Genomic DNA, 72,089 nt, shown 5'->3' with positions numbered 1-72,089 from the left:
ACCATTGAGTAGAAATCTGATTAAAAATTCTAGATTCACGTACCATGGCACACATTAGTCTTGGAATGTACCAAATTTTTGAAAATTTATACATCCTTTTGTGAAGGGTCGGATGGCATATTTACAAAACACCTACCTATACACAATTTAGAAGATTTTAATGGTAAGATTTTCAATCTCAATTGTTTCCCATGGTGTAGGCCACTTAACCGTTGAATCATCCTGATCTTTGGATCTTAATCCTAACATGAGGTGGGACATCTAACAGACGGTGTGGATATTATCCGCATGAAGTTATACCATACAATCAGAAAAGGTAAGGCGCTCATCCGAACCAAAGTTACCTGGCATTTTTGAATATGAGATGACTATTGATAGACTTTAGAAAGGAAATCGGATTGCGTACTGAGTTACTCAGTACCCTTTTATTGTATTGAGTAGACCCAATCGGATCAGTCCGGATCGGATCGGTCCGGATTGACCACTGATCCAAACTCGATCCAATGTACGGTCAGATTTGAATGGGCTAACTCGATCCAACCCAATCCTGGCCTTCGGATCGGGTTGGATCCATCGGATCAATCCAGATTATGCCCAGCTCTAGTTCTCTTGTAGCACCAAAGTTATATTGCTCCTCGTCGCATTGGGACACTTAGCCGGTCCAACCCATTCATCTAGACCATTCATTAGGTCAAACACATATTTCGTGGCCTACCATGAAAGCATCAAACTGATCCAACAAATATTAACCACTTGTTCAATGGACTTAAACATGGAAGGTCAAGATCATTAATATGGAGTTCTTATCAAATCATTTTTGTTAGCAACCGTAATCATTCCATACATGGCTTGAAAAGGGATGGCTACAGAAGATAAATCCATATTAAGGATGGATTAAATCATCCAATCTATGTGATTTTTACATGGTAGCCCATTACATGTGTTCTGAACTTAATGGACGATTTAGATTTTCTGATTGGACTGTCCAAGTGAACCGATTCAAGTAGGAGCACTATAAGGTATAGTGCTCATAGAACACTGGAACATTTCTCAATGATGAGGTGTGTTAATAGGCCGGGCTTGACCTTAAAAAAATCAGAATTTTGAATAAGTGCGCCCGTGTGCGAAACAGTTCAAAATCCGGGCCAAGACCTGCCAGGCCCGACCCGTTGACGGCACTAATGATACCACGGGATTTTCATAATATTGGCAATTTTGAACTTTTCAATGCAGGTTACGTGAATAAATAAATAAATAAGAAATTGTTTCCTGGTGTAAAGTTTATGTAATAAGCTTATTCTACAATGCTGTGTGTGGGGCCCACCGTGATACAGGGCCTACATCCACTCCGTCCATAAGGTGAGACCTTCAAGTTCAGCCCGTACCCAAAAGTCAGGCCTATACAAATCACACAGGTGATTCACACCTAGGGAACAATTGGAATGAAAATCTCTACCATTAAAACCTTTCAAATTGCGTGTGAGGCCTGCAATTTTTACATATCCATCCAATCTTCAGAAGATGGGTCACACTAAGTATGAATGGACACTCAAAAGAATAAGCCATTTGAGAATCACGTCACATAAGAGATTTTTACGTGAAAAACCCTCAAAGAGGTAAAAATCACGGGACCTTGTCTAGATCAACAATTCATTATCAAGCAAAATGTTACGACCTTCTTCACTCATGCGGGAGTGGACAAACAATAAGAAAAATAAAGAAAATGGAGAGATCTCACCGATTACGAGGATGTGGAAGCGCTGAGATGTAGTAGATCACCTCTACAAACATAACCTCCCTTCCACAAACTTCCTCTCTCTCTCTCTTTCTCTCTCTTTCACCTTTGATAGCCCTAAACTCTTTAGCAAACCCTTGTAAAGCTTTAGGAAACCCTCTTGCATTCCCTAGAAAGGCCCTAGGCACCCCTATTTATAGTTTAAGAAACTCCCTTCCGTACCCTGTTGCGAAAGGCCTCGGATTTTTGTAGTTCGCACAAGATCCGGACTCAAATCTGCGTAAGCTCGATTAGTCGAGCAGTGTCCTCGACCGGTCAAGCGGCCCACTCAACTAGTCGAGCACCTCAGAGAAAATACCTCAATTCGACGCTGGACTTTGAGTCGAGCCCCACTCGACTGGTCGAGCACCACCCACGACCGGTCGAGAAGACCACTCGACCAGTCGAACAGCGCGGTGAAACACTACGAATTTTCAACCCGCTGCATTGTCTCTCCCTTGAACTGAAGAGGAAAACCCCATCAATGAGCACAACCCAAGCTCCTTATGCGTTGGTTTATCTTTTTCCATTGTTTTAACCATTATCTTATTTGAAAATGTGTGGTGAAGTTGACCTTATCCTCTACACTACGTCTACCAGTTTGACCAAGGGCCTCCAACACTCCATTTCTATGTGGCCTACCATGTTGTTTGTATGCCATCTACTTTATTCATCAGGTGTGTCTTATCATTTTCACATACAAAAAAAAACTAGCCCGATCCAAAACTCATTTGGCCACACAATGGGAATATTAAATCACGCATTAAAACTCCCAAGTTCACGCATTGTGTGGCCCACCTGAGTTGATCAAGCTATTTTAACATCGTTTTATCCTGATTAGGGCACCTTATGAAGTGTCCCTGTCACGCATTGATGGCCACTCCAGTTGTTAGGTGGACCACACAAATTTTAAAAAATGGATCATTGGTAAAATTTGAAACAATGTTCCACATTCAACTTAGTAGCTATATGGATGATCTAACTGGCCTATTTTCTGGTCCACCTAAATGAACGGCCCATCTCACATGAACATGCCATATCATGTGTGAAGAGTAAACTTAGCTTGGCCAATCGAGCAGCCTCGCCAAAACAGGTATACCCCGACCCCAATTGAGGAAAGCCTGACCCGGTCAGTTGAGCGAGCTCGCCATAGTAGGTCGGACGACAAAACTAAATGAGCCGAACCATGGCTCGGTAGCGGCTCGCCTACCCCGACCTGGTCATAACAATCAATGTTCAGCTTCCAAGCTCTTTTGTAGAGCTTCCACATCAGCCTATAACCCAGAAGAAGCCATTACACACTCCACCCATTGCCTCCGACCAGACCCTTGTCGACGAGCAACCAGGATCAGCCCACCCATGGGCTCGGACTGTTGCAGGTGAGACCTAGACCTTGGGGTCGACTCGGATGAGAACGTGGTCTACAATCACGTTGAGGAATTAACTCTGGTAATGTACATAAGGAGTGGTTTTCGGTGCACGATCGTGAGGTAATCGCTAATATCAGCATGCGCATCATTCACGCCCAATGGCAGTAGTCGTGCCGAGAATGATGGACATGATCACTCCAACCAGAAGGTATAAATAAGGGATGCACCAACAGGAACAGGTACGCAAAATCTCTCACCCAAAACCTACCCACACTAGTTAGACCTAGATTCCTGCCATATCTGCATCTGTGTAATCCTCTAACACAGGTTTTCCATCACCATAGTATAAGCTCAACCTGGATGATCATCTTAGATACCATAGTATCCATTTCACCACTGCCCAATGCTCTTTGCCAGAATTGGCAAGATACCGGCTGACAACACCAACCGCATATTGTATGTCTAGGCGTGTACACACCATAACATACATCAAACTATCTACAGCTGACGGGTAGGGTAACTTCTTCATCTCTTCCACCTCTGCATTCATCTTGGGACACTACCTGTCGCTCAATCTGAAGTGACCATCCAGTGGAATACTGACCGGCTTCACTGCATTCATATTGAACTACTTTATGACTTTCTCAATATATCGCTCTTATGACAGCCAAAGCTTCCTGCTGCTTCTGCCACAGGTTATCTCTAATCCTATGATCTGTTTAGCCGGGCCTAAGTCTTTCATCGCAAACGACTTGCTTAACTCCTGTTTCAGCCTGTCAATCTTCTTGATGTCTTTTCCCATGATGAGCATGTCATCAACACATAATAGCAGAACTAAGAAATCACCATCTGAGAACTTGCGCGTGAACACACAGTAGTCCGACTCCGCTCTGTCATACCCATGCTTTAACATAAATGAGTCGAACTTCTTGTGCCATTATTGTGGAGCTTATTTCAGCCCATACAAACTCTTCCTCAACCTACACACCATATGCTCTTTGCCCTTGACTTCGAATCCATCTAGTTGGTACATGTAGATCTATTCTTCCAGGTCACCATGGGGGAAGGTAGTTTTAACATCTAACTGCTCTATCTCCAGATCCATACTAGCCGTCAACCCAAGCAACACCCGTATGGATGTTATTTTCACCACTAGTGAGAATATCTCCTCGAAATCTATGCCTTTCCTCTGACCAAACCCTTTCACTATAAGTATAACCTTGAACCTCGTCTGTGAATTCTTTTGCTCAACCTTTTTTCTGAGCACCCACTTGTTACTCGAAGGTTTCTTGCACTTAGGCAATTTCACCATATCATAGGTATCATTCTTATGCAAGGATTTCATCTCCTCTTGCATAACTTTCAACCACTCCCCCTTATATATGCTCGTCGGCTAGGGCCTCAGAATAATCTTCTAACTCTCCCCTATCAGTCAGCATAATGTACTCATATGGCAAGTACCTCTCGGATGACTGTCTGTCCCTAGATGACCTCCTTACCTGTGGCTCAACAGGTGGATCAAGTGGGGGCTGCTCCCCTGATCCATTTTCTGAAATAAGTCTCTCGTCCTTTACACCTTGCTGTACACCCCCGTCATCAGGCACCACGGGAGGAATAACTGGATCCATGTCTTCTAGCTCACCTGAACTAGGCTAGTTCTTCTCTGTCTTACCAATGTCTTCTTTACACTGATCTTCAAAGAAAATCATATCTCTGCTCTTGACGAGCTTCTTCCCAGTCAGATCCCATAATCTGTAACCGAACTTTTCATTCTGTACCCCGAGAACACACACTATCTGATCTTCATATCGAGCTTGGACCTCTCGTCCTTTGGTACGTGAACGGATGCCCTGCATCCAAATACCCTGAGATGATTGTACGATGGATCCCGTCCAGTCCACACCTTCTCAGGTACTTTTCCATTCAACGGGGCTGATGGAGACCTGTTTATCAAATACACTGCCGTGTGCATTGCTTCTCCCCAGAACATCTTGGGTAACTTCGCATGGGATAACATGCATCTGATTCTCTTTACAATTGTGCAATTCATTCGCTTAGCCACACCATTATGCTGGAGGGTCTTGGGAACTGTCTGTTCATGCCGTATACCTAGGGACTTACAATACTTATGAAAGTCGCCAATGTATTCACCACCATTGTCAGTGCGAATGCGCTTCAATGATCTATTTGTCTCTCTCTCGACCATAGCATGAAACAATTTAAACACACCAAAGACCTCATCCTTGGATTTCAAAGCATAAGCCCAAACCCTCCTAGATGCATCATCTATAAAAGTGATAAAATACAATGCCCCACCCAAGGTTTTTGTCCTCATAGGACCACAAACATTAGAATAAACCAAATCTAATGCATGCACTTTATTAACATGAGAAACAGATTTAATAAATGAAACTCTATACTGTTTCCCTAATAAACAATCAATACATGTTTTGAGAGGTATACTTGTCACATCTGGAAGGAGCCGCTTCCTCGCTAGTACCTGAAATCCTTTTTCACTCATGTGGCTTAGACACCTGTGCCACATGTCAATAGTTGAATCTTTCGCTGCGTTCAACCCACCCTTGCACACACTGACACATGTCTTATAAAGGGTGCAACACTTCTTTCCTCTAGCTATGATCAATGAACCCTTGATGAGCAAACTGACTTCCAACGCCCACCAGCAAACTGACTTTTATAGTCATCATCATCCAACCTTCCCGTCGACATCAAGTTGAGGCGAAGGTTTGAGATATGCCTCACATCCCTGAGGACAAATGTGCAACCCACATCGGTCATCACACAAATATCACTGACCCCTACGATCTTCGATACGCCAAAATTTTCCATCTTCACGGTCCCATAGTCACCTGACTTATAGCTTGTGAAAAAGTCTCTACATGGAGTCGCATGAAAAGAAGCTCTCGAGTCAAGCACCCAGTCGGTGTCCTAACTTGTAGCCGTGAGACATACATCATGATCTACTGAAAGAATAACTATAACATCGCCATCTGAAATGACCACAGTGGAATTTGATTCATCTTCCTTCTCCTTTCCTTTTCCTTTCTTGTCGTTCTTCTTAGCACGACATTCATGCTTGTAGTGGCCCTTCTTGCCACAATTCCAGCATTCAACAACCTTTCCGGTGCTGACTTGCCTCTTGATTTATCTTGGGCCTTCCCGCCCTTTCTGTTCTTTCCTCTTCCCCGTTCTTATGTCATAAGAGCCTCTTCTGAGTAGACCCCTGAGACTTCCTCCTTGTCTCCTCATTGAAGAGACAGCTAGTTACCTGTTTCATGGAAATCTTTCCATCTAATGCGGAGTTACTTAGAGACACCACCAATGTCTCCCAACTGTCAGGCAATGAACTAAGCAATAGCAAATCCTGCAATTCATCATCCAGGACTATCTTCATAGAGGAGAGCTGGTTCACTATATTGCTGACCTCATTCATGTGCTCAGCCACAGAACCACCATTTTTAAACTTGAGATTCACAAGTTGTCTTATCTGGAAGATTTTATTACCGGTTGTCTTCCTCTCATACAACCCTTCTAATTTCAGCCATAAACTAGCGGCTAAGGTCTCCGTAGACACATGGTGAAATATAGAATCATTCAGTCATTGTCTAATAAACCCCATCGCCTTCTAGTCCAACTTCTTCCAATCATCATCAATCACATCCTTGGATTTTGCTGATATGCCTAAATTTGGAGAATATAAGTCCTTGCGATAAAGCAAGTCCTCCATCTTAGCCTTCCATATGGTCTAGTTAGAACCATTGAGGCTGATAATCCTTGATGAGCCACCTTCTATAATTCAAAACCGATCTCACTCTGTTTAATGAACTTAGCTCTGATACCACTTTGTTGGGAGTCTTGCACAAAACCTTAGGATCTAACCTCCCAAAACAAACCAGAATTATGGGATAATAATGCAATGAAATAAATCAAAGCACAAACCACACCACTCAAGAAATTTTTACTTAGAAAACCCTGAAAGAGGTAACAACCACGGGACCTCATCCAAATCAACAATCCACTATCAAGCAGAATGTTACAACCTTCTTCACTCATACAGGAGTGGATAAACAATAAGAGAAACAAAAAAAATGGAGAGATCTCACCGATTACGAGGACGTGGAAGCACAGAGATGTAGTAGATCACCTCTACCAGCATAACCTCCCTTCCACAAGCTTCCTCTCTCTCTTTTTCTCTCTCTCTCTCTCACACCTTTGATAGCCCTAAACCCTTTAGCAAACCCTTGCAAAGCTTTAGAAAACCCTCTTACATTCCCGAGAAAGGCCCTAGGCAGCCCTATTTATAGTTTAGGAAACTCCCTTCTACACCTTGTCGTGAAAGGCCTCGGATTTTCGCAGTCCGCACAAGATCCTCAGAGAAAATACCTCAATTCAACGCTGGACTTTGAGTCAAGCCCCACTCGACTGGTCGAGCACCACCCACGACCGGTCAAGAAGACCACTCGATCAGTCGAGCAGTGCGGTGAAACACTCCAAATTTTCAATCCGCTGCACCGTCTCTCCCCTGAATTGAGGAGGAAAACCCCATCAATGAGCACAACCCAAGCTCCTTGTGCGCTGGTTTATCTTTTTCCATTGTCTTAACCATTATCTTATTTGAAAACGTGTGGTGAAGTCAACCCTATCCTCTACACTACGTCTACCAGTTTAACCAAGGGCCTACAACACTCCATTTCTGTGTGGCCTACCATGTTGTTTGTATGCCATCTACTTTATTCATTAGGTGTGTCTTATCATTTTCGCATACAAAAATAAAAAAATAAAAAAATACTAGCCCGATCCAAAACTCATTTGGCCACACAATGGGAATAATATAAAATCACGCATTAGAACTCCCAAGTTCACGCATTGTGTGGCCCACCTGAGTTGATCAAGCTAGTTTAACATCATTTTATCCTGATTAGGGCACCTTATGAAGTGTCCCTGTCATGCATTTATGGCCGCTCCAGTTGTTAGGTGGACCACACAAAATTTAAAAAGTGGATGATTGGCAAAATTTGAAACAATGTTCCACATTCAACTCAGTAGTTGTACGGATGATCCAACCGACGTATTTTCTGGTCCACCTAAATGACTGGCCCATGTCACATGAACATGCCATATCATGTGTGAAGAGTAAACTTAGCTTGGCCAATCGAGCGGCCTCGCCAAAACAGGTATATCCCAACCCCAATTGGGGAAAGCCAACCCGGTCAGTTGAGCGAGCTCGCTATAATAGGTCGGACGACAAAACTAGATGAGTCAAACCACGGCTGGGTAGTGGCTCGCCTATCTCTACTTGGTCATAACGATTAATGTTCAGCTTCCAAATTCTTTTGTAGAGCTTTCACATCAGCCTGGAACCCATAAGAAGCCATTATACACTTCACTCATTGCCTTCGACCAGACCCTTGTCAACAAGGTACCAAGATCAGCCCACCCATGGGCTCGGACTATCGCAGCTGAAACCTAGACTTTAGGGTCAACTCAGATGAGGACGTGGTCTACCATCACATTGAGGAATCAACTCCAGTAACGTACGTAAGGAGTGGTTTCTGGCGCACATCACAAGGTAATTGCCAATATCAGCATGCACATCATTCACCCCTAATGGTGCTAGTTGTGCCGAGAATGATGGACACGGTCACTCAAACCAGAAGGTATAAATAAAGGATACACCAACAAGAACATGTACACAAAATCTCTCACCCGAAATCTACCTACACTAGTTAGACCTAGATTCCTAGCCTGACTTTGGCATCAAGGGTCTCCTACTCTAGCCAGGGTCTCATTTGTCCTTCTCTTATGCAAGCTCACAAGGCTCAACTCGAGTGCTCAGAGCTCGGCGAGGGTGAACTAGATTTTTGCATCAACATTTTAGCGTCGTCTGTAGGAATTTCAAATAAAAATCGCTCTTATTTTACCATGAAAAAATGGCAAAAGGGAAGAAGAAAATGCATACACCAACTGTTGCGGTTAATCCCGAGCCATTTATGGCTCAAAAATCAACTTCTAGATTGCAAATAGAGTCCATGCCAATGGAGCTTACTGAGCGATCTAGGAATCGTGGAGGCAGATATCAAGCATTACAGAACCAAATGGAAATACTGGTCAATGAGGTTAGTCAGATGAGACAACAAATGAATAGACAACGTCCACCTCTAGATCAGAAAGTAAATGCTCCAACGGTTGTATAATGTCCAACCCCTACAGCGTCTCGCGAGAAGCATTTGCTCGGATCCCAACGCGAGCACGGGAGCCATCGAACCGAGCCCTGGCGCATGTCTCTGAGACATCAGCATTGGTTCCGACCGATCTTCGTCACAAATTGGAACCAAGAAGATGCGGAAGGACTCCTGAACTTAACCAAGTTCAGGAAGCAGTGGCAAAGAACAAAGACCCCTGGGAAGCTTAGCTTGATGAGCTATGAGGCTAAATAAGGAGCATGCGCCGGGATTACCAGGTACAGGCCCTCGCTGCAGTCAAGGCAATCATGGAGGAAACACAACCTTCATTCACCAGTGACATCATGAGCGCGGTCATGCCCTCCAGGTTCCGGATGCCCCCTCATCATCCAATATTTTGGCTCTAGAGATCCGACTGAGCACATGGAATCTTATCACTCCTTAATGCAAATCTAATCCGCCTCGGAGCCGATGATGTGCAGGGCCTTTTCCATGACCCTCACGGGGGCTGCAAGGAATTGGTATCGACAGTTAAAACCAAATTCAGTTAACTCGTTTGCCAAGCTCAGCAGAACCTTCTTGACATAGCTTATCGTCGAAAGCCATCTACTCATCTACTCACCGTCAAGCAGAGGAATGGAGAACCGTTAAAGGATTATATCCTTCAGTTCAATGAGGAAGCATTGCACGTCGATGACTTCTCCAACAAAACTGCGCTGACTGCGATGATATTTAGGCTCCGGGATGGATGATTCATCTTCTCGATAGGGAAGAATCCACCAACCATGCTTGGAGAACTCATAAGCCGGGTTCAGAAGTACTCAAACGCCGAAGAGTTCTTTAGCTCGCAAAAGAGTACCCAAGGCTCAAAATATTCATCTAAAGACAAGAAGCAAAAAGATGATGTCCCGCAATAAACAAACAAGAGGAGGTGCGACGAGAGTACCTCCCATGATCAGAGGCCAAGTAGAAGGCCTAAGAGCAAGTTCAACTTGTACACTCCCCTCAATACATCTCCGGAGCAGATCCTCTAGGATATCTGAGACAATAAGTTGTTACATTGGCCAAGCTACATGAAAACGGAAGCAGGTCTGCGTGACAAGCACAAATACAATCACTTTTACCGCGACCATGGGCATAACACCAGCGACCGTGTCGACCTGAAAGAAGAGATTGAGACTCTTATTTGCAAAGGGCATTTACGTTAATACGTAAAGGAGGAGAAACAGCCTTGGAAGGATGAGCTGCCGAGCAGAGTAGTAGACGATGTCGTTGAGATCCGAACAATATGCTGGGGATCGTCAAGAGGTGGGGATTCGAACCAAGCCCGAAACGCTCACGCTCGGAGTACTGACCCTGAACATTACATCCACCTTGCTGACAAGCCAACCAAGGAACCTCGAATGAGTCCGTGCAGCTTGACATTCACAGAGGATGATGCACGAGGGATTTAGCACCCCCACGATGATGCCCTAATGGTTGCGATGACCATAGCTAATCAAAATGTGTATCGCATTCTGGTCGATACAGAGAGCTCGGCCGACATCTTATACTCTGAGGCGTTTGACAAGATGGGCATCGATAGGTCACACCTCCAACCTATTCGAACTCCGCTGCATGGCTTTGCAGGTGATAAAGTAATCTTAGAAGGAGCGATCTCTCTCCCGGTCACAGCAGGAGAAGGGCAAAATCAAGTCACCTTCTTGGTTGACTTCTTAGTAGTGAACACACCATCATCGTACAACATCATCCTCGGACGGTCATTCCTCAACTCCATGAGAGCAGTAGTGTCCACATATCACTTGATGATGAAGTTCCCTGCGATAGGAGGAATCGGCTACCTTCGAGGAGATTAGTGGGAGGCTCGACGCTGTTACTCTATAGTAGTTAAGAAGGGCTCGGTGAAATAAGCCCTTACAATCAACGTGCTCGACCCTAGATAAGACACCTCGGAGGGGAGTTCTCCCATGGAGGACCTCGTAATTATCTCACTTGACGATACCGATCCAACTAAAACAGTTCAGCTCAGATCATCGTTAGCTACCGATCAGCGAGCATAGATGCTAAAGTTTCTACGGCAGCACAGGGATGTCTTCGCATGGTTCCACCGTGACGTGCCAAGCATCGCTCCCGAGGTAATGGTCCACAGGTTGAATGTGGACCCGGAGCATAAGCCAGTCAAATAGAAGAGAAGGGCCTTCAAGCCCGAGAGGTATACTGCAATTGCCAAGGAGGTTGTTAAGCTCCTCAATGTAGGTTTCATTGAGGAAGTTCATTACCAGGACTAGATTGCATATGTTGTACTCATGAAGAAGGTCAACGGGAAATGGCAAGTCTACATGGACTACTCGTACCTGAATAAAGACTCCCAAAGACAACTTTTCCCTCCTTAGGATCAACTCGCTGGTCGATACTACAACAGGGCATGAACTCCTCACCTTCATGGATGCATACTCTGGTTACAATAAGATAGCGATGCATTCTCCAAATAAGTAAAAGACAACGTTCGTCATGAACAAGGGGCTTTACAGCTACCGAGTCATGCCTTTCAGCCTAAAGAACACGGGAGCTACGTACCAGAGATTAGTGAACAAGATATTTGCTCTACAGATCAGCCAAACCATAGAGGTATACGTCGATGACATGCTAGTGAAGAATATCAAGGCAGCCGACCATATATCGAACCTTGGAGAGACCTTTTCTATCTTACGAAAGTATTAGATGAGGTTGAACTCAACCAGATGTGCGTTTGGTGTAGGCTCAGGTAAATTCATCAGCTTCTAAGTTAGCCAGAGAGGCATAGAGGCGAACTCAGACAAGATCAAGGCCCTCTTAGACATGAGCTCGCCTCGGATGATGAAGGAGATCCAGTGCCTCACTGGAAGAGTTGCTGCACTCAGCCGGTTCATCTCTAGAGCCACGGACAAGTGCCTCCCCTTCTTCCAGTAGTTGAAGGGTAATAAAAAAGGCAGAGTGGACCCTGGACTGTGAGTAGGCTTTCCAGCAGCTGAAGCAATATCCAGGGTCGCCCTCGTTATTGTCCAAGCCAGAGAAAGGGGAGCCCTTATTTCTCTACTTAGGGTTTCAGATTCAGCCGTCAGCTCGGCCCTCATCAGAGAGTCTGGAGGGAAACATCAACCTGTTTACTACTCTAGCAAGGTACTGGTCCCGGCAGAGACAAGATATCCAGGCATGGAGAAGATTGCCCTGGCCCTGGTCGTGTCTGCGCGGCGACTACGCCCATACTTCTAGGCACACTCCATCATCGTCATCACTGATTCACTACTTCAGCAGGTGCTCCAGAAGTGTGAAGTATCCGGACACCTAACCAAGTGAGTTGTTAAGCTCAGCGAATTCGACATCGAATATTGGCCGAGGACTGCCATCAAGGGCCAAGCAGTGGCCGACTTCATAGTGGAGTTCGCCGCTCGAAATGATGAACCCGGGGGATTTGATCTAGATGCACCCACATGTTCAATGGCAAATCTCGCCCTCCTCCAAGTTTCTCCACCCGCCAAGGATACCGAAGCGGGAATGAGAAAGGTGGACAAGTGGACCCTGTTCGCGGATGAGTCGTCAAATTCAAAACGAGGAGCGGGAATTATTCTATTCACGCATGATGCAACAACTATTCAGTACGCCATAAGGCTCAGCTTCCGAGCCTCGAATAACAAAGCAGAATATGAGGCCTTGCTAGCCGGGCTCAAGTTAGCAGTTGCCTTAGGGGTCTGATTCCTCAATGTTCGGTGTGATTCTCAACTCGTCGTGAACCAAGTGTTAGCGGAATATGACTCCAAGGAAGCCAGAATGATAGCCTACTTGGGCGAGACATGAAAGCTTATGAATAAATTCCAAGAGTGCAACATTAGTCAGATACCAAGAGCTGAGAATTCCTGGGTCGACGCCCTCGCAAAACTGGCCTCGGCAAATGAAGGGAGCATCCCGAGGATTGTCTCAGTGGAATTCCTTGATAAGTTGAGCATCAATCACGCCGACTAGGGAACCGTTCACCCTGTGCAGACAACTACGAGTTGGATGGATCCTATACTCGGGTACCTCATGGACGACAAGGTTCTTGAAGACAAATTGGAGGCTCAGCGCCTGAGGATCAGAGTGGTGCAATACATAATCATAGAGGATACTCTGTACAAGAAAGGGTTCTCTCAGCTGTATCTGAGATGTCTGCAACCTGACGAGGCAGAGTATGTGATCAGGAAAATACATGAAGGAATTTGTGGGAATCACTCAAGTAGCCAAGCCCTAGCGCAGAAGATCGTCCGCTAAGGATACTTTTGGTCGACGATCTAAGAAGACTCCAAAGACTTCGTTCGAAAATGTGATAAGTGCCAGAGATTCGCTGCCATCCCCAAACAGCTGGTAGAAGAGCAAACTCCCATAAGCAGGCCATGGCCATTCGCTTAGTGGGGGATCGATATCATTGGACCTCTACCCCAGGATAAGGGACAGACCAAATATGCGATCGTGGCGGTGAATTATTTCACCAAGTGGGCTGAGGCTGAGCCTGTTGCAAGGATCACCAAACAGAAAGTAGCGAACTTTATCTGGAAGAATACTATTTATCGGTTTGGCATTCCACACACCATTGTGTGGGACAACAGGAAGCAGTTCGACAACAATAAGTTCAGGGGTATGTGCCAAATGCTCAGCATTATCAACGCCTACTCATGACCTCGACACCCTCAGTCTAATAGCCAGGTGGAGGCAGTGAACAAGATCATAAAAAATCACCTTAAGACTAAGTTGAAAAAGGCAAATGGCACTTGGGCCGAGGAACTCCCATTCGTGTTGTGGGCATACAGAACTACGGCTCAATCAGTAATGGGAGAGACACCATTCTCCCTTTTTTACAATTCTAAGGCCGTCGTCCCCATAAAGATAGGACTCCCCACTTCTCGAGTGCGATCTTACCAAGATAAATGAAATGTCGAGCAGATGGCAACAAGCCTCGACTTACTCGAAGAGCTGAGAGACACTACAGAACTGCGGATCATAGCTTGGCATCAACAGGTCACCCGCTTCTATAATCCCAGGGTCAAAACAAGACATTTTCGACGGGGAGACCTCATCCTTCGATGTGTGTTCCAGAACACAACGGAACCCAAAGTAGGCTCCCTGGGTCCAAACTGGGAGGGACCCTATCGAGTAGTCGGCTCAGCCAAGCCTGACTCCTACTGACTCTAGGATCTAGAAGGACGACCGCTACTGTAGCGTCCCAACCCATATAGCCAATCATACGCACCTAAATGTATACATACCTACCTGGCGAGTAATACGTGGAATGTTTAAGCATAATGAATCAGTAAGGATGATAGAAATAATTTAGGATAGTGTATCAGACAATCAAAGCATGTAGTGAAAGCTTAATAAAATCATGTAAAATTATCCCTTACGAGAATATAAGGTTTCATGATATTCCCCATGAGTTAGAATAACTGAGGTTACGAACTAATGGAACCATACTTACGCGAAATTTATGTAGTTTGACTCAAGTTCTAAGTCAAAAATCTCGAATGATCTCAATGCCCTGATCAAGTAAAGAATCAAGATTTAACGGGATTATGAATTGATACCAAGTAATCCTCTGTTCTACGTAGGTGAAGGATCTGTGTATCGAGCGTAAACCCATTACTACCATCTATTCATGTTACCTCGAACACAGGAAGTAAGAAATCCTTAAAGGCATGGAAAAAGACTCGTATAATAAAAGTACTCAATTTCAGGGGCAAAATTATGTTTAAGGGGGTAGATTGTAACACTCTGAACTTTTCAATACTCGAGAATCGAAAATTCTCAAGCGTCACCATAAGATTCAACGTAACATATACGTGTATACGATACCAAATCTAACTATCATAACCTTACATCTATACCTTGATACATATCTAATCCTTGAGAACAATCTTCACCCACAAATTAAGTCATCCGACCGTTGATCACGTAATTTAATACTTGTACGTTCCACTAATTAGATCAACAGAATAACCCTTCATCCATGATGATTTAGGCATAAGTTCTTTTATAAGAATTACTTAGAAATGCGCCTACAACCATGTAGACCCATTATATTTCACAAAAATCTTATATTAGAAATAATTACGAAAATGCCATTAAACTAGACCCCTAAATTCTAGATCTCATGGTTCCCAAAATCCGATTAATGTGAAATTTTATACCATGCCTATATATCCTGAATTAACCGTACACAGAAAATATTAACCTTTAAATCATCATAAAAATAACCTAATAGATAGATTATCCATTAACCATTGATTTTGGGGCCCATTTGATCTATTTATATACTTCAATTTTGGTCTCATCCCCTTAAATTAAATGTAAAAATGAATGGACGGTGTAGATCTTACACTACATCACAATGGACCCCACACTTAGGAAGTGCATGTGCACATCAGGAGCGCACCGGCGATGCACCGAACTAGACATCGGGTCAAACTAGATTTGACCCGATCGTTCGCGCAGTAGTTGCGGACGTTCGTTCGCTGTGATGATGGTGGGCTACCATTATCGTCCAAATGAATGATCTGAACCGTCCATCGCGTCCATTGGATGAAGTAGACCAAAGCTTTGCCATCCGTGTGCGTCCATGCACACTCACGAGCATGGCAGCATTTTGAAGACGCTGGTGGGCCACTATTGCCATGGTCCACGACGATCTGAACCGTTCAATAGATTCATGGGAAGAATCCGACAAAAACTACGTAGACCTATCCTAGGGATTTCACGATAAGTTTTGGCTTGAAACTCCCTTCCGCTGCCACCACGAGCTGAATTCGAGCCATCAACCAAAAATACAGATCATTGTCCATCTAGTGGATCCCAAAGCACTCAACAGTCAAATCCAAACCATCCATGAGTCCAAGATTGCAAGATCATGCAACAGATCCAAATCTGCCATTAATGAGGACAGCATCTTCTCAGATTTTTCAGAAAACCCACCATGCTTCAGTGGGCCCCAGTTGCTGATCTGGATCGTCTTTCAAGTGGACATTTTAGAGTCCTGCAAGGTGTTGGACAAATTAAGACTGGCTACACACGTACACCGCAGCTGAAAGAATCATGAGGTTAATTACGCAAACGCCTCTGCGAAACCGGATTTGCGTAAGGGAACACTTCCGGTTTCCCTGCTGTGTAAGAAGATTTGCATAAGGGAATACGCAGACGATTCCAGAAACTCCTATACATATAAATACACTTCCATCCGACGAGCAGAAGAAACGTGGGTAAGAAACAAGAGAGAGAAAAAGGGAGAGAAAGGCCTGGTTCGTCTAGACTTGCAGTCGTCCAGCAAGAAGAGAGCAACGTCCAGCTCCCTGCTGGACGTAGCAGTAAGGAAAAGAAAAGAAAAAGAAAGAAAGAATGAATGAAAGGAAAAAAGGAAAGAAAGGAAAGGAAAAGAAAAGAGAAAGAAAGAAAGAAAGAAAGAAATGAAAAGAAAAGAAAAGAGAGATAAAGAGAGAGTTGGTTTCGAGTCAACTCGCTGGGTCCTGGACTAAGTCAGGGCCAGATTTGAGTCGAGCTTCGAGGGTTTTTCCTTTAAGCTTGCAATAATTTAAGGTGGTATGAATTAATTTGTTCCCTCACATGCTTGGAATCCTTCCTATTGATTCAGGAGTAATGATAATCATTCCTGGCCTTTCAGAATTTTATCCTTTAAGCTTACCTTAATTGAATTGATGCATTTTATCTCACCTTTCACGTACCATTTTCTATACCTTTTACCTGTTCTCATATTACTATGATCTTCTCTCTATTTTTGTTTAATTTGTCATCAACAATTATTGGCCCTTTTGGGATTATGATATGATATCAATTACGAGTGATCTTTCTGAGTTTATGTGGGGTCATGGATACAAGCCTTGTCATTGCCTTATCAAATTTATTGAGTTGGCCCTGCCACTTATCTCTTTATTTGAGTTGGCCCCGTCACTCGTCTCTTTATTGAGTTGGTCATTGTCACTCTTCTTATTATTATTGAGTTGTCCATTGCTACTCTTCTATTTGTTGAGTTAGCCATTGATACTCTTCTTTTGTTGAGTTGACCATTGTCGTTCTCCTCTTTAATTATGTTGGCCATTGTCACTTTTATTTATATTGAGTTGACCATTTTCACTCTTCTCTTTATTATATTGGCCTTGTGCTATCTATCCTTAAGGCTTGGGCATGTGTCTTAATATTCTAGAACCTCCATGATTCAGATCATGTTCTCTATCAATGTAAGTGATGTGTTGAAGGTATTACAACTAGTGACTCATAATTATCATGAACGTAATGCATTACAAGGAAGATCTCAATGATGGATCGACCAATTAAAAAGTGGTCGCCTTGTCATCTAAACAAGCTACGAATGACAATTTCTCATGTGCAGAGATGAAACCCTTCGACGAGCTAACTTTTAAAGAAGAGGTTAACTCGTCATTTGACAACCCCACAAGCATAATCCACAATCAACAAATAGAACCATCAATGAAAAAGTCAGCCAAGTGTATTAACTGATGAGGCGTTGAAGTGCCATGATGTCTGATTACAAAAAAAAAAAAAAAAAAGGAGTAAAATTAATCAATGTGAGGGGGAGTGTTGGCAACAGGGCTAGGGGACTAGTCGGTAGGAGCATCCTCAGCTTTCTTAGTAGCTAAGGCGTCGAGGTCGAGGTCTGGGTAGAGTCCCCTAACGTCACCCAGGTAGGCATTGTAAGCATAGTAATAGATCTTATTGATCTCGTCAGACGTCTCCGGTGAAGACTTGAACTCCTCAATAGCAGCAACAGTTCTTGAAATAGTTGAGGCTTCGAGCTCGGCACGTTGCGCAGCCAAGGCCTTAGCAGCGTCAAGCTTGACCTGCCCTAGTTCAGCCACCAGCCGCGTATTATCATCCTTCGTCCATGCTAGATGGGCCTTTGTACCTGTTAGCTCGGACTCAGCTGAGTCTAAATGGGACTGAAGCCCATTGACCTCTCCTTGGAGCATCAGCTCCCTCAATTGGCCCTCTGCTACTAGGCCTTTCAGCTTCTCCTGTTCCTCGACCAAGGCCTTCAAGAGCTTCTCTAGCTCGGCCTTCTCCCATTCAATCTGGGTTATTGCCTGTAGCCTTTCCCGAATCAAATAAACATTAGCAATGCCTAAGAAAGAAAAAAAGTCAAAAATGATGTGAAGACAAAACGAACAGATCGAGTAAGGTTAAGAGCATACTGTGTAACAGACTGAAGCAAAGTCTGTGACAAACGATTCAGGGCGATGGGTTAGGGTGTTGACGATCGACGTCTTGGGTACATGCTTTGCCGCCTAGTCGATCAGGAGAGACATGTGATAGTCGGGTGGGTATACCCCCGATTCCATAGGAGGAACTAGTTCAGCGGCTCCCCCGACGTTGGTAGCAGCTGAGGCCTGAGGCTCGGCCTTGGGCACGACATCACCTCTAGCCAGGGCGTCGGTCTTGCAGGCAAAAAAAATCCATTTCAGCAGGCTTGAGCTCAATGCCCTCTGCGTCCTCCACGACATCCCTCTCGAGCCTATCGCGAGAGGGACTTACGTGTACTGGCAGTAGCCTCTCCAACCACTTCCCTCTCCATCCTTGGTGGATGATAGGAGTAGCCGGAGGACTTTGAGGGTGGGAGAAAGAGTTGAGGCAGGCTCGGCCGCAGCAGGGGTAGCTTTTTTCTTCCTCGTTATGATCTTCACGCAAGGCTCAATGCTCAATATCACGCTAAGAGGGGGACGCTGCGCCCTCTTCCTCTTATATCCCAAAGCTTCAGCCATACTTGAACAAAATGACTCGGCTCAGAGGCATATTTACAAGAAAAACCTAAATCTGTAAGAGGATTGCATAACTCACCCAGGGTAGCAGGGGATGGCTTGAATCTACAGAGCCCGAATTGAAGGTTTTTTGGATTGATGATGCTATACCAGACACGCTGCTCTTCCTTAAGTACCTGGGCCCTGACGACTTAGGCTCGGAGGAAGGAAGAGAATTCAGGGGGACCCTTCAGGTATTCCACAAACAAAAGATAAAGATCAGAGCAAAAAGGAGCAAATTAGAAGTCTAAAGCAAAGCATACATCTTAAGAGATTGAACTTGGGTTGAAGAACTTGGTGGGCATCTTGACCCGCAGACTGTCGAGCTCGGACGCAGGTGCTTCCCATTCTCCCGAGGCCCAAAACCACTTGAACTTTCAATCTTTATTGGAAGATGGGTGCCTAGCGACGAGGCCTGGGGCGCATTGACTCTTTGCCAAAAAGTAATACTAACACGGCTCATATGAATTGTGCTTGGCTTGATACATGAACATGAATTCATCCGGCGTCAGCTCTTAATTTTTGAACTGATGCCAAATGATGTAGGAGGATATTAAGGTTCACCAGGCATTGGGGACAAGCTGACACGGTGCCAGCTTCAAATGTGCAGTCATCTTGCGCACGAAGGAGTGGATCAGGAACTGAAGCCCGCATAGGAGGGCGCAGATGAAGATTGCAATATCCCCATCAACTAAGTCCCTTGGAGCGTCGAGAGGGGAAGGAGCTCTAATATGTATAAAGTCAATAATCTAATAATCTGCTCGGATCTGCGCCATCTGAGGCTCGATAAGAACCGATCCCCCAGGGACAACTACTTCGGATTGGCCACTCGAAGGCCCGGCCATGGCCCTTCTGACTGGTTCCCGAGGTATCCTCTTTATCTCTTTGGCAAAGAGTGGCACGAGTCTTTGCCTTTGGGCCTATAGTCTTCTTGGTAGGAGGTCGAAAGGGTATTGCATCGAATGGACCCTCCGAGCTCCCACGCCTGGAATCAGTGTTCTTCGGCTCAAAATCATTCCCAATTGCCTGAACTTCTCAAACCTTGTCCGATCTGTTAGACATGATAAGATTAAAGGAAATTTAAAAAAAGATTGGAGAGGGAAGAACTCACAGAGAATCGCTCTCCAGAAGATGATTAGCAATGCAAACCCTATGAGAAAAAGTAAGAGGATCCAAATGAAAATGGAACTAGGTTTTATAGCCTTAGTCAGTTGTCTGCAATCATGACAGATAGATGTTTCTAAGCTGAAATGACAGGAAACCGAACTATGCTATATACGTGATGGCAGATCATTAGCCTGGGCTCCACGATAAACGTAACTGGTGGTTATGTTTTTTTATCCGTCCATTCCCTGGCGCTATTGTGGAGCGGCTGATTAATGAATCCCAAGGAGTTTCGTACTACGAGACACTGATTGCTTTCACACGCAAGGAGTTGTTCCTGAGGATTCTACGGACGTGGAAGTAGCCCACCTATCACATGGCTGTCTAGATTACCCCTTCATTTGGTTTTTCTCCTTTGACCTGGCATTGATAGGCATTCCTACAGTGGTGGTCGTAAAAGTCAAACGAAATGGGCCCATTTGCTAATGACTTAGAGGAAGCGGATTGGCTACTCCCCTTGCCACCAGCCAGTGGCCGTGGTCGGTGCTCTGTGGGCCCCACCATGATGTATGAGTTTCATCCATGCCATTTATCTATTTTTATAGATCATCATTTTATAGTATGAGACCAAAAATTAGGTATATCCGAATCTCAAGTGGACCACATTACAAGAAACAATGTTGAATGAATGTCGACCATTAAAAACTTCTTGGGAGTCATAAAAGTTTTGGATCAAGCTGATCTTTGTTTTACCCTTCATCTTGGTGTGTATGACCTAATCAACGGATTGGATGTCAAATAAACATTACAGTGGGCCGTAGGAGGATTTTAATGGTAGATATCAATCATTATTGTTTTCTGTGGTGTGGTCACCTGGGATACGTATCCCTCTCATTTTGGAATCAAGATCTAAAATAATCCGTGAAAATGGATGAACGGAATGGATGAAACACATACATCATGATGGGCTTACAGAGCACAGACAACCAGCCACCGGGCTACTCTCAGGGAGAGTAGCCAATCCATTCCCTGACTTAAAAATCTCTATTATTTTCCAACCCTCACCTTTCGGCAAAGTAACTTCCTCCCAACGTCCACAGAAACTGAAAGGTGTGGCCACTCGGTCGAGCCATCCTACTCTCCACACGTTTAGGTGGACCGCGGTTGCGTATGTTGCCGCGGTCTAAAAAAATATGCTGATCAGATATTTAGGACGGAGTATCTAAATTAAATCTGGAGCGTTGTTTTCATTTTGCCAAGTGTTCCGTTTTCAATACATTAGTGGTCCACATAACAACTGGACTGGCCACCTTTTGGGGATGGACAACATTTTGGTGGGGCCCACTATGGGGCCAGTCAAATCAACGGTGTGGATCACCGATCCACGGCCTGAGGATAGCAGCTTATCCTATAGTCGAGGATAGGATATTTCCCTACATAAACTTTAAAGTCCGATTCAACGTAGACCGAGTAATTAAGAGGCGCGTTTTGTAATAGCAACATAAGGAAATTCTCTTTGCACACGTGCCATCTTCATGAGACAGATTCAGACATCCCACATGTCCTAACTAATCAAATGTCTGATGAATCTGGTCCGTTAATCACGTAGGCCACTCTGTAAAAATATCCAAATTCAAATATTAGTCCTTAATTTCTACTTGCTAGTTTTAGCAATTCATGCACAAGAAAATAACTGTGGGTTATCATTTTGCATCCTACAAATACGGGGTCCATCTGAGTTTGCATTCCTGACCTATGGTTCAGTGAACCAGACGGTTGATATGATACAAACTACATTGGATGGCCCATGCACCGAAACTCATCAAAAATATTGGAAGAACCTTAATCCATAAATATGTGGTCTGAAATAAATTTTTATGACGGAAGTAACAATGCCTCGCATCGAACCAATATCAAGGCCATAGATAAGAATTATCGCCCATCACATCAAACGTTTGGATTTTTGAACCATCGACACATTTATTAAATTACTTAAAACCGACATGTATTGCCCAGTTCTCTTGTAGTACCAAAGTTATAGTGCTCCTTGTCGAACTGGGACACTTAGACAATCCAACCCATTGATCTAGACTGTTCATTAGGTCAAACGTATACTTCATGGCCTACCATGAAAGCATCAAACTGATCCGACAAATATTAACCACTTGTTCAATGGACTTAAACATGGAAGGTCAAGATCATTAACATGGAGTTCTTATCAAATCATTTTTGTGAGCAACCGTAACCATTTCATGCGTGGCTTGAAAAAGGATGGCTACAGAAGATAAATCCATATTAAGGATGGATTAAATCATCCAATCTATGTGACTTTTACATGGTAGCCCATTACATGTGTTCTGAACTTAATGGACGATTCAGATTTTCTGATTGGACTGTCCAAGTGAACCGATTCAAGTAGGAGCACTATAAGGTATAGTGCTCATAGAACATTTCTCAACGACGAGGGGTGTTAATGGGCCGGCCTCAGCCTTGAAAAATCAGAATTTTGAATAGGTGCACGGCCAGCTGGCCCGGCCGGCACGAAATAGTTCAAAATCCGGGCCGAGAACTGCCCAGGCCCGACCTGTTGACAGGTCTTATGATACCACGAGATTTTCATAACATTGGCAATTTTGAATTTTTTACGTGAATAAATAAGAGATTGTTTCCTGGTGCAACGTTTATGGAGCAAGCTTATTCTATAACGTTGTGTGTGGGGCCCACAGTGATCCAGGGCCTACATCCACTCCGTCCATAAGGTGAGACCTTCAAGTTCAGTCCGTAACCAAAAGTCAGGCCCATAAAAATCACACAGGTGATTCACACCTTAGGGAACAATTGGAATGGAGATCTCTACCATTAAAACCGTGTGAGGCCTGCAATTTTTTCATATCCATCCAATCCTTTCAGAAGATGGGTCACAATAGTATGAATGGACACTAAAAAGAATAATCCATTTGAGAATCAGGTGGGACACACCAAGTGATTTTTAGAGGTTTAAACATCATTTTCCATGGATTGTGAGTTTTAGATCAGTTTTTCTTTTTGGATCCAAGGAAAACATAGTGGGGCACACATGATGGACGGAGTGGATTTCATGCACACATCACGGTGGACCCGTTACACAATATTGTAGAATAAGTTTATTCTTCAAACATTGCGGAGAAGACGACCTCAATAAATAATTAAGAAAAATCAGTTGCTGAGGTAGACTCTAACGGAAGAAATTGTGCCCTATATATACCATGTTCTGTCACGGGTTGCCACAATACAAGTTCATCTCTCCAAAACCAAAAGACATGGACACACCTTTCATGCCCATGGGTGTCTTTGGAATTCTAAGAGAAGCACTCAAAATCCCATCCAAAAATGGAAAGCTCTTCCTTTCCATTACCCTTCTCTTCCTCATCCCATCCTCTCTTTTATACCTAGCCAACAACTTCGCAATCAAGCCGTTGGTAACGGATATATCAGCAAAATCAGTCATGTTGCAAGACAATGATCCCCAACGGCCTGGATACACCAAATTGATGGGTGCAATTAATAAGGATGCTGGAATTCTTGTTTCTGGGGAGATGATCTTCTTACTGATATCTTCTATGGTGTCACTCTTTGCAATTACAGCCACAATTTCCGCGTCGGCCATGGCTTACTATCGCAAGGATCTAACGCACAACGAGTTGTTCATAAGGATTGGAAGGACGTGGAAGCGGCCTTTGATCACACGGTTGTACATAATCCTCTTCAATTCGGGTTGTCTTTTTTTGATCTTGATACTAATAGGCATGCTTAAAATGTTCGCTATGGGACTTCCTATTGCATTAGCTTGTCTATTATTGGTTCTAGCTCTTTTGTTTCTTTGTTTTTATGGTTATATCTCTGTGATTTGCAACTTGGGTATTGTAATTTCGGTCATCGAAGAGAGTAATTATGGGATAGGAGCACTTGCCAAAGCTGCAGAGCTGATCAAAGGAAGAAAGCGGCAAGGTTATATTATCTACGTTCTTTTTAAACTAGTTGGGTTAGCCATATATTGGGTTCTCGGGTCAGCCATGCAGGTTATGCACCTAACCCATGCAAGCTCTCTTGTTCTGGTGAATATTGGATCCCTTGAGACCATACTCTTATTTATGGTTTTTACCATGTTTTACATTGAGTGTAAGAAAAGCCATGGAGAGAAAGTTGAGATAGAAGGAGAGAGTGGGTATAGTTTGGTTCCCACCATTCCTCTTGTTGATGCCTCTCTTTCCCTGAATCTGCAGCTTATCTAGGCCTTAGTGTGCGTATGTGGGCCACTCTAGTGTATGGTCAGGGTTGTTTGATATCAAGATTATGGAGCTCCGGATATGGAAGATCATATTTGTGTAATAAATTTGAAATCGTTATAACATTGCTACTTGTAATCCTTTGTTTCTATTTCACGTGAAGTATTACTGAGGGCTCAATTGGGATATGGAGCTCGGGATTTGGGAGATTGTATTTGTGTAATAAGTTTGAAATGGTTATGAAGTTCCTAGTAATCCTTTGTTTCTATTTATATGACGTATTACTAAGGGCTCAACTAAGAGCTTGTTAGTAATGGAGGTAAATGAGAAATGAATTTGTATAATAAATTGGGAGTAAATAACTTACTCAGTTGTATTTGGATGGGAGTAAATGAAATGAATTTGAAATTCAAATATTATGTTTGCAGGGGAGTAAATGAAAGGAATCAGATTATAATGAAAATTTTCAATACATTGCCGAGAGCATAGCTGATATCCAAAATCATCTCTAATTAGAGATGGGCATTGGACCGAGTCGGATCAGATTGGGTCCAACTCGACTCAGTCCGGATCCTACATGGACAACTCGAACTCGGATCGAGCCGAGACTGAGTTCGGGTCATCTGACTCGGACCGACCCAAACCCCTGCTGGCCTGAACCGATCCGAATCTGTCTCGGTCAAGAAAACCGAGTCGAATCGGATTGGGCAAGGTTTGGATTGGAAAAGATCAAACAAGACCACTTGATAAGAAAATTATGTTAATCCAACGGTAAGATAAGCCAAACTTGTATGTAGTGGCAGATCGTCGGTTAGGCATTGATAATTTTAAATGGTATGGCCCATATGTTGCTTGTATAGATCAAGTGTATTTGTGACCAACCTTTTGTATGGCTAGGATGGACGACAATAACTATCAATAAGGGCAGTAGTAAAAGGCAGAGCGGATCACACGAGTTGGAAAAGAGGGAAAGGTGTGGAGCGTGCAAAGTGCGTGGGAGAGTAGGATGGATGGATGTAAAGAAGGAATTGGAAGGAGAGGATAGGTAGAGGAGGGAAAGGTTGTAGTTTGGTAAAAGGGAAGAGAAAAAAAGGGCGGAAGTGTAAATAGAAAAATAGAAAGGGAAAGGGTAGAGGTTTGCATCATTATCCCCCCTGAGGACATCAAAAGCGTCCAACTGCCCAACTTGGCAACGATACAAGATAACTTCAGATTGCCACCGATTTCCTTCTCTCTCTTTTCCCATTACTCTCTCTCTCTCTCTCTCTCTCTCTCTCTCTCTCTCTCTCTCTCTCTCTCTCACCTGAATATAAATGCCATCAGAAGCTCCAAAGCTCATTTGTCTTCCTAAATATTTTCTACCATTTTATTCTTCTTCCATTTAAGTAGCACCCACTGTCACCAGAGGAAGAGGAGAGGAAGAAGATCGTTTGGACGAGAGAGGGTAGGGTAAGAAAAGAGGGAGGGTAGAAACGATTTGGGTGGGTTAGGTTTAAGGTAAAATTAACTTTTATATTACCTGACTATCCACTCCGGGTTGGGTCGGGTCGAGTCGGTCCGGGTTTTCGAATCGGATCTGTACGGATACACCACTATCTGAACCCAACCTGAAAAATGATCGGATCTAGGTGGACAGACTCGATCATGCCGATCTAAGCCGTCAATTCTGTTCAGAACGGTACCAAGTCGAGTCGAATCCACCGGATCGGGTCCAATATGCCCACCTCTATCTTTAATATACTAAAATAACGTATATGTTTGAAATTCAATAGAACAATAGTAATGAGCCCATTGAAATATATACTTTGGCCAAAAATAAAGAAATTTTGATCCTCAAGTGAGTCGCATATGTAAAGATTACAAACAAGCAACTTGCCAATATTTTTTAACCATTCATTTGGATGGTCATCCTTTGAATGACTTGGACCATTCAATTGGTGTGATTTTTATGATGTATGATGGATGTATGTGCGACCTCTAAGTGAAGCTAAAAAGGCATTTCACCTTATTCACTTTCAAATTCTATCTCATAAAAAGAATTTCATTTTTGAGTCAATTTACTCCAATTTTATTTCATTTCTAACATAAAAAATAATCCATTTACATTTGCAAGGAGCCTCACCATTCTTTCCTTCTTGAAAAGAAAGGCCCAGCTGTTCATGTGGTTCTATTTTCAACTGTGCACGGGTGTGCCAGAATTGAAATTGCGGTTTCATTTCAAACCGAATAACTATGACACTAAGCACCAAGATAGGCGACACGTAGTATATGATCGATATCTAATGAGATCAGTCACCTATTCAGCCACTTGCTTAATGTGTAAAAAGGATCAGACGATATTTAGAGGGTGGAGTTCGTCATTTGATAATGAGTGCGCCTTTGCCTTTCGTACGAAAAGACTTTTCGATACAAATAAAGTAAAATGAGGAAGAGATTCTTATAGTTGGTCATGAAGAACAGCTACGGAACGCCTTTCCGAGTGAAATATTGAATCCAATGTACGAGTGTAGACTCAAATTAAAGCTAAAGATTATCAACTGCTTGGTTAACGCTATAGATTACACTACGAAATGCAAACAGCAGCCTGAAAAGTAAAAGATTACACTAAGAAGTGCAATTTTCTTGACAAAGAAGCATAGGATTACACTATGGAACGTAAATGGACTAGTAATTGAAAGGATAATTGAAATATAGATTTGGTTTGTTTGGATTAGTATGAGACAAAAAATTTCTATTGAATTCTATGCTATTTATATCTTTAATCCGGACATCTGCATCCTTCTCACATTTTGATGGTTGCTATAACCGTTCAGCACCATTGTCTTCTAGATACTTCCCACGTTCTAACACTTGCGGCAACTGTTTAGCATTATACAATCTTTTGGAGACTTCTTTGCCACCTGTCCCAGTAACCACTTCAGGTCTCTTTGTTAACTTGATCGCATTCCGCTCAGCAGCTCGATTGAGCTTTTGGATGATTATTGACTAGTTAGTTTGCCTTCTTGATGACTATCGGGCGCTTGATCGGTCTCCTGAATGACCATCGGCTACTTGACCTACCTCCTAGATGACTATCAGTCCCTTGGTCGAGCTCATGGATGACAATCGGCCACTTAGTCGATTGCTTGATTTGCTTTTGAATTCCTTCCAATTACTCCTTATCTTATCATACTGTCAGTTGTAATTTCGTAAAAAGCACTCTAAGCATATTGGAGATCTTTAGCCTACAATATTTGTCCATTGTTATAACACCTATCATTTTCAATTGGGTTTTCCAAAAACAATAAAAAATATGGTATAACACTAGCAAACCTTGGCATGTCATGTCTCCATGTGAGCACAACCCAAGCTCCTTGTGCACTGGTTTATCTTTTTTCCTTTGACGTAACCATTATCTTATTTGAAGAAATGGTAAAGTCGACCCCATATCGGATCTGCAATACCAATTGTAACCAGGGCCTACTCCACCCCTAGTTCTGTCTAGCCTACCATGTTGTTGGTATGACATCTAATTTTCACATACAAGGACCAAAAAAAATATTAAAAAAAAAAAAATAGCCCGATCCGAAACTCAGTTGGGCCACACAATAGCAATAATATAAAATCATGCCTAAAAGTTCACGCATTGTGTGTGGCCTGCCTGAGTTGGTCAGGCTAGTTTAACATCGTTTTATCATGATGAGGGCTCGCACCATATGAAGTGTCCCGGACACTCCAAAATGGCACGTGTACATATATGTGTCCCAAAAATAAGGCCACTCCAGTTGTAGGTGGACCACACATATTTTGAAAAGTGGATGGTTGGTAATTAAAATTCCAAACAACGTTCCACATTCAACTCAGTATAGCTGTCCGGATGATCCAACCGGCCGGCCTATTTTTTGGTCCGCCCAAATGAATGGCCCACCTCACATAAACATGCCATATCATGTGTGAAGAGTAGGATACATTGAAAATATGCCACACTCGGTTCGACTCATCTGAATCACCCCTAGACTCAATTGAGTTGCAACTCAATTCAGGAACGAGTGAATCAGTCCGAGTCACTGAGTCCTGAAACCGTGGTAGGATGGCTCCATCAAGTAACCTTTTGCTTTTGAAATTGGGTGGAAGTTTCTTCCATAAACGCATGGTTGGAAAATAAAGAAGAGTCGAGTCTTAGTCAAGGGCAACGTGGCCCACTTGGCTTGACCTTGACCTCGTGTTCGGTAGTGACCGTCCAGTATCCAGGTCTGTACTGGTTGGTGTTTTGTGGGCCCTACCATGATGTATGTGTTTTATCCACACCGTCCATTCATTTTTCCAGCTTATTTTAATGCAGGAACCCAAAAATGAGACAGATCCAAATCTCAGATGGACCATGCACACCATAAAAAAATTAGTGGTGATTGAACACCCACCATTGAAAATGACATAGTTGTGCGTAAGCATTTTCTTATGGCGTGGTACACTTATTTTCCTGTGGTAAAAAAAGGTACAAGCATTCTGTTTCAAACAAAGATTGCTATTTATAGTCATCCCATCTTCAATGCCACGTACAGAGAAACCTCACATGTGCTAACTAATCACATGTGTGATGAATCTGGGATGTTCATCAGATGGACCCATCAGTTAATGTGTCCCGTTCAATTAGGCTGGCCTACTTGCAAATTGATCGATACAAACATAATAAATGTATCTGTTGGTCATCATTTTTATTTGCCCATTTCCTCGCACTAGAAATGTGAATGTAGGATGCATTATATAATCGCTTTCTTTCCTGATTGCATTTTATGTATTATTCCTAGCAGCATTAACTGTATTAGCTTAGATGAGTTAATCAATCATAGCAGGTTCATGCAATGGTAACAGACCATAATTATTAAAAACTAATAGCTAGGGATATTAGCGTAGCTCTTGTTCTATAAATGGATTTCATGATGCTCACTACAACAATTGGGACTTTTACCGGCGCTCAAAAGCGCCAGCATTTATAATAGCGGGGCTAAACAAGCGCTGCAAAATGGGTATGTCGGGAAAAGTATTGGCGGCGCTAGGTGAGTTCTATCGGTGCTTTTCTGAGCGCCGCTACTTGTAGTTTTTCCCGACGCGAATAAACGCCGCTAAAATTCGATCCGAGTGCCGGTAAAAGTTAGTTCTGTTTCTACACAAGCGCCGCTAAAAGCTTTTGTATAGATTTGAAAGGCCCTAGCATTCCAGTAATTTATTATTATTATATATAATTCAATCAAAACATATATTTTTTAAATATTTGAAATATTAAAATGATGCCATACAAATAAAACTGAATATTAAACAAAATTTATATTACTAGACAATAAATATATATATATAATATTTATTACAATAAATTGAAAATGGTTTTGAATATAAATAAATAAATAAAAACAAATCCATCTATTTGCCCTCTCCTGGACTTTCAAGCTCCTGTCTAGATGTATAGCACTGAAAACTGGGAGGACCTTCCATCCACAAGAAATTTAGTTTCTTAATACAAATTGTGGAAACATTATAATAAATGTGCTCTTGCATGCATGATTCTATAAACATATATACAAAAAAGGTCCACCATAAGTAGATGGTGTACCTTTAAATCTGACATCCTTGAGGGCCTTTTGGTGCACAAACTTGACTATGTTCCCACATCTGAGAGCTTCATTAATGACCTTCAATTAAAAAAAAAACATTAAAAATCATGCACATCATTGGAAATAGGCTAGAAAGTGAGAAAAATAATAATAATAAGAACATGGAGGACAGATAGAAAAAGCAATAAACAATAGTGTTAATCTAACATTTGTGTTTTGCACCATTTATTAAAAGTAGGCTGATCCACTACAAAGCTTTTTAGCTTGAGTTTGACCTACAATTCTAGGTGTGGGCCCATTTTGATTTGTGCATGATATCCAATCTAATTAACTACCTTTGGACCTCTTCATGTTCTCCTTGGCACTCAAAAGAAACTCAGGTGGCTGTGGTGTGGCCCACTTGAGTTTTGGAACGGCCTAATTTTTAGGGTGTCCGTTTATAGTGGGGTGCAAGTCTGAATGGATGCATTGGATGGCATATAGAAAACACACTGGGCCCCACATCCAATTTGGAAGATTTTAGTGGTGGGCAACCCAGTTCTTATAGTCATCCCAGTTCAAGTACTCTTCTTTTCCTTTCACATTTCTTATACTTTCATGCTTTGACTGTTTCAAAAAAAAAAAAAAAGGGTTTCTTTCATTTTCTCTCTTTTCTTTTTATAAAAAATTTCAAAGAAGGCCATTGAATTTCAGCTTTCTTACATGGAGCTTGAAATGGCTAAAAGGGGAGGAGAGAGAAAGATGGTGTCTACCCTCAGTTGTTGCAGAGCATATACATTACCATTGATCTGGGTAGGCATGAATCGTCACGAAGTCGATTCCTAGAATCTGGTTATTCGAGATGAAATCCGTTCCAATTTGGTAACCAGGATTAAATTGCTTCCTGTCGGGCATCGATTCGCCATAGAATCCTTCAATCCCCACCTCCAATAGATGATTACTGTCTATGGATTTAACATAAGTTGTCATTTCTTTGATCCAATCCTGAAAGATTAGCATACATAATTATCAATAGTGAAGCCCAAATGGAGTTTTGTAAGCTCACTTGCCTGTAAATCCTATTTCAAGCACACAACCTCCTTAGTAGAACCATCTCGGCAAGATTAATACATACATACAGACAGACAGACATAAATGTAAAGAGGCTTGCTAGCCCCATAAACGCAGAAAACATTATGCGCCAATTATCATTGAGAAGGAACCATATCAGAACTAAAAAGAGAAAGAAACAGCATGAACTACAGACAATAGTAAAGAAAGCTGTGACCTTAAGTCTTCAAATCGTTTGCATACAGTGCCACTTCTTAATTCTGCTTTTGACCAAGATACCTTGACACAACTTCCATTAATTCTGCTTTTGACAAAGAATTGTTGCCACTTCTTAATATTTCTTTCAAAACAAATTGCTGAAATGCTCAAAGAATTTGGAGAGGATGACCTGTTTGATGTGGATAACGAACTTCTAGAGGTTGTTTGCTTTGGGATAATCTTGCAATGCTGGAAGGCCTGCTTGTATGTATTCTGTCAGCAAACAGAGTATTAATCAATATTAAACAGACTGTAGACAATTCTGACATTTTTAAATTGAAGGACCAGTAAAACACAAACATCAAAAACATGGAAAAAGTTACATCATGTGGCAAATGGCTGAAAGACAAGGCAAAATCAATTACCTTCACAACAAGCAGGGGATAAGTCACAACAGTCGCCCCAAGTTTAGCAATAGCTCCAAGAAGAAATACCTGAACAAAGAAGCGCCATAGAACGTGAAAACACCAAAATGAATGTAAAGGCATGACTTGTATGGAAGGGTTGCTCACCTGCGAACAACCAAAAATCCTCCGCTTGAGCATCGGTATAACATTATACAAAGGCCGATAATCCTCCGCTTGAGCATCAGTATAACATTTTGTAAAACATGAGAATGGCCATGTGATTGGTGCCCATGGATTGACTTACATTTCTCATTTATTTTTGGAAAGCATTACACGCTTTACATCTGGTGTAAATTTAGTCATATGCAATTAGAAACAAAAGAGAAGTGCAATTAGAAAAATCTCTGGCTGCAATTCTACACAATCAACAAAATCAGCATCTGCAACCAACTCATCTGCAACCACTATCCCAAGCATCCAAAGAAAAGAAAAGAAAATTCAGAATTGATCATAATTAAATATAAAAAAATCGAGACTACAAAACAGATAAAACAAAAACTATAATATTCAGATGATGGGGCCTGACACCTATAAATTGAGTTTTCACAACAAACATACAATAAATTCATTATATTTGACAAACTAAATCATACAAACATTCAGCTCAAAAAAATGTCCATCAAAGTAAATGGATTACATAACCAAAAAAAAAAAAAAGGAGTTTTTATTTAAAACATCTGCATGCCATGGCTCCAAATACACAGCAAATGCACCTACAAGAAGCACAAAGCAATTAGAGATTACATTGTCAACAGAATTTTGGATCAACCTACTTCTCAACCTGTAAAAATGCTGAAAATTTCAACATAGCATTGCTGCATTAAAGAAATCTGGAAGAAAATGATACAACTCACCTTGACGCTCAAGCCTTTCTCCCTCCTTTACCCGGGCTTGGGACCGGCAATGCAAATAGTTGCATTGGCGGAGTTAAAAAGGGGGCTTAAGATCCATTTGGTTTGATAAAAAATCTAAAGCTGAAATTCTAGAAGATAATAACATAGAACTTGGAAATTTGTTTGGAAATTTAACATATGTACAACAACTTTCAGTTTTGCTCTCCATTGAGCACCAAAAATGACAGAACAACAAATATATTTCCATATCCCAATGGCGTGATACATCCATCAATACCAATGCTAAATACTTCACCCGATACATACTGGTTTTAGATGATAAACCTTGGTCATTCTGCTCATAGGTGGGATCCACATGTATGAAAAATTGAATGAGAAGAAAAGGGTCGTTCAGTATTTAACATGCACATGGGAACCACCTAATGGGTTATCCAGTCTGATTCATCTATAAAGCTCCATTGATTAGCTGCTGGGATGCACAACGCACATTTTCATGTTGAGCAGAAACACACAACACACATAAGCATGTGCCTCTCTGTGCAACTATGCACATGTCACATTAGCAAACCTCTCTCCTCTAGAAACCATGGGGAACTTTTGGGAGATTCATGTTTACAAAATCTGATGATTTCAGAACCTTTTAAAATAGGAGACATGTTCAGAAATCCCCCCCTGTGTGAAGTTAGCATGCTTAGACATGAGAATTCAATACTCGAAAGTGTAAGATCTCAGCAGTGAATTGGGACAACACCTTATCGCTTTGGACATCAATTTGAAGCTTGCAACAAGTACAGTAAATAAGATAATGATTCTCTCTCAACTCTCCTTGCTTGCAGATGGGACACCAAACCCTGTCGTCCTTGCCAACCTGGCACCCAATTTAGGCAGTCTATACATGTAATCTATAAGAAACATAGTTATTGGTACACAAGTTAGAAGATTCATGCAACTACAATAAAAACTAAAATTCAAGAAAGGCGCAAGCAATCATATTGTTTGATGGTGCAGGCATAAATGTGAGTCCCATTGTTTGGTGGGCATATGCCGATTAGGTGCACCAACAATGAGAACAATATGGAAGTGTTAATGATGGCATCTTATGCTTGTGACAGGTAAAGTAAAACACTTTTGGGTGGTCTATTGAGGCGGTTCCTTTATAGAAAGAATTGTCCAATGGAGGATTAACAAGTTGGTCAAGATCCCTGATATATGGGACCTCCAAGTACGGAGCAACTCCTGAATTAGTAATCCAAATTCTGTAAATTCTATCATGTGAACAGAGCAGCTCCTGTTCTATGGATTCACACATGAAGATGTCAGTGCAGCCCACAAGATGTAGGATCCAGATCCTTGATATATGGGACCTCCAAGTACCACATACTGGCCTCCAACAAAAACAGGGTTCCCAAATTTTGAAATTATTTAATAGAGCAAAATCACACTAATGAACAATACAGATGGAATCAATCAACAATTACATGATTAGGTAGAATCATTAAAAGGTCAAAGGGATCGTTTGGGTGCACCATTGAATTGCAACAATTGCTAGTCTAATAACACAAGAGAAACCCAAATGGTGATTTCATTTCTTTGCAATTTGAAACCTGGAAGTGATTTCATTTCTTTGCAATTTGAAACCTGGAAGTAACTGCAGCTCAAGGGCTACTTCCTCATTGCTGATGCTATGAAAATTCCTTAATTACCAATTTTCCCCCTCATTTTGCAATTCAATTCACTTTTCAACCAAATGCATCCAAGTAAAAGCAAGGGTGATACATGCATGACTGAAATAAGACAAAACTGGATGATAAAGAGGCTGATCAGGGGACATGATCTCAGACCCCCTAGACTACACCCAACACAAAAGGGCATTGTGGAACTTAAATTTCTCCATGCCCTTTTATTCAGCCATGTTTCAATTTCCAATTCCGAGCTCTACCAATAACATGGTAGAAGGAATGGAAAACTTGTTGCTGGCCAGAACTACAAAACTGAAATGGATAACATCATTGACCGAGAGTGTGTTTTAAAACAACATGGCGCATCATATATACACGTGGTAAGTTATACCTTCGTCTCAGAGATTGTCAGATTGCAATTTCAGAGCTAGAGAAACTCCCTCTGCAACTTTGTCCAGCGACTTCGAGAGGGAAATGCATGGATCTTGTAAATGACATGATATAAGAGCAGGTAAAAGTATTGTCAATAATAGGCTTTCTTCACAGGAGGTTTGCAAATTATAGATGCATGTAAATCCTAGCCCCTCCACACACAAGCAAGATCCAAGCCATCCAGTAGATCCAAAAAGTATCAAGCCGATCCGGTCATCATGTGGACCACAATAAATTAAAATCATTCAGTTGCAAACGCAGGTTTATTGAAAAATCAGATCAATGGGAGAGAATTGCAGGAATCTGGAAAGCGAAACCAAAAATCCAAAGTAACATTGTCGAATCCCGTCAAGAAGTCAGGATATTGGAAGAAATTTTGAGAAATAGGAGTAAAAATCTAGGGTTTTGAAATGAGTGAGTGAGTTGGAAAAGGGCAGTACCTTAAATTGGAGATGGAAGAGCGTGGAATGAGATCCGGATCTATCTTTTTACTCTCTCAGCTCACGAGAGGAGAAAGTCCTGAAAAATACACAAGAAATCCACAGATGAAAAATGGAAAAAGAAAAAGCATCTTCTCACTTGAATTTTCTGAAATCCAAACCCTAGTTCTAAATCTAGTAGATCTCCAACATAATCAGTCAAAAAACCTTGCAAAGTGCAGAGAATAGATCCAAACCCTAGGAAACAAGAGAGTAGCAGATCTAGATACCTAATGGGTTATCAGGTTACTGCAGCTGGAGAGATCCCAAAGCAGAGAGAAAGAGAGAAGGAGATCTTACAGAGCGCCGATGAAAGAGAAGCGTAAATGCCATTTACAGAGAGTCGTGGAGTTGCAGAGAGAGAGAGAGAGAGAGAGAGAGAGAGAGATGGGTAGGAAATAGGAGAGAGTCACGCTGGCCAGTAGGGTTTTTTTTTTTTTTTATATGGTAAGATATCCGTCAAATGGGTCTTATAGAGCGCCGATGAAAGAAAAGCGCAAATGCCGTTTATAGTTGTTTTTGTTGTAGTGACTTTTAGCGACAGATATTACCATAGTTGGAAATACATTTCACTACAGAAAGTATAACTACGAATTATATCCGTAGCTATTGATATCCATTGCTACGAATATAATTTGTAGCCATATCTTCTGGCCTATAGCTACACCACTATTAGTTGCAGTCATACAACGGCGTCTTTAGCCACGATTTTTATGCGTAGCATCTACTCCTTTTTCTAGTAGTGAATGGATCCCTAGGAGGGAAGCTGATTGGCTGGTGTACCACACCAGCGATCTAGTTGGTGTGTTGACGTCACCAAGTTCTATGGGTCCCATCATGAGGTGTGTGTTATATCAAAATCGTTCATCCATTAGGAATGAGCTCTTCTTAAGGCTTAATGGAAAAGTAAGATAGATATAGATATCAAGTGGACCACACAGCAAAAGGTAGTGAGGGATTGAGAGCCTACTATTGAAACACTTTTGAGGGTTACAGAAGTTTAGATCAATATAATATAATTTTTTCCTATTCATTGAGGTCTTTAATAACCTTATGAATAAATTATATGTCAAATAAATATTACGGTGGGCCCTACAAATGTTTTAAGGGTAAAAATCATTATCCATGATGCGATTTGTGGTGTGATGCAGTTGTGTTTTAGATATGATTTATTTTTTAGCTCATGCTCTAACTTCGATCTCCTTTGAACAGTTAGTACAACTCGGAGGTGCTCGTCATAGGAAGACGCGTACCCACATAGTGATCTAGCTGGTGCCTTGACGTCACCAAGTTTTGTGGGTTACATCATAGGGTATGTATTATATCCAAACCGTCTATCCATTTGGCGAGCTCTCTGTAAGTCTTGAGCCGAAAATTAGGACAGATCCAAAGATAAAGTGGACCATAAAAAGGCAATGGGGGATTGAACGTCTACCATTGAAACCCTTTTGGGGTCACAGAAAGTTTTGGATCAATATGATATTTGTCTTTCCTCTTCATCCAGGTCTTTGCAACCTTATGAACAGATTGTATGGAAATTAAATGTTATGGTGGATCCTGCAAATGCTACGGTGAAAATGATGATCCCTGCAGGTATTTATGGTGTGGTCCAGTTGAGTGCGCTCATGCTCTAAAATAATATAGACAAATGGATGAAGCCTCTTATATGATAAATACATCATTTTGGGCCATGTAAAATTAATCTACTTTTGGTACAACTCAGAACCCCGAGGAGTGTTAGCGCATGTGCCCACACCAGCTATATCGCCAATGTGTGGCACATGAAAACGGACTGGCTACTCCCCAGTCACCAGCCAATGGTTGCTGGTCGGTACTCTATCAGCCCTCCATGATGTATGTGTTTCATCTATGCTATCCGTCTATTTTAATTTCCTAGATCATTTTAAGGTAGGGGACCAAAAATGAGGTATATCACAATCTCAAGTGGACCAAATTACAGGAAACTGTGTTGAATGAACCTTGGATTGTTAAAAACTTTTTGGGGCCCATAAAAGTTTTGGATCAACAGATTGGATGTCAAATAAACAGTACGGTGTGCCTTAGGAGGATTTAATGATGGATATTTAATCACTATTTTTCCTGTGGTGTGGTCCACCTGAGATTTATATCCCTCTCATTTTTGTGATCAAGCCCTAAAATAAGATGTAAAAATGGATGAACAGAATGGATGAAATACATACATCATAGTGGGGTCCACAAAGCACCGACCATCAGCCACCAGGCTAGTGGCAGAGGGAGTAGCCAATCCGTTTCCGTGGCACATCAGCCAATCCGCTTCCCCCCTGGGAGACACTGACAAAGGAGTTATTATCGAGGATTGGACGGACGTGGAAGTGGCCCACCGATCACTTGGTCATACATTACCCTCTTCAATTTTGGTTTTCTTCCTTTGATCGTGTAACCGATAGGGCATTCCTACTGTGGTTGTAAAAGTCAAACGAAATGGGCCCATTTGCTAATTACTCTTCGTAATTTTCCAACCGTGACCGTTCATGAAAAGAAACTTCCTCATGGCTTCCACCGAAACCGTAAGGTGTGGCTACTCGGTCGAGCCAAACGTGTGGACCGAACTTGGTATGTCGCCGCGGTCTAACAAATAGGTCGATCAGATAATGAGAATCAGGAAGCATCAAAATTAAATGTGGAGCGTTGATCAGATTCTACCAACTGTTCCCTTTTCAATACATTAGTGGCCCACGTAACAATTGGACCGGCCTCCATTTTGGGACGTAGAACATTTTTGGTGGGGCCCACCATGGGAATCATCCAATCAACGGTTTGGATCACCATTCCGAGTGCCCATCCTCTAGGTATATTTCTGACTCAGGGAAGGACGTGCCGAGGTCGATCAGCGTCTTCTTCAAGGAAATAACTATTCCGGTTCCACGAATCTTCCATGGACTCCTCACAAGATACCTCGAATGTACAGGGTAAAATAAGAAAATATAAATAAATTCTAAAAGTTTGAAATAAATTAATTCATAATAAATAAATAAATAATTTTTACAATCCCTTGATTAGTGATATAAACCATAGGAAGGGAAACAGATTGGCTGCTCCCCTTGCCACCAGCCCAGTGGCTGGTGGTCGGTGCTCTGTGAGCCCCACCATGATGTATTTGTTTCATCCATTCCGTTCAGCCATTTTTACAGATCATTTTAGGGCTTGATCCCAAAAATGAGAGGGATATAAATCTCAGGTGGACCACCCCACAAGAAAACAATAGTGATTGGATATCCACCATTAAAATCCTCCAAAGGCCCACTGTACTATTTATTTGACATCCAATCTGTTGATTAGGTCATACAGGCCTAGATGAAGGGAAAAAAACAAAGATCAGCTTGATCCAAAACTTTTATGGTTTTTAATGGTCAGCGCTCATTCAACATTGTTTCCTGTAATGTGGTCCACTTGAGATTGGGATATACCTCATTTTTGGTCTCATACCATATAATGATTTGGAAAAATAAATGGACGGCATGGATGAAACACATACATCATGGTGGGGCCCATAGAGCACTGATCACTTGCCATTGGCCGGTGGCCGGGGGAGTAGCCAATCTATTTCTCATAAGAAGAAGTTTAAGAATCAAAATACAACTAAAATTTTCTAAAATCATGACTTACCATAAAATAGTAAATTTATTATTTAGAGACGGTCATGATTCCTACTAGACGTCGTGCTTCTCAGCTAAAAATTGTGTACTATTTGGTTTAACCATATTATTCTCCTAATTTTTCTAAGCACTTTTAATTTTGGACACAACTCATGAAACTCAAAGGATGAAGAGTTATAATCAAACTAATAACAGAAATAAAATAGATTTTCGACTATTGATATGATAGAATCTGACAACTTTGGCGTGAGCAACCTAGTGACGCAGGGTTGGTTGGCTAAAGTAACTTCTCCTACCCAAAATCATATATGATATGTCAAATAACACATTCTGATTTATGAGATATGACCGTTTAGAGGTTTTTTCAATTAAGATCACTTACATCTCCCATCAGGCCTTTTCTGGTTGATCTTGTTGGGGGCCTTGCACAAAACCTTAGGATCTAGCCTCCTAAAACAAACCAAAATTATGGGATAATAAAGCAATAAAATAAATCAAAGCATAAACCACACCATACAAGAGATTTTTACGTAGAAAACCCTCAAAGAGGTAAAAACCACGGGACCTCGTCCAAATCAACAATCCACTATGAAGTAGAACGTTACAACCTGCTTCACTCACGCAGGAGTGGATAAACAATAAGAGAATAAAAGAAAAATGGAGAGATCCCACCGATAACGAGAACGTAAAAGCGCTGAGATGTTGATTGCACAGTAGATCACCTTCAAGCTTCCTCTCTCTCTCTTACCTTTGATAGCCTTAAACCTTTTAGCAAACCCTTTCAAAGCTTTAGGAAACCTTCTTACATTCATTAGAAAAGCCCTAAGCACCCCTATTTATAGTTTAGGAAACTCCCTTCAGCACCTACTTGTGAAAGGCCTTAGATTTCCACAGTCCACACAAGATCCGGACTCAAATGTGCATAAGCTCGACTGGTCGAGCTGAGTCCTCGACCGGTCAAGCACCTCGGAGAAAATAATCAGATGGTCGCTGGACTTTGAGTCGAGCCCCACTTGACCGGTCGAGCACCACCCACGACCGGTCGAGCGAGGCTCACGACCGGTCGAGTCCTGGGAGGAAATCTCATCAGATCTTGGCCATGAAATTGTCTATGACCTGCTATAGATCAATTTCCTAGCAAAACTTCAAATTCCAAGTCAACGTAAACTAGGAGGCGAGTTTTGTACTAATAACACAAGGGGACGCTATTTCCAGACGTCTCATCTTCAAGCGATAGATTCAAACATCCCACATGTGCCAACTAATCGCATGTGTGATGAATCTGGTCCATTAATCACTAGGTCCCTTCTGTAAATGTGTCCCAATTCAAATATTAGTCCTTCCTGCTTTCTAGTGGAGGGATTCATGACTTAATAAACGGACCCTACGAATTTTAAAACTAGGTAATACACAACATTGTTGAATAAGTCTATTCCACAAACATTGCAGAGGAGACAGCCTCAATAAATAAATTAAAGTCAATTTTTGAGATAGGCTTCTACGCAGGAGATGTTGCACTACATATACCATCTTCTCTAATGGGTTGTCACAATACAAGTTCATCCTATCAAAGCCCAAGGCGAACGACATGGACACTCCTTTCATCCCTATGGGTGTCTTTGGAATTCTAAGAGTAGGCCTCAAAATCCCATACAAAAATGGAAAGATCTTCCTCTCTATTGCCCTTCTCCCCCTCATTCAATCCTCTATTATATCCCTGTTGATCATGGATCTAGTGATGAAGTCACTCACGCTGCAGAACATCGATTCCCAATAGCCCGGCTATGCAAAATTGATCGAGATTAAAACAGACATTGGAATTCATACGGGCGAGGAGACGATTGTCTTAGTGGTCTCTTCTATAGGGTCAGTCTTCGTAGCTGTCGCCACAATTTACATGTCGGCCATGACCTACCATGGTAAGGATCTAACATGCAGCAAGTTGTTCCGAAGGATCGGATGGACGTGGAAGCGGCCCGTGATCACATGGTTGTGGATCACCCTCTTCAATTTGGGTTTTCTTCTTTTGATGATCATATTACTATTAGGCTTTCTTATGCTGATTGCTAAGGGTTCTATTATATCAACTTGTCTAGTATTAGTTCTAGCTCTCTTCTCTCTTTGCTTCTATGCTTATTTCACTCTTCTTTTCATTTTGGGTATTGTAATTTCGGTCATTGAAGAGGGTAGCTATGGAATGGGAGCACTTGCGAAAGCTGCAGTACTAATCAAAGGGAGAAGGTGGCAAGGTTGCATTCTCTATGTTCTTTTTAATCTACTTAGGTTAGTCATCTATCTGGTTCTCAATATGAGCCCATCAGTTATTGGTCTTCTTCTAATGAATGTTCTATACCTTGAGAACATACTCATATTTATGGTTTTTACAGTGTTTTTCTTTGAGTGTAAGAAGAGCCATGGGGAGAAGCTAGAGATAGAAGGAGAGAGTGGGTATAGTTTGGTGGCCACCGCTTTTGTAGGGACTCTCTTCCTTGAATCAGCTTATCGGGGCCTTAGCGTAAGTGGGCCACTCAAGTGTATGGTCATTGTTGTTTGATAGCAAGATTATGGAGGTCGGGATATGAGAGATTGTATTTGTGTAATAATTTTGAAAGGGTTATCATGTTGCTACTTGTAATCCTTTATTTCAATTTCATTTGAAGTATTACTAATACAATGAGGTTTGCTAAGCCCACATGTGCTGGCGTGTTGTCCAAGTGATGTAGAATGGGTAGCAGACGACTTCATACACAGCCTAGATGAAAGAAGTCTGGAAAAGTTCATTCCAGAGAAAAATTACCTAGTGCAAACTATGGGTTCCAATATGTGTAACTTTTCTCTCAAATTTCAAATTTTTAACTATATATTATGCTGGGAAGGTTTCAACTTAGTCAATATAAGCACCCTAGTTTCCCACCTTTGAATTTCACAAGTTTTAGTTTAATATTTCACCATTATTCTCTTATATTTTCCTGATTTAGATTACATCTTCTTCTAGTTCTAGTTCTAGTTACTCTCAGAATACGTACAAGGTTCAGTCCCTGTGGATTCGACCTCGGTCTTACCGAGATTATTACTACATCGTGACCCTACATTTGGGGTTGTGAACAACGAAAGGACTTTTCGATATAAATAAAGTAAAATGAGGAATAGATACTTATAGTTGGTCGTGAAGAACAACTACGAAACGCCTTTCCGAGTGAAGTACTAAATCCAATGTGTGAGTGTAGACTCAAATTAAAGCTAAAGATTATCAACTACTTGGTTAACACTACGGATTACACTACGAAATGCAAACAGCAGCCTGAAAACTAAAAGATTACACTAAGAAGTGTAATTTTCTTAACAGAGAAGTAAAGGATTACACTATGGAATGTAAATGGACTAGTAATTGAAAGGATAATTGAAATATAGATCTAGTTTATTTGGATTAGTATGAGATAAAGTTTTTCTATTGAATTTTTATGCTATTTATATCTTTAATCTAGACATCTGGATCCTTCCCACATTCTAATGGCTGTTATAACCGTTCAACACCATTGTCTTCCAGATGCTTCTCACATTCTAACACTTGCTGGCAACTGTTTCAAGCTTTTGGAGACTTCCTTGCCATCTGTCCCAATAACCACTCTAGGCCTCCTTATTGACTCGATCACATTCCGCTCAACTGCTCGATTGAGCTTTTGGATGATCATCGACCACTTAGTTTGCCTTCTTGATGACTATCGGGCGCTTGATCGGTCTCCTAAATGGCCATTGGCCGCTTGACCTACCTCTTAGATGACTATTAGCCCCTTGGTCGAGCTCATGGATGACAATTGGTCGCTTGGTCGATTACTTGATTTGCATTTGAATTCCTCCCAATTGCTCCTTATCTTATCATCCTGAGTTATAATTTCATAAAAAGCACTCCAAGCATATTGGAGATTTTTAACCTACAATATTTGTCCATTGCTATAACACCTATCCTTTTCAATTGGGTTTTTCAAAAATAATAAAAAATATAGTACAATAATAGCAAACCTTGGCATGTCATGTCTCCATGTGAGCACAACCCAAGCTCCTTGTGCGCTGGTTTATCTTTTTCCTTTGACGTAACCATTATCTTATTTGAAGACATGGTGAAGTCAACCCCATATCAGATCTTCACTAGCAGTTGTAACCAAGGCCTACTCCACCCCCAATTCTGTTGGTACTCGACCAATTGACGGTCAGGCTCGATCGGTCGAGCACCCGGCTCGACTGGTCGAGAATTACACAGATTTAGTCCAGATTTGGTGCGAACTGCGTAAATTTGAGGTGGTTTGGCAAGAGGTGCGAAAGGAAGTTACCTAAACTATAAATAGGAGTCCTAAGGTTATTTTAGGGCAATGCAAGAGAGTTTCCTACAAGGGTTTGTTAAAGGTTTTAAGGCTATCAGAGGGTGAGAGAAAGAGAAAAGAGAGAGAGGAAGCTTGTGGAAGGAAGGATTCTGCTCGCAGAGGTGATCTACTTCGCAGTCGACGTCTCAGCGCTTCTACGTCCCCGTGATCGATGAGATCTCTCTGTTTTCATTATTCTCTTATTGCTCATCCACTCCTACGCCAGTGAAAAAGGTTGATCCAAGCGGTGTATGCTTGTAATCGGCTGTAACATTCCACTTCATAGTGAATTATTGCTCTGGACGAGGTCCCATAGTTTTTACCTCTTTGAGATTTTTCCACGTAAAATCTCCTGTGTCATGTGGTTTATGCTTTGATTTATTTCATTGCTTTATTTTATCCCATAATTCTGGTGTTTTAGAAGGCGAGATCCTAAGGTTTTTATGCAACGCCCCCTACAAAGTGGCATTAGAGCGTTCAGGTTGGTCGAACGGAGTGGGATCAGTTCTGAATTATGAAAGGTGGCTCATCAAGGACGATCAGTCTCAATGGTTCTAACTAGACCATATATAAGGTTAAGATGGAAGACTTACTTTATTGTAAGGACTTGTATTCTCTAATTCAAGGCATATTAGCAAAGTCAAAGGATATGTCAGATGATGATTGGAATAAGTTGGACCAGAAGGCAATGGGGTTTATTAAACAATGGCTGGACGATTCCGTATTCCATCATGTGTCTATGGAGACCTCAGCCACTAGCCTATGGCTGAAACTATAAGGGCTATATGAGAGGAAGACAGCCGATGATAAAAAATTTCTAATAAGATGACTTGTGAATCTCAAGTTCAAATATGGTGGTTCTATGGCTGAGCACATGAATGAAGTCAGCAATATATTGAACCAGCTCTCCGCTATGAAGATGGTCCGAGATGATGAATTACAGGCTTTGCTATTGCTTAGCTCATTGCTTGATAGTTGGGAGACATTAGTGGTGTCTCTGAGTAACTCCGCGCCAGACGGAAAGGTGTCCATAGAACAGGTAACTAGTTGTCTCTTTAATAAAAAACTATCAGAAAAAGGGGCAAAGGGTATGGATAAAAGCCGTAGCTGAAGGCCTATTGCTACGGTTATAGTCCGTAGCACATCCGTAACAATTGGTGGTGTAGCTAAAGGTTAAAAACCTATGGCTACGGATATTATCCGTAGTAATTGATATCAATAGCTACAGATAGAACCCGTAGCTATACTTTTTGTAGCTAAATGTGTCTACAGCTATGGATAATATCGGTAGCTAAAAGTGGAATGAAATCCGTAGCAATATGCTGAAGGAAGCAATAGCTACTGTTTAAGAACAAGGGCTACGGCTAATATCCGTAGCTACTTTTAAAAAAATTAAAAGAAAATTATAACAATGGTGTCTATTACCATTGCAAGAACTTGCTATGATTGATCAACTCATCTAAGTTTATACAATTATTGCTGATAGGAATAGTATATAAAATGCAATCAGGAAAAAAAATATGATGCATTTATTACAAATAGCAATCAAATCATACAATGCATCCTACATTCACATTTCTAAATAAACAATACCAGGGCAAGAGTGACATATGATACTATTCCCACAGTGTTTTCCATCTCCAAAACTCTGATTGGAGATTTGAATTAACATAAAATAGCTCCAGGATGTAAAAGCAATTACCCAGAATTTAAAAATAGATAAAGAAAAAAAAAGTTACAAAATGAAATGGCATTTCATTTGATACCTTGAGTGTTACACCAGCACCGAACCATACATTACCAACAACCTTCAAGCTATCAAGCTCAAGGATGCTAGGGATGGACTTGAACCGACTGAGAAAGTTGTTGACCTGCAAAAAAGATAGGAAAGACACTCAATTGTAAACATGCAAGGCTGAACAAGCCCAAGGATTTGACAAAATATCCAGACATATGATATGAACATTTCACCTTTTTGAATTCAGGTCCCAACTCAATAGAAGGGTTTGCTGGATTAGTTCTTGCACTATTTCTGATTACAAAGCCATCGGCCAAGGTATAAAGATCTGACTACAGAACAAAAAAAAAAAAAGTGTTAGGAATGCTCAAGATCCATCCAAGTAACCAAGATCAACTTCAAGAAAAGCATTAACCTGGATGAGAAGCAAATCAGATGTTGCCTTCACTGGAAGAAACCAAGATCGAGCAACATTCTCACTAATAGCATGATCAAAGAACTGGTTCCCAGAAAGAAGAAATGAAGAAATGCATTTGATGAATACCCGTATCGCTGCTCCAGCTGCAGTTTCCAGCTGACGAACTTTCACACCATCCATTTCCTGAAAATATCAGTGACTTCATCAGCACTTCTCACACCAGTAGTAGTGAGTCAGAAATTTTTGTTAGTGTTTGGAATGAAAAAGGCTTGCCTTAGGGTTTGGAATAATCTCCATTTTAAGGGCATCGGCCTCCACCAACCGTTTAATGGCCTTCAAACTCACCCACCTGTACAAATAGGTATCAGCATTCCAACATTTTACATGCAGCATTTAGACAGCTAGAAGATCAGGGGTTGATATTCACATACAAGTTGTTGGTGTTGAAAATCTTGAATTTTTCTATTGATTTAAATTCATTTACCTGGCAAACACAAGGGAACATCACAAATCAATCAAATATGAACCATTTCAAAATTCAAGTAAGCCATGCATCTAATTGGCGTGATATTGAAAGTGTGGTTTGTTATTCACATGATATTAGAAAATTTCAAAAGAAGAATGAGAAGAAAATCAGCATATAGCATGGCTCTTACATGTTCATCAGGAAACCGTGCAATTTCCAGGAGCTGCATTACATTATGGGAGGAATAATGTCAACAAAGGCTAACCATTGAACATATCAGTCAAATACAATTAACTCAGAGAGGCAGCAGATAACTAGCGAATAAAATGCATCTCATTTAGTCAATTTCGGAATGAGAATAGAAAAGGCAGTTCAGTAAACCTGAGCAGCAGATCAAATAAAAGGTACGAGGTTTGTTACAGCCACTCACATGTGGATCCCTCCTTAGCCATCCACACGCAAGCACACATGTGCACACATGACAGGTCATCTGCCCAAAACGGACGACCATCACCAACAACTCATTGTGCAATTTAACAATAAGAACATTAGAAGCTTACGAATGCACCTAAAAGGAAAGAAATGAAAAGCATCTGTAATCAAATGCAGAGAAATGCATACTTGTATCATAGCTCCAAGAAGATCATTTGTCCAATGAAGCCCCAAGCAACTAATTGCCAAATCTAAAGAGCTTCACAAATAAAATTCATTACTGAATAAAAATATATGCACCCCTCAATCAACCCATTTTATGAAGGAATTTGCAAAGGTCCTATGTATTTTCTTGACAACATGGTCTCCAGTCATATGCTGGACCTAGCATACCTTTCCTTTATCAGGAGGAATTCTTCATCACCAACCACAAAATGTGTTTCAAGATTGTTGTCAGACACATATCTGCCTCAACATCTTTACATAATTTCACCATGTCATATGACATATCCATCATAATAAGTTTTTGAATGGCACCTGCCATTAAAGAACAGGTAAATTCAGCTGCAACTTGAATGGCTGACGGAATTTAGTTGTATTCAAAAGATAGACATGATTAGAAGCAAGAGGGTGTCATGAACTGAAAATATGGATAGTCCATAGGTTAATACCATGCTAAGTTTCAGAAGACATCATTGTTTAATAGTTGAAAGTTACAACACATTAAGATTGAATAAGAGATTATGAGCAAAGGGAGTAATGCATCATATAAAACAAATTCAATATTTCTATGCAGCAAAACAGGCAAATAATCAAAAGCATCTTATTTCATCCAGCCTTCAAAACCAGTAGCAATTGTCGGTTGAATAACTAGTTGCTGACAGTCTAGTGCAACTATAAGCATGCTTAAAAATACATGTACAGGAATCAAGTCTCAACTAATAACCTCACCCAGCAGAGTCAACATGACTCTTGATCGAGCCAAATTGAATTGATCAAAACTCAATTTTCATGCCATCTCCTCCTAGCATTATCATCTCCATCTCCCATTTCTTCAGTAGCTATCTTCTCACTCTCAGCAACAAGTTCACCATTGCAATTTTCACAATGGAAATATTCATCATTTGGGCTTATCTTACCTCGACATCCAAAGCTGAATACCTGAACATATGAACATCACGCATTACTCACACATCAACTAGCTACTTCTACCATCCATCCATAAATATATAAACATCACCAGATGTAATTATACCTTCTCCCACAATCGGGGCATATATATATTCCTGAATTGTGTTCCTGTTGTCCAATTGATCTTTTAGTTTTTTCTTCATCTGGTGCATTCTGTACCTTCTCCTTAACGTCGATGGCCTGGAGAAAGTAAAATAACAAATAAGAGCGTCTAGCAACTCTAGCCTTCTACATAGTTAAGAGAGAGAGAGAGAGAGGAGAGAGAGAGAGAGTGAACAACTCCCAAACCTATAGCAAGGTTAGCTTCTATTCCTTGTTGGATGTCTGGGATCTTCTGATCTGTGAGGTTTTTTTTAGCATGCCCATCGAATTAACTGTTGGAATGAATCACCAGATCATGGTCCCCTCACATAGGAGTGCTAGTGGATCAGGTTGTCTAGACGGTTTGCTAAGCCCAACCCAACAATAAGTCAATCTGCATAAATAAGTATAAATGGTGACAAATGGGCTGGACACAAAAATAGACTGATTCCCACTGTTGAAACATTCATAGGGCCCATGATGTTTATTTGCCATCCAAACTATTCATAAGGTCATACAAACTTGGATGAAGGGAAAATTTTTAAAAGATAGAATACATGTTTCGACATTGCAAACTGAATACTTGTAAGATTCATAAGAAAACAGCTGCACGGCACTAAATACTTGAGATATGGAGCCAATGGACTATATTTGTGCATTGCATTTTTGCTAGAGCCATTTGGGAATGCTTCTTCAACAATGTGTTCATGTACAAAGGAAGAGAGAGAATTTTTCTAATTTACCAGAGGACCTTGTTCAACACCCTTCTTGAAAGGATCACCAACAACACGTTTCAAAGCACTGTTTTTTGCTTTCTCTACAAACTCGTCATAAGCACGTTCATGAACAAACGTATGAGACCCAGCACAACAACATTGTCCCTATACACAAATCAGACTTAGTTTCAATAAAATCATTCTCCATCAAATCCAGAAAAGTTCTATATGTTTAATTGATTAGACACACCTGATTAAAAATAGAGCAGTGTGTGCAAGCTCTACAGCCTGATCAACATCAGCATCCTCACATATAATGAAAAGTAGTGAATGGAGATTTCCCTCCAAGCTCTAATGTCATGGGCTTAAGATTGCTTTTGGTAGACATTTCAAGCACGACTTTACCAGTAGCCGTTGATCCTGTGAATGCAAGCTGCCAAGAAAGTAGAAAGAATTGTAAGTGTGTGAGACAAGGAATAACATTGGCAGGATACGTAGAAAGCACAGTAGTCAAGAGTCATTAGTTAGCAAATTAAGAACTTTGTGAAGTTTGAAAATAGAGAGAAATTTGGCAGAATGGCTGGTCTATGGCATGCATACAAGTGGCAATAGAATCAAGCTAGGAAACCTAACTATACAAACAGATGAACAGATCCAGAAACAATAGCGCGGGCTCACACACACACACTTACATGATCCATCCATCCATCCATGTAGAGCACGTAGATCCCATTGTATATCTGTTAAAAAATGATTTGTGGAAGAAACTGGTGTTTTACAGTAAAATTGGATATGCGAGTCCAACTAGGCGGAGATTAAGGCTTTTGTATAGGGCAGAATAGCCTTCATCTAGTGTTTATGGCCCTTTTTAGTAAAGGGTGATCCAAATGAGGATTTCTCATGGAGACTAGCAAGACGTATTAGGATCCCTCAAATTTTTATGGCCACTAATTAAAAAACTGTAACCAGCATCAAACAGATTTCATTTTAACTAACTTATGGAATATGAATTGGAACAACTGCAGCATCCATACCTCAATTGCGCTATGCATGGAACTTGATGACTCAAATTCAACAAAACTGAAACAGAATCCATGTTGCTGCACAGATTAAAAGGAGAAAAGAAAACCAAAGATGTAAACTCGAACTAAATAAATCAAATTCACAAGTCACTTTTATGAAACAGACCTTATTGCTTCTGACTTGAACACCACCAGTCCTAATAGGTCCGAATTTCTTGAACTCCTCCTTGAGCTGGGGAACTGTCGCATTCAAAGGTAAACCATGGATGTAAATGGAGTGACCCTCTGCTGCCAAGAAAAGGATGAAGATCGTATAAGAGTATACCATATGAAAATGAGTTCTGCTAAGCTCACATGCACTACTACAAGTAGCACATAAGGCAGACATCAACACCATGTAAATGACCTTAAATTGGCAGAAACATAGACATATGTATATGAGAAAGATATGATAAGCACCTTCCTCGTGAATATTGCTGCTTTCAGGGGCATTTCTGTCACTAGAAGTTGGGATCTCAGGTGCTGAAGGTGGGGCTGCTGGCGCAAGCGATTGCTGCTCTGTGCTTGCAGGTGCCATCCGGACAGTGGCGGTGGGTACATACACTGCTCTAGGTGCCGCACTCTCCTTCGTAACTTTAACCTGTAGGCAAAAAATTCGATCTCACTAAAAGCAATACATATGCTGGAAAGAAAATGAATGAAAAGTACACAACTCACCTTGATGCCCATTCTCCCTCCTTTACCCGGGCTTGGGACCGGCAATGCAAGGAGTTGCATTAGCGAAGTTAAAAAGGGGCTTAAGCTCCATTTGGCTTGTAACGACCAAATGGAGTCTAATATGTTTATATATATAGAGTATAAAATTCATTCAAAATTACAAAAACCAAACCAAACAACGTATATGGTAACTAGACAAAACATGCATACCATCAATATGTTGAACGATAAAGTGCCAAATTAGTTCAAAATTAAGGAAAAAATAAGTGAAACATCATATAAAGTAACTAAAAAAATCATCCACACCAAGTTCAATTATAGAGTACTAAATTTGTTCAAATTAATGAATTCTCAAAGATTCCTTCCCCCATTACACAAATGATCTTAGACCGGCCTCTCCAAGTGTAGATGCAAACCCATCTTCTTTCCACAAACGAGTACCAAGATGTATAATCTCAGTCAGGATAATAACAAAACCTCCCTCCTCCAACGGTCCGTAATGGACAACTACATTTGGATTAACTTCGAACACTTGACCACGAGCAACTACATCATGATTTCTCCAACCAAGCAAGCCGCATCTCTTACCAATATATATAATATTCGACTACATGTACACATATAAAATGGCATTCGTATTGTTATCATTTATAAAATAATTGTAAGTTCAATACAGTAGCAAATTTACACTTGCATACCGACGATGCCTGAGCAGATCTAGCAAGTGTTGGAAATGAGAGGTTTTGAGTAGATTGTGTGTGTTGCTGCATCTCCATCCAGGCCTTCATCTCGGCCAATGTTTTCTTTATCTCAGATATCTCCTGCACTAGGATCTCTCTTTCTTTTATCAAATTCTCTACCTTTGAACGGGCAGGGGCTGACATCTTCAGTGTTGTCTTGCTTATTGAGAAACTTAGACCCCGCATTCGCCCTCTACTGTCAGAACCAACCAACTGTAAAACATTGTAAATCAAGTTATTAGAAAATTCATAATTATCATGAATCTCACTATAATTTTTAAATTTTATTATTACCTGTGTAAGGGCATTATCGACAACGGTAATCTTAGAAGCAGGATTGCTATAATAAAGCTCATCTAATTTTTCCTGTGACAAAATATAAATGAATGTAAAATAATTTAAAGTTATACATTGGCATCTCATAAAGGTACTGGTTAGTGGTAGAAGGGGTGCACTTACAACAAGGTCAGGATACTGGACAACTTTGTCCTTGCTTGTATGGGCTCTTAAGTAGACATCACCTCTACCTATCTCGGCATCAGAGGTAAGATTCCTCTCCTTCGCCTTTAGCACATTACATATTAATGGAGTTAGATGAGTGATATTTCAAAATTAAATTCAATATTAAACTATAATACCTATATTTATAAATAAATAATACATAGCATCTGATGGCGAATAACAGTCATGTTGTTCCTCCCAAGACACGCAGGTCCTTTTATCATGGACCGATTGACTTTATTCATTGCGCTTGCTCTCTTGAATTCCTTAATGCTATGTTGATTCACAAAGACTATCCAATCCTCCATAGGGATACCTGGGGGGTCAGGACTATCTCTCACAACTGTAGGATCCTTGTCTTTAATATATTTTGTAGTCAACCTTTTCTTGTAATTCCTCTATGTTTTCTTGATGTGTTTTGTTACGTATGTAAGACTCGCATCCCAACTTTGACCCTCAAACTCATAAGCCCGTGACAATGACTCTATGATCATTTGAATGTGTACATGAGGCACCTGGCGAAAGTCCTAGTATATGATCGGGATATAATTATGGGTGAGGATACCGATATGCGATGCAAATTGCTTCTAATCAGGACAATCCTCATTTGGTTGCCCGAATTCATTCATCTTTAAGACTTTTTTCCAATCAGGTTGCTCATGTAAAAAAAGCACCCCTAGTAGGACCTCTCTTTCTAGACGAAGAAGAAGACGCTGACACAACAATATAAAAAGAATAACAGTTATATATACACATCGTTATTTACCACCAATATATAAGAAAATTGAAATTTACATATCTAATTAAGGAGAACTATCATATTACCTTTGGTCTTGCTCGCATCCATAATCTCAGTCAAGTGCACACCCAATGCCTCTGGTTATGAATCCATGTGCCTGTTTATTCACTAATATAAGTAAAATAAAATAACACTAATGATTAATACAATAATTTAGATAACAGATAAAGTACAAACAATTCATTATATTATCCATACCTTAATTGGATTTCTTCCAATAAATATCATTTTGTTACATGCTTAGAAAATAAAAACAATTCAATAGATTCTCCTTGATCACTTTCCTTTCTTTGTTTTCTCGACTACAACATTGATGTCTTCAGGTTCATTGAATATCAACTCATTAAAAATTACTACTGAGGTGAGATTAGGTCCTGCATCGGCATCAGTTACATCCTTAAATCGTTCCAATAGATGCACGTCTCTTCTTCAATAAAAATCTTTTTTCGAACCTCCAATACCACATGTCATTCAGGATTTTTTGGATCTCTGGAGTAGAAAACTTGCGTGTCATGCTCCGCAAGAATGAATGGCTTGTCACCCACTTTGTTTGAACTGTAAAGACTGGACAAATTTACTAATCTCAGATTCGCTTCAACATCAAAAGAAACACCATGATGCGTCACCTTCACCCAATCACACTTAAATAGGACAGGCTTGTACCATGTTCTGTACTCTAATTGGATAATTCTACGAAGGACTCCGTAGTAAGGTTGATTTTCATCCACTGTATTCATATCCTTAGCACTAGATCGAAAGGTGGTCATACCCTCTGTCATAACCCCACTGTTTTGGTTTGTTTTATTCTCCTCATAGTCCTTAATGACGAAGAGAAAACCATTAATATAATACTTATTGTATAGAGTAGAAAAAGCTAGAGGTCCTCTCATTATATCTTTAAATTCTTTATCGTTAGATTCGCTAAACTCTGGTTGCCTCTTCAATCAAGGTATGAATTCATCCCCGCTAAGCACCCTGTTGGTCCTCCTGTAGCATCGCTGCAAGAAATCTTTGTGCTTCCTGCATGTTATTTGATACCACTGTTATATTGAAATCGCATAAAGTAAAGAAGATATATACAAATGAGTTAATTGTGCATACCCTTCCCACACATCATAGCTGGGATGACTCTTCAGTACCCATGTACAAGCCTGTTTGTATTTGATACCCACTAGGATAACACTTTGACCCGAGCCTATTGGACCAACATCGTCATCATGAGAGTCGTCATCAACGACATCTTGCAAACCGTTTTTCCAATTTTTCCAAGAGGCTTATTTTTTGTTTTCCTCTGTATTGGTTGCAATATATAATTGTCTCCTCTTAGATGTATTGTTCTGCAACGCAACCCTCAGGTTGCGTCTTGTTACGGACATAGGCCTTGAATGTCTTCATGAACCTGACAAAGATAATGATATATTACAAATACATGTAATTGTAGATGTTAAGCCGGATTAGTCTTATTAAGCTCATAGCGTACCTTTCGAATGGATACATCCATCGATAGTATACAGGACCACATATGCGAGCCTCATAAGCCAAGTGGATCGACAGATGCATCATCACGACAAATATCGATGGAGGGCATATAATCTCAAGCTGACATAACGTCCTATCCATACTCCTCTCAAGCATGAGGAGCGTTTGAAGGTCTACTGTTGTCGAGCACAAGGCATTAAAGAAGGTGCAAAAGCTTGTAATTATAGGACGAATGACCTTCTTATCCCTGAATGCATGCTGGATGAGAACTGGGAGCAAATGTTGCATCAACACATAATAAGAATGAGACTTCATTCCCTTTAAATCCATGTAATCTCCCTTATGTTGGTCTTCCAATTTGCGCTAAAACCGATTGGAACATGCAGATCATGCAAAGTCCGAAAGAAAAGCTTTTTCTCTTCTTTTCTTAAACAAAAAGGACCTTGTTTCTTAATCATCTTGTCATTGCTCTTTTTTAGTCATAGACGCTTCTTAATTCCCAACCATTTTAGGTCACTGTGCGCATTAGCATCATCCTTGATCTTGCCGGGTGTGTTCAACAACAAGGCGACAAGGATTTTACATATATTTCTCGACATGCATAACATCAAGGTTGTGACGCACTGGAATGTCTTTCCAATACTCCAGATCAAATAATATAGACCGTTTAAAGAACCACGGTGATTCAACATCACCTGTTAGCTCTTGTCGACTTCCATCAATACCCCTCATATTCCTCTTCTCATTCTTCCCCCATTGCATATTCAAGTTTGAAGTTTGTCTTTCGACCTCAATCTCATCCAGACGGATGAGTTGTCACCGTATCTCTACCTTCTTATTGAATGTGCTAGCACTTATGTCCTTCCTTGCCTGGTCTAACATTGGAAACCACCATCTGTAGCCCATATAAACATGTTTCTTTCCATATTGGAGTCACAAGGAATCTGTGTTGAGACCACATACATGACAACCATACTTACCCTTGGTCCTACAACCAAAAACATTACTATATGCTGGAAAGTCATGGATTGTCCAGAGCAAAATGGCATGCATGTTGAATTTGTTGTCATGTTATGCGTCGAACGTCGTGACCCCTTTTTGCCATAAGTCTTGCAATTCATCAATCAATGGTTATAAATAAACATCAATATCCTTTCCTGATTATTGTGGTCCCTCAATGAGCAAAGTCAACATAGTAAACTAAAGTTTCATGCAAAGCTTTGGTGGAAGGTTGTACGTCACACACATAACGGGTCATGAACTATAAGATGTACTGAAAGCGCTGAATAGGTTAAACCCATCTATAGTCAGGCCGAATCGAACATTGCGAGGCTCAGCTGAAAAATCCATATACTTGTCATCAAGATTCTTCCATGCAATAGAATTAGTTGGATGCTCCATCTTTTCATGTTGCAATTTTCTGGTTGAGTGTCAAGACATTTCTTTCGCCACCATGGCACACTGAACATTCTTTGTAGCCTTGGTGTTAATGGAAAATACCTTAACACCTTGGCAGGTACTTGAGATTGTTTTCTCTCAACATCCATTTCTATCTTGAACCTAAAAGCTTTACAAGTTGGACAACTAGTTTTCATCTCGTTCTCTTTCCAATATAAGATGCAGTCATTTGGACAAGCATGGATCTTTACATATTCAAGACCCAACTTTATAATGATCTTCTTCACTTGGTAGGTATTAGTAGGGACCTTGTTACCTGAAGGTAACACCTTCTTTAGTAGTTGAAGGAGCTCTGTAAAGCTTTTTTCGCTCCATCCATGGTTCACCTTTAATTTGAAAAGTTATACAATAAAAGTCAGAACGGTGAAATCTTGGGCCCCTGGGTATAGCTCAGTCATTACGTCTCGTAGATTTTCTTCAAACTCATCAGTTTCATTTTCCCCAAAGACACCTTTGACTACAAGGGTCACATTCGGCTCATCCTGTACAACTTCATTTAGGTTATTACCACCGAGTTCTTGAACGATCGCGTTGTGAACCTCATTTAAGTTCAAGACATTGTGGTAATGTTTGGAACTTGATGCATATTCAGTACACTTAGGTGATACATGCTCACCATACATGTCTCAAACCCTATAGCTTGGGTCGAATCCATTTTTCATTAGATGTATTTCCAAATCATCATAAAAAACTGATAATCGTAAACATCTACAAGTGGCGCATGGACAAAGAATGGTTTCTCTACCAGGAAGGTATTCTCGTGCAAACTTCAAAAAGCTTCTGATTCTAGAAATAAAACGAGGGTTCGAAAAACTTAGTGTCATCCACTCCGTATCTATTATAGCCGGATCCTGATTAACCAAGAGGTTCATTTTGAACTTGCACCTTACCAATATATATATATATATATATATATATATATATATATCACCTATTCAAGGATCTAATTCTAAACACATGCATCTATGACTATCATTGGAGTTTAGTCTTTGAATAGCTTTAACTTTTCATGGGCATATCATGAGGGACTTGGATTGCCTACTAATGGTGCTGTGTGAGCCACCGCATGATGTATGTGTTTCATCCATGTCATTCATCTATTTTTCTACATCATGTTAGAGCATGAGATCCAAAAAAGGAAGATCCAAATCTTATGTGGATCACATAAGATGAAACAGTGGTTATCGAATGCCCATTCATTTTTGGGCTCATGACCCACAATGATATGGAAAAATGAATGGACAACATGAATAAAACAAATATATAGAGCCTAGGCTTCTGCTGCTGGAGGTGGTAGTAGGTTTTTTTTTTTGGCTCATTTTTGTTGTGAATGGATGATTTCTCCATAACCTCTAGATGGAGAGACTTGAACTAGTTGGGTTGGGGAACTTTTCAAAGCTCAAGCCCATTTTAGTGCCAGACCTTTTATGGAAGAAGGAAATGGGAATGAATCCATCATGAGGTGGTCCATGATTCCATGCGTTGATGGTTTGAATTTCAAAATCAATGGACCCCACATCAGGATCTATGGACCAGATGGTCTCTCTGTCTGGACAGTTTTGTAGTGACGGAAGAATAACAATGGGTTTGTTGTTGTCCTACCACATGTAGCCCGTTCGAGTTTAGATCTACCTAATTTTGTTGTTGCCTTAAAATGAGCTAGTGCAACAGACATATGGAGTGAATTTCATGATGGGCCCTACACAACTTTTGTTACACATGCTTTTGAGTGATGTGGGCAACTCAAATCTTAGATCTACCTTTTTTTCTACCAAATGCTACTCGTGTTGTGCATAACGTAGATGGTGAGGCACACACTTGTTGATCCATCCAGATCGACCAATCACTGGGCCATCTCATTGCCAAGAGAAAATGCCCAAATATTTCAAGAAATTGATGTTTCTAGTCATTTTATAGACTCTTATGGTTGAATTCACCCTTTAGGCTATTTGATTTTTAGGCTTGAGAAAATATACACGTTTGGTTTCAATACAAAGCCAATCTGAAGCCTATATCTAGGACCATTTAATCTGGCCTGTACCTAAATTTCAAACCGAGATTAAACCAGTGGGCTCAAGCTAACCTCAGCCCAGACTAGTATGAGCCCCATTGAATTGATACTCCTATTTATAACCGTCCAAAATACATTACTGATCAGAATTCACGGCTCATAATATTCTGGGATGTTCAATGTAGGATTTAGTCCAACAATGTTTTGTAGCCATTAACTACATCTTGAGTTAATGGTGACTCCACAGAGAAAGAAAGTCGAGGAAGTGAGGGCATTTCCACCGGCCCCACAAGGAGGGGGCTCATAGTCTGACACCAGCCAACAGCAGATAAACCACACACACTCAGGTGGGGCCTCAAACTAAGAAATATGACGCTTAGGCTTGGGGATGGTATGAGCAAGAGGAACATGTTCATTCCAAATGAATGCCCAATGTGCCTAAGGAATGTGGAATTGGTTGACCATTTATTCCTGCAATATTCTTTTTTCCAAGATATTTGGTGGAGGTTTCTGCACTTATTTGAGGAGTATTGGGTGATGTTGCAATCCATGGTGGATTCTAAGGGCTTGGCATGCATGGTGGAGGAAAATGTAGTAAAAGCATGATGTTTTTATGGAGAGTTTCAGTTCCTGCTATGTCGTGGACAATGTGGCTGGGAAAAAAAAATTTGTCTTTACTAAAATTACAAGGTCTATTTTCGAGTGGGCTCAAGCAGCTAATGTCATGGGGTATTTCGCAATTGTTCTCAAGGTATCTTGTTGTTTTCTCTCTCTTTCGGGATGACTACTTGTGACCCAGTTGCATCCTTTTGGATATTTGAATAAAAATTATCGGAATCCTTCTGATTTTTTTTTATAGGGATATCAATGCAACAGCTTGGAGTTCTGTGGATAATATTGAAACTGTATAACTTATATTTATCATAACTATATCACATCTTTAAAAGTTTCTCCATATCAGAATATAAAATACAAAAAATCATAGTAACTTGTAAGTTTCCTCCTATAAATCATGCTCAATTCTGCCCCTAATGCCTGGCCCGGAAATCCAACAAACCAGGACATTAGCATAAGAGTCTGAGGGCAAAGGCATAAGCGTCGGTGTGGCCCACCTCTCCAAGGACATATAGCATGCCATTTCATTAAACAAATAGCATGCCATTTCATCCAGCCATTTCAACAAAAACAAACAGATAGTGGGCCATTTCATCAAACAGTTACAATGTATCAAATCTAAAAGACAGAAAACGAGAAGAATATATCAAACCTATGGAGAGGAGCTTCGCAGCGTGTGCTTCTTCGGGTAGGAGATTCACAGCTGCTGCAATGGGGGAGAGAGAGAGACAGAGAGAGAGAGAGAGAGAGAGAAGACGAGCTTCATGGCGTGATTTTCTTCACGGATGATGCATTGGAGAGAGAGGGAGGAGAATGAGAGAGATGGAGCAAAGATTAGGAGGGAGGGAGAGAGAGGATTAGGGAATGCAAAGATTAGGTAAAGGAGAGAGAGAGAGAGAGAGTGAGAGAGAGTGAAATAACCCTCTTTGGGCGCGGCTCTGTTTTGAGCGTGCGCCCAAATTTTGGGCATCATCTCACGAACGGACGTGGACGGTCCTAACAAAGGCTCCTTGGGACCTGCCATGATGTATTTGGTTTATCTATTTTGATCCATAATTTTATTAAATTATTTTAGTTCATGATACCAAATTTAAAGTATATTAAAGGCTTAAGTGAACCACACCATAACAAGCAAATATAATTTAATATCCATGTTTCCTACCATGTGGCTAATTTTTTATTTCATCCTCTAAAGTAATATTTCCAAATATATGGACGGCTTAGATAGAACATATAGTTTTTTTAAGGCCCCATAGAGCCCCTTACAACACCATTAATTAGTAATGGTGTGTCGACTTTTTAGCTACAGATTAAAACCGTAGCAACTGTAGCTAAGGTTTATATCCATAACAAAAAACTAACGTGATCTGTATCCTTTGCCCCTTTTTTGGTAGTGGGAGATAAGGAGGAAGTCTCAGGGGTCTACTCAACAAGAGGCCCTTGTGACACAAGATCGGAGGAGAGGAAAGAACAGAAAGGGCGGGAAGGCCCAAAATAAATCAAGAGGCAAGTCGATTACGAGGAAGGACGTTGAATGCTAGAATTATGACAAGAAGGGCCACTATACGTATGAATGTTATAAGAAGAAGAATGACAAGAAAGGAAAAGAGTAGGAGAAGGAAGATGAATCAGATTCCACTGCGGTAGCTTCAGATGGCGATGTTGTAGTTATTCTTTCAGCAGATCATGATGTTTGTCTCATGGCTATGAGTCAAGACACCGACTAGGTGATAGACTCAGGAGCCTCATTTCATACAACTCCACACAAAGATTTCTTCATAAGCTACAAGTCAGGTGACTTTGGGACCGTGAAGATGGGAAATTCTGGCGTATCGAAGATCATAGGGGTCAATGATTTATGTGTGAAGACCGATGTGGGCTGCACATTGGTTCTCAAGGATGTGAGGCACATTCTAGACCTTCGCCTCAACTTGATGTCGGGGGAAGGTTAGATGATAATTGCTATAAAAGCCGTTTTGCTGGTGGGCGCTGGAAGCTCATCAAGGGTTCATTGATCGCAGCCAGAGGAAAGAAGTGTTGCACGCTTTACAGGGCAAGTGACAGTGTGTGCAAGGTAGGTTGAACACAGCGAAAAATTCAGCTATTGACATGTGGCATGGGCATCTAAGCCACATGATTGATAAAGGACTTCAGCTACTAGCAAAGAAGCGGCTCCTTCCAAACGTGACAAGTATACCTCTCAAAACCTGTATTGATAGTTTATCAGAGAAACAGTATAGAGTTTCATTTGTTAAATCTACTTCTCCCGTTAATAAATTGTATGCATTATATTTGGTTTATTCTAATGTTTGTGGTCCTATGAGGACAAAAACCTTGGGTGGGGCATTGTATTTTATCACTTTTATAGATGATGTATGTAGGAGGGTTTAGGTTTATGCTTTGAAATCTAAGGACGAGGTCTTTGGTGTGTTTAAAATGTTTCATACTATGGTCGAGAGAGAGACGGGTTAATTATTAAAGTGCATCCACGCTGACAATGGTGGGGAATACATTGGTTACTTACAGGAGTATTGTAAGTCCCTGTGTATATGGCATGAACAGAAGGTTCCCAAGACCCCACGGCATAATGGTATGGCTGAGCGAATGAATCGCACCATTGTAGAGAGAATCAGATACATGTTATCCCATTCAAAGTTGCCCAAGACGTTCTGGGGTGAAGCAATACACACGGCAGTATATTTGATAAACAGGTTTCCATCAGCCCCATTGAATGTAGAAGTACCTGAGAAGGTGTGGACTGGACAAAATAAATCTACAGTCATCTCAGGGTGTTTGGATGCAGGGCATCCGTTCACGTACCAAAGGACAAGAGGTCTAAGCTCGATATGAAGATCGGGCAATGTGTGTTTTTGGGGTACGGTGATGAAAAGTTTGGCTACAGATTGTGGGATCCGACTAAGAAGAAGCTCGTCAAGAGCAGAGATGTGATTTTCTTTGAAGACCAATGTATTGAAGACATTTATAAGCAAGAAAAGACGCAGCCTATTTCAGGAGAGCTAGAGGATATGGATCTGGTTATTCCTCCTGTGATGCCTAATGATAGGGGAGTACAACAAGGTGCAGAGGACGAGAGAATTCCTATAAAAGATGGACTCGGGAAGTAGCCCACACTTGATCCACCTATTGAGCCACAGGTGAGGAGGTCATTTAGGGACAGACAATCATCCAAGAGGTACTTGCTACATGAGTACATTATGCTCACTGAGGGGGTAGAGCCATAGATTATTCTAAGGCCCTAGTCAACGAGCATAAGGGGGAGTGGTTGAAAGTTATGCAAGAGGAGATGGAATCCTTATATAAGAACCACAACTATGATATGGTGAAATTGTCTAAAGGCAAGAAAGCTCTGAGTAATAAGTGGGTGTTCAAAAAGAAGATTGAGCAGAAGAATTCACAAACGAGGTTCAAGGCCAGACTTGTAGTGAAAGGGTTTGGTCAGAGGAAAGGTATAAACTTCGAGAAGATATTCTCACTAGTAGTGAAGATAACATCCATACTAGTGTTACTTAGGTTGGCGGCTAGCATAGATCTGGAGATAGAGCAATTAGATGTTAAAACTGTCTTTCTCCATAGTGACCTGCAAAAGAGATTTAAATGCACCAACCAGAGGGGTTCGAAGTCAAGGGCAAAAAGCATATGATGTGTAGGCTGAGGAAGAACTTGTATGGGTTGAAACAAGCTCCAAGGCAATGTTACAAGAAGTTCGACTTGTTCATGTTAAAGCATAGATATGATAGAATGGAGTCGGACCACTGTGTGTTCACGCGTAAGTTCTCATATGATGATGATTTCTTAGTTCTGCTATTATACGTTTATGATATGCTCATCATGGGTAAAGACATCAAGAAGATTAACAGGCTGAAACAGAAGTTGGAGAAGTCGTTTGCTATAAAAGACTTGGGTCGGGCTAAACAGATCCTAAGATTGGAGATAACCCGTGACAGAAGCAGCAGAAAGCTTTGGCTGTCACAAGAGCAATATATTGAGAATGTCCTAGAGCGGTTCAATATGAATGTAGCGAAGTCGGTCGGTACTCCACTGAATGCTCACTTCAAATTGAGCAACAAGCAGTGTCCCAAGACGAAGGCAGAGATGGATGGGATGATGAAGATATCCTACGCATCAGCGATAGGAAGTTTGATGCATGTTATGATGTGTACGTGCCCAGACATAACATATACGGTTAGTGTTGTCAGTCGGTATCTTTCCAATCCTAGCAAAGAACATTGGGTAGTGGTGAAATGGATACTGTGGTATTTAAGAGACTCATCTAGGTTGAGCTTATGCTATGGTGACGAAAAACTTATGTTAAAAGGCTACACAGATGCAGACATGGCAGGTGACATAGACTATCACGCCCCAAACTCGAAAACCGGGCTCACAAAATTCAAGATTTGTGAATCCGGCACTGACAGCCTCCATAGTACCCTATTCTCGGCTCTCGGCACCTATACACCAGGTTCCGATCCTGGGATCCTACAGGGAGGATTTCAAACATGTTTTGATTCATAATGAGCATAACCATAAGCATAACCCATGAACAATAACCACAAGAACACCATCTCAAAATCCATTATAATCAAAACTTTGAGTACAATGCGTATGAAAGAGAAATACAAGATAATGAAAATAACAAAAACTCTAGAAGCTCGACTGCACACTCCAACTGCGGCGAGGCTATGGCTGCGTCCTGGCGTCACCTGCACACATCAATCGTGCATAAGCTTATAGAAAGCTTAGAGGGTGGTGTAAGTATGTGCGTAGTATGAACGTGCTCAGAATGCAATCCCAGAGTAATGCAGAATGATGTTGATGGGTACGTGAATGCAATCAACCGTACCAAGGTTATGCGGTGCAAGATATGAATGCTATCGGCCATATCAAGACCATGCAATGCGAGATGCAACTCAAGCATGTCAATCCTCATCCAAATCCTCATACAACTCAGCAAATATCAGTACAGTTCTCATTCTGGATAATTACTGGGATTTCATACACTCCAAATGGCACTGCCTCTTTCCTAGGCGCGCAGTCCAAGTAAGCGTAAGAAACCTCACTATCCTCCTGACCAATAGTCTGTCAATATCTACCCAACACGTCGATAGCGGACCCATTCACGAACTGGTCAAACTCAACCTAGTAATGCCCCCTACCCTCGGGCGAGTAAGGGTACACCCCTTTCCAACTGACTACGACACAGTGGGAGACACGGCCTCCTGGTATTCGGCCCTTGTGTGCTCATGTATCCACCCGGTCTCGACGTTAAAATCATCTTCTGGTACCATCGGGTTTAGAGATTTTCACCCAGGGACATCTATGGCGCCCCGATGCCAGAAACAGTATTTCTGGTATCTAATCCAGCCACCCACGACGTATCTGTGGAGGCCACAACCCTGATATCGCTAGGCCATATAATAATCACAATCACACAAATGCAAAGTGCATGAGTCATGCAGTCCAATCATGCATCAATCCTGCACATACCGTATGCTCGTGTGGGATAATTTTGCCTATCAGAGAGTCTCATAAACCACCTGTACTATGGCATATGCAATGACCAATCACATCTCATAACAATCATGCAGATGATGCGTATGGGCATGTATCATGATGTTATGCTGTCACAAACTCATAATCGGCAACGGTAAACGGTATCGGCAATCGGCATCGATAATCAACCTCGGCATGAGGCGGGGTCCATAGATAGATAAACGATGATGACCAATTAAAATCAATGGGGCCCAAGCGTTTGGGTTAACCCACTAGAGAATAACGAGAATGGACCTAAAAAGGCCTAAGGGAAGGTCACAATGTGGACGTTCAACCATCATTACCCATCAATGTGGTCATTTAACCAACATTGCTCTCATGGAATAACGCTCAGAGGGCCAATCGGATAGGGGCCCACGGCCTAGCACAAAGGCCTAATATATATCATCATCGGCCTCAATTACATCAAATGGGTCGAATCAATCAAATGGGCCGATACAGATAGGTCGAATCAACTGGGCTGATACAAATGGGTCGAATCAAATGGGTTGATGCAAATGGGCTGATCAAATGGGCTGAGTCAATTGGGCCGATCAAATGGGCCAAATCAAATGGGCTTCATGTATATCAAACGGGCTCACCCTTATATCTTTTTGAGATCTGACCTATTCATAAGTTAACATAGAGGTAGATGAAGTGAAAGCAAAAACACCAGCTTAATCGGAACTACCATCAACGGTGAATGTCACTGTCCCCACTATTTTCAATGGTGGGGGTCCACTTGAACTATAGATCTGTCTCATTTTTAGTCTCAAGCCTGTAAGACAAGCTTGCCAAATGGTTGGATGGTTTGGATGCAACACATGCATCATGGTGGGTCCCATAGGGATGGACAGCATAGATAAAGTACATACTTCATGGTGGGGGGTCTACACTATTGGAAGGAGTGGATACAATACATACATCAATGGGTCCCACCTGGGGCCCACCATAATGTTTATTTTCCACCCAATCTGTTGGTAAGGTCACACAGACCCATATGAAGAGGAAAACAAATTTCATAATGCTCCAGGACTTCTATGACACCCAAAAGGGTTTCAATGGCAGACGTTCAATTCTCACTGTTCCCTGTGATGTGGGCCACCTAAGTTACGTACACGGCTAATTTTTGAGGCTGCTCGCTGCCCTGAGGGGGGCCCACCAAATGCAAGGTGTTGATGTTTATCACTCATCACGTGGGGCCCATGGCTGTGAGTCCTAGCCCACCACGGCAGCGCAGGACGCTACTGCGTCCAGGGGACGGTCAGCAGTTGCGCCTGCTGCTGCCTAAATTATTATTATTATTATTTTGATTTTTCGATGTTTTTTCCTATGTGGGGCTCGCATCAGCAAAATCCACCCCAGCCATTAGATTTTACCGCTCGAGACAGACCAAATGAGCCCAATATTCAATATGCTTTGGTGTACAGAAACATTACAGTAGATTTTAATGGTCAAAACCACAATTTTCTATGCTATGGCCCACCCGATAATCGGATTGACTTCATTTTTCAGCTCAATGCCTAAAATGAGCTGGGGAATGGAATGGACGGCGTGGATGAGACTTGTACATCAAGGTGGGGCCTGCATAAGCGGCCTACCCCAAAACTCATATATATATATATATATATATATATATATAATTTTATTTTATTTTTTGTTAGCTTGTTAGTACACACCCATGTTAGTACACGCAGTCCATGTTAGCCACACCCTGCCTCACGTCCAGTGTCCAAGGACGCTGGACGGCATAGATAAACACAGGTATCATGGTGGGTCCCACATGGACGTGGCCCACCTGATTTAAGTCTGCCCCATGTCCACATGGACAGTGAGGCGCCACAGATGGTTGGTGTGGAATATACATCACGGTGGGTCCCACACACGTGGTCCACCAAGATTTTGGATGAAGCTGATACTTGTACTTTTCCTTCATCTTGGCCATCCAATGGACCTACTGCAAGGTGGGCCTCACGATCGGACGGTCAAGATCGTCTTGCACCGTGGTGGCCACAAGACATCACATAAAAAGAAAGAGAAAGAGAGAGAGAGAGAGAGAGAGAGAGAGTCGGTAAGATAGAGGGACCCCGCCACTATGGGCCCCTCACTACATTACATACATCATTGTGGGTCCCACAACAAGTGGTCCTAAAATTGAAATCAACGATGGATCACCCACCTGTCGGCCTTCTTCTTGGTCCCTTAGTATCCACTTGGCTCTAATGCTCAACTTTTAATGGTGGTTAATGGAGCTTTGATAGTAGGGATGAGAGATGAGAGGGTGGGCCACACTTGTTGTTTTTGGGAGAGTTTGAGGAGGCTTGGACGTATTAAATTTTTGTTGCTCGGGAGTGAAGAGAGGGAATATGAGAGAGAGAGAGAGAGAAGTGATGGGTGAAAAGGGATGGGATGAGGCGTGATGGGTGATGGGTAGAGTGATGGGATTGTAAGAAAGTGATAAGTGGAGAGAGAGAGAGAGAGAGCTGATTTTGGGAATGGGAAGGGATGGGTTGTTATACTTGGGGTATGGAGTATACTTGACATTGATTAATTGATTGATTGATGAGACATATTGTAGAGATTCCCTCGAAGTTCGTAAAGCGTAGCATTTTCCTCAAAATGAATGTGAGCCCGCATCTTCTAGCCTGGGTATCGGATCGGTGCGTGAGTCGCGGCGTTGGAACCGCGGCGACAGCGCGGTCGCTAAGATACTAGTTTTGGGTTGAGCCGACTTCGGTATGCAGGTCTCGGCTTAAGATCGCTCGCAAACGTCGGATACAAGTCGAGGGTTGCCGGAATTCGACCGAGAGGACCGCGAAAGCCTACGGAATAGTATGGATTAAGATACGGGTCTTACATAGACTCCAGGAAGTCTACATCGGGGTTCATGTTCACAATTGCAATGGGAGCAGTCTCTTGGCAGAGCAAGTTATAGAAGGTCGTAGTATTGTTGACAACAAAACCGAGTACATTGCAGTCTCTGGGCGCCCTCATCATGATAAAACAATGTTAAACTAGCCTCACCAACTCAGGCGGGCCATATGCAATGTGTGGCCTAACTGAGATTCGGATTGGGCAATTTTTTTCTTTTTTTTCTTCTTCTTGTATGTGAAAATTAGATGTCATACCAACAACATGGTATGCTAGACAGTGTTGGGGCCGTTGCACAGAAACCTTAGGATCTCGCCTCCCAAAACACCAGAATTATGTAATATAATAAGCAATGAAATAAGCAATGAAATAGATTCTAAAAAATTTGAAATAAATTAATTCATAATAAATAAATAAATAAAGGAATTTACAATCCCTTAGATAGTGATATGAACCATCGGAAGGGAAATGGATTGGCTACTGCCCCTGCCACCATCCCAGTGGCGGGCGGTCGGTGCTCTGTGAGCCCTACCATGATGTATTTGTTTCATCCATTTTTATGAATCATTTTAGGGCTTAATCCCAAAATTGAAAGGGATATAAATCTCAGGTGGACCACACCGCAAGAAAACAATAGTGATTGGAAAACTACCATTAAAATCCTCCTAAGGCCCACTGTACTTTTTATTTGATATCTGATCTTTTGATTAGGTCATACAAGCCCATATGAAAGGAAAAAAACAAACATCAGCTTGATCCAAAACTTTTATGGCCCCATAAGGTTTTTAATGGTCAACGTTCATTCAACATTGTTTCCTTTAGTGTGATCCATTTGAGATTGGGATATACCTCATTTTTGGTCTCATGCCATATAATGATTTGGAAAAATGGATGGACCACTTGCATGAAACACATACATTATGGTGGAGCCCACAGACCATCAACCAGTAAGGGAGTAGCCAATCCGTTTCCCATAGGAAGAAGGTTAAGAATCAAAATACAACTAAAACTTTCTAAAATCATGACTTACCATAAAATAGTAAATTTGCTATTTATAGACGTCGTGATTCCTACCAAACCTCATGGTTTTCAGCCAAAAATAGTGTACTATTTGGTTTATCCATGTTATTCTCCTACTTTTTCTAAGCACTTTTAATTTTGGATACAACTCAAGAAACTCAAATGATGAACAGTTATAATCAAACTAATAACGAAAATAAAATAGATTTTCAACTATTGATACAATGGAATCTCACAAATTTGGCGTGAGCAACTCGGTGTCGTTGGGTTGGTTGGCTAAAGTAGCTTCTCTTATCCAAAATCATATATGAGATTAGGGGTGCACATGGTTCGGTTCAATTCAGTTCTAGGGTGAAACCGGAATCGAACCGTTCCTTATGGTTCTAGGATTTTTAGAACCGGAATCAGACCATTAACACCCTAGAACCGAACTGGAACCGGACCATGAAAACCGATTCGGTTCCGGATCGGTTCCACGGTTCTGGACTTTGCGTGTTCTATTTTATAATTTAACCCATGTCCATCCGTATTATGATCCATTTGATGAATGGTTTAGATATTGTATATGGCGTAAAAAAATACATTTATGAAAACAATTAAAGGGTGCATTGTAAATCATAAATCATGAGTTAAATATACAACTAAAATATTTTGTTAACTCACATTCCTAGGTTCGGTTACACGGTTCGGTTCCAAGTTCGGTTCCACGATTCGGATTCACGGTTCGTTTCAGCTCTATATACCCCCAAACTGAAATTGAACCGAACAAAACGGTTTTTTAATATTTGGAACCAAAACTGGAACCGGTGCACTCTAAAACCGAACCAAACTGGACCATTTGGTTGGTTCCGGTCCGGTTCCACGATCCTACCGGTTTGATGTGCACTCCTATATAAGATGTCAAAATTGACTCATTCTAATTTACAAGATATGATTGTTTAAAGGCCTTCACGGGTAAGATCACTTGCGTCTCCGACGAGGCCTTTTCTTGTTTATCTTGGCCACGACATTGCCTTTGACCGGCTCTACATCAATTCCTAGCAGTACTTCAAATCCCAAGTCAACGTAGACTCAGAGGCGGATCCTTACTCTTGCTAGGGTGGTGGACTCTCAGGAGTTTCAACACCGGGAAAGAAAAAAACAAAAAAACAAAAAAAAAGTCAACGTAAACTCAGAGGCGAGTTTTGTAATAATAACACAACGGGACGCTATTTCCAGACGTCCCATCTTCAAGCGACAGATTCAGACATCCCACATGTGCCAACTAATCGCATGTGTGATGAATCTGGTCCATTAATCACTAGGTCCCTTCTGTAAATGTGTCCCAATTCAAATATTAGTCCTTCCTGCTTTCTAGTGGAGGGATTGACGCAGGGAAATAACTGTGGGTTATTATTTCGCACCCGTCAATTTCTTTGCACTGTGGAGAGCACCTAATAAACGGACCCAACGAATTTTAAAACTAAGTAATAGACAACATTGTTGAATAAGTCTATTCTACAAACATTGCAGTCGAGACGACCTCAATAAATAAATAAAAGTCAATTGCTGAGATAGACTTCTACGCAAGAAATGTTGCACCTCATATACCATCTTCTCTAATGGGTTGTCACAATACAAGTTCATCCTATCAAAGCTCAAGGCGAACGACATGGAAACTCCTTTCTTCCCTATGGGTGTCTTTGGAATTCTAAGAGCAGGCCTCAAAATCCCATCCAAAAATGGAAAGATCTTCCTCTCCGTTGCCCTTCTCCTCCTCATTCAATCCTCTATTATATACCTAACCAGCGACTTCGCGATCAAACCGTTGATCATGGATCTAGCGATGAGGTCACTCACATTGCAGAACATCGATCCCCAACAGCCCAGCTATGCGAAATTGATCGATGGGATTAAAAAAGACATTGGAATTCTTGCGGGCGAGGAGACGATCATCTTAGTGGTCTCTGCTATAGTGTCACTCTTCGTAGCTGTCGCCACAATTTACACGTCGGCCATGACCTACCATGGCAAGGATCTAACATGCAGCGAGTTGTTCCGAAGGATCAGATGGACATGGAAGCGGCCTGTGATCACATGGTTGTGCATCACCCTCTTCAATTTGGGTTTTCTTCTTTTGATCATATTACTATTAGGCTTTCTTATGCTGATTGCCAAGGGTTCTATTATATCAACTTGTCTAGTAATAGTTTTAGCTCTCCTCTCTCTTTGCTTCTATGTTTATTTCACTCTTCTTTTCATTTTGGGTATTGTAATTTCGGTCATCGAAGAGGGTAGCTATGGAATGGGAGCACTTGCGAAAGCTGCAGTACTGATCAAAGGAAGAAGGTGGCAAGGTTGCATTCTCTATGTTCTTTTTAGTCTACTTGGGTCAGCCATCTATCTGGTTCTCAATTTGGCGATACAGGATATACACCTATCCAATATGAGCCGATTGGTGATTGGTATCGTTCTAGTGAATGTTCTGTCCCTTGAGACCATACTCATATATATGGTTTTTACAGTGTTTTACTTTGAGTGTAAGAAGAGCCATGGGGAGAACGTAGAGATAGAAGGGGAGAGTGAGTATAGTTTGGTTCCCACCGCTTTTGTTGAGGACTCTCTTCCTTGAATCAGCTTATCGGGGCCTTAGCGTAAGTGGGCCACTCAAGTGTATGGTCAGTGTTGTTTGATAGCAAGATTATGGAGGTCGGGATAAGAGAGATTGTATTTGTGTAATAATTTTGAAATGGTTATCATGTTGCTACTTGTAATCCTTTGTTTCAATTTCATTTGAAGTATTATTAATACAATGAGGTTTGCTAAGCCCACATGTGCTGGCGCGTTGCCCAAGTGACGTTGAACGGGTAGCAGACGACTTCATAGACAGCCTGGATGAAAGAAGTGTGGAAAAGTTCAATCCAGAGAAAAATAACCTAGTGCGCACTATGGGTTCCAATAGGTGTAACTTTCTCTCAAATTTCGAATTTTTAACTATATATTATATATGTTGGGAAGGTTTCAACTTATTTTATGCTTTCGAAGGGTTTTAATTAGTAGGGCAGTTAATATGCCTGGCTGGCCGATTGAGCTTTTGAATTGGTCATGTGTGTGTGTGTCAATATATATATATATATATATATATATATATATATATATATATATATATATATATATATATATATATATATATATATGGGAAAAGGTTCTATCGGTAGAGCTCATGGGAACTTCCCATGAGGTTGAGCTGTGTGGGCCCCACTGTGATGTGGGTCGACCATCAACACCTTGCATTTGATGGGTCCCCTTTAAATTATGGGATATCCCAAAAATCAGACGTATATGGAACTCAGGTGGGCCATACCATCTAAAATCATGTGAAGACATGTCTAAAACATATAAAAGCACTTGTTGGGGCCCAACTGAAATTTGGATGCATCTAAAACTTGGTCTAACCCCTCATCCAAGTGGGACACACATAATGGATAGGCTAGATTTGTGAACCACATCTCCTGGGCCCAACAAATGATTATGAATGTTTTAATGGAGGGTAACACCTTTCAACTTTTGTATTTGGTGTGGCTCACACAAGTCACAGATTGACCTGATTTTTAAGCTCCAGGCCCATCATGGAATGATGCATCTAACTGATGGTGTTGATGGTCGACATGCATCACGGTGGGGCCACACAGCTCGACCTCATGGGAAGTCCCCATGAGCTCGAACGCATAGAACCTTTTCCATATATATATATATATATATATGTGTGTGCATGTGTGGGAAATGGTACTATAAGGTCGACTTAATGGGAACTTAATTTCCATTAGGTTGAGCTATGTGGGCCCCACCTTGATGTGTGTGGAACATTTACACCGTGCATTTGATAGGTCCCCTTTAGGTTATGGGAAATCCCAAAATCAGTAGTATATGGAATTCAGGTGGGCCATACCTTCTAAAACCATGCGAAGACATGCCTAAAACATATAAAGGCACCTGGCGGGGCCCATCTGAGTTTTGGATGCGGCTGAAATTTGGATTGACCCGTCATCCAAGTGGGACACACACAATGGATGGGCTGGATCTGTAAACCACATCTCAGTGGGCTTAATAAATGATTATGAATGTTTTAATAGGAGGGTAACCTCTTACAACTGTTGTATGTGGTGTGGCCCACCCAAGTCATGGATTAACTTAATTTTTAGGCCCATGTCCCACTATAGAATGATGCATCTGGCTGATGGGGTAGATGTTCGACATACATCACGGTGGGGCTTACACAGCTAGACCTCATGGGAAGTTCCCATGGGGTTGACCTCATGGAGAGAGAACTAGGGGTGTACATCAAGTCGAATTGAGTCGAGCTGGCCTCAGCTCGACTCGGCTTGGCCACTAGCTGACCTCAGCTCAGTCCTCGAGCCTGGTTGGCCAACTCGGCTCAGTTCGATAAGCAACTCGGACTAGTTCAAGCCAAGTTCGAGCTAAGATTGAGTCAAGTTCGCCTGTGTAGCATTTTCACAAACACCTGGATTGAACCTTCAAAAACTCATTGTATGTAAAGCAGCAGCAAAGATTTTTCAGGTATTTTATCAAACACCTTCTAAGCAACATAAAAAATCAAGAAAAAAAAAAGATATTTATTTCATATACATACCTACCTTGCCACCAGCTACACTTCGTTGAGTCATTTCATCAAACACTTAGTGAGCAACATCAATATCAAAGTAACCGAATTACTGAACTAGTTCACTCCGAGTTCAATTCGAGCTGGGTTCAATTTGAGTCGAGTCAAGCTCGAGCCAGCTCGAACTCAACTTTGAACCGAGTCGAATCAGGCTTTTTCAAGTCGAGTCGAGCGAGCTAGTTAGCTCAGTTCTCGTACACCTCCAGAGAGGACTGGTCTATGCGAACCCCACTGTAGAAGACTCTGTGTGCTTATTTAGATGGAAGGTAAGGTTAGGTCCCACCATGACAGGTTCATGAAATCCACCATGACCAAAAG

At 41.3% G+C, this 72,089-nt stretch overlaps 4 protein-coding genes and 3 long non-coding RNA genes across 10 annotated transcripts; 2 read left to right on the top strand and 5 right to left on the bottom strand.

Moving 5' to 3' along the window:
• Nucleotides 1–23,510: 23,510 nt before the first annotated feature.
• On the top strand, nt 23,511–24,835 carry LOC131256842 (uncharacterized). The gene has a single exon (XM_058257897.1). The coding sequence runs from the start codon at nt 23,524–23,526 to the stop codon at nt 24,547–24,549; it is 1,026 nt and encodes a 341-aa protein (XP_058113880.1). The 5' UTR covers nt 23,511–23,523; the 3' UTR covers nt 24,550–24,835.
• A 5,088-nt stretch (nt 24,836–29,923) lies between these two features.
• Nucleotides 29,924–31,205, bottom strand: LOC131256840 (uncharacterized). The gene is made up of 2 exons (XR_009176978.1): nt 30,913–31,205; nt 29,924–30,209 (listed from the first exon to the last, which is right to left on the bottom strand). It is a non-coding gene; the product is annotated as an uncharacterized LOC131256840 (long non-coding RNA).
• Nucleotides 31,206–31,340: 135 nt separating this feature from the next.
• On the bottom strand, nt 31,341–31,907 carry LOC131256841 (uncharacterized). The gene is made up of 2 exons (XR_009176979.1): nt 31,805–31,907; nt 31,341–31,652 (listed from the first exon to the last, which is right to left on the bottom strand). It is a non-coding gene; the product is annotated as an uncharacterized LOC131256841 (long non-coding RNA).
• A 2,253-nt stretch (nt 31,908–34,160) lies between these two features.
• On the bottom strand, nt 34,161–35,404 carry LOC131256129 (uncharacterized). Of its 3 annotated transcripts, none has more exons than XR_009176596.1 (3): nt 35,252–35,404; nt 34,339–34,863; nt 34,161–34,304 (listed from the first exon to the last, which is right to left on the bottom strand). It is a non-coding gene; the product is annotated as an uncharacterized LOC131256129 (long non-coding RNA). The 3 variants fall into 3 exon arrangements; XR_009176597.1 differs by lacking the exon at nt 35,252–35,404 and having other exon boundaries at nt 34,339–34,691; nt 34,771–35,001; XR_009176595.1 differs by lacking the exon at nt 35,252–35,404 and having other exon boundaries at nt 34,339–35,026.
• A 9,486-nt stretch (nt 35,405–44,890) lies between these two features.
• On the bottom strand, nt 44,891–47,390 carry LOC131256128 (UTP--glucose-1-phosphate uridylyltransferase-like). Of its 2 annotated transcripts, XM_058257178.1 has the most exons (7): nt 46,530–47,390; nt 46,099–46,398; nt 45,874–45,926; nt 45,569–45,791; nt 45,440–45,523; nt 45,258–45,356; nt 44,891–45,157 (listed from the first exon to the last, which is right to left on the bottom strand). In XM_058257178.1, the coding sequence occupies exons 4-7, from the start codon at nt 45,620–45,622 to the stop codon at nt 44,996–44,998; spliced, it is 399 nt and encodes a 132-aa protein (XP_058113161.1). In that variant the 5' UTR covers nt 45,623–45,791; nt 45,874–45,926; nt 46,099–46,398; nt 46,530–47,390; the 3' UTR covers nt 44,891–44,995. The 2 variants fall into 2 exon arrangements, with proteins under 2 accessions (XP_058113161.1, XP_058113160.1); XM_058257177.1 differs by having other exon boundaries at nt 45,874–46,398.
• Nucleotides 47,391–48,360: 970 nt separating this feature from the next.
• On the bottom strand, nt 48,361–50,067 carry LOC131256126 (nuclear transport factor 2-like). Its single transcript, XM_058257176.1, has 4 exons — nt 49,810–50,067; nt 49,517–49,638; nt 49,363–49,428; nt 48,361–48,761 (listed from the first exon to the last, which is right to left on the bottom strand). The coding sequence occupies exons 1-4, from the start codon at nt 49,925–49,927 to the stop codon at nt 48,636–48,638; spliced, it is 432 nt and encodes a 143-aa protein (XP_058113159.1). The 5' UTR covers nt 49,928–50,067; the 3' UTR covers nt 48,361–48,635.
• An 18,695-nt stretch (nt 50,068–68,762) lies between these two features.
• LOC131256448 (uncharacterized) lies at nt 68,763–69,722 on the top strand. The gene has a single exon (XM_058257339.1). It carries the CDS (start codon nt 68,763–68,765, stop codon nt 69,720–69,722), a length of 960 nt encoding a protein of 319 aa, XP_058113322.1.
• The last annotated feature ends 2,367 nt before the right edge of the window (nt 69,723–72,089 follow it).

Source organism: Magnolia sinica, chromosome 9, assembly GCF_029962835.1.
Source record: "Magnolia sinica isolate HGM2019 chromosome 9, MsV1, whole genome shotgun sequence".
In the NCBI taxonomy this organism is placed as follows: Eukaryota; Viridiplantae; Streptophyta; class Magnoliopsida; order Magnoliales; family Magnoliaceae; genus Magnolia; species Magnolia sinica.
The sequence above is the reverse complement of the archived record's forward strand: the minus strand, read 5'-3'. Positions and strand labels throughout refer to the sequence as shown.

Excerpts from the sequence above, each read along its gene's own strand:
- LOC131256842 (XM_058257897.1), top strand. The coding sequence starts at position 23,524 with ATGTTCTGTCACGGGTTGCCACAATACAAGTTCATCTCTCCAAAACCA.
- LOC131256448 (XM_058257339.1), top strand. The coding sequence starts at position 68,763 with ATGGAAACTCCTTTCTTCCCTATGGGTGTCTTTGGAATTCTAAGAGCA.
- LOC131256128 (XM_058257177.1), bottom strand. The coding sequence starts at position 45,622 with ATGGATGGTGTGAAAGTTCGTCAGCTGGAAACTGCAGCTGGAGCAGCG. Across the intron at positions 45,357-45,439 it reads CTGATTTGCTTCTCATCCAG|TCAGATCTTTATACCTTGGC; the intron begins GTTAATGCTTTT and ends TTTGTTCTGTAG. Across the intron at positions 45,158-45,257 it reads TGGGACCTGAATTCAAAAAG|GTCAACAACTTTCTCAGTCG; the intron begins GTGAAATGTTCA and ends TCTTTTTTGCAG.
- LOC131256126 (XM_058257176.1), bottom strand. The coding sequence starts at position 49,927 with ATGGCACCTGCAAGCACAGAGCAGCAATCGCTTGCGCCAGCAGCCCCA. Across the intron at positions 49,429-49,516 it reads TTCAAGTCAGAAGCAATAAG|CAACATGGATTCTGTTTCAG; the intron begins GTCTGTTTCATA and ends TAATCTGTGCAG. Across the intron at positions 48,762-49,362 it reads CCATGCATAGCGCAATTGAG|CTTGCATTCACAGGATCAAC; the intron begins GTATGGATGCTG and ends CTTTCTTGGCAG.